At 44.6% G+C, this 60,948-nt stretch overlaps 2 protein-coding genes and 1 long non-coding RNA gene across 3 annotated transcripts in view; 1 reads left to right on the plus strand and 2 right to left on the minus strand.

Moving 5' to 3' along the window:
- Nucleotides 1–10,406, minus strand: part of dUTPase (Deoxyuridine triphosphatase) — a 14,462-nt gene extending 4,056 nt beyond the window's left edge. The window contains exons 1-4 of the mRNA XM_084606300.1: nucleotides 10,149–10,406; nucleotides 7,855–7,991; nucleotides 4,973–5,047; nucleotides 1,127–1,197 (exon numbers count right to left, since the gene is read on the minus strand). Of these exons, the coding sequence (XP_084462426.1) occupies nucleotides 1,127–1,197; nucleotides 4,973–5,047; nucleotides 7,855–7,991; nucleotides 10,149–10,390 (525 nt within the window). The 5' untranslated portion in view covers nucleotides 10,391–10,406. The remainder of the gene's footprint in view (nucleotides 1–1,126; nucleotides 1,198–4,972; nucleotides 5,048–7,854; nucleotides 7,992–10,148) is intronic.
- An 11,934-nt stretch (nucleotides 10,407–22,340) lies between these two features.
- Nucleotides 22,341–31,235, minus strand: LOC146185350 (uncharacterized). Its single transcript, XR_014707990.1, has 3 exons — nucleotides 31,020–31,235; nucleotides 30,175–30,282; nucleotides 22,341–22,555 (listed from the first exon to the last, which is right to left on the minus strand). It is a non-coding gene; the product is annotated as an uncharacterized LOC146185350 (long non-coding RNA).
- Nucleotides 31,236–34,212: 2,977 nt separating this feature from the next.
- On the plus strand, nucleotides 34,213–46,745 carry LOC146185351 (protein TAPT1 homolog). The gene is made up of 9 exons (XM_084606301.1): nucleotides 34,213–34,479; nucleotides 38,052–38,443; nucleotides 38,497–38,635; nucleotides 39,710–39,807; nucleotides 39,864–40,014; nucleotides 40,085–40,194; nucleotides 40,262–40,321; nucleotides 40,380–40,510; nucleotides 46,504–46,745. Exons 1-9 carry the CDS (start codon nucleotides 34,317–34,319, stop codon nucleotides 46,634–46,636), a joined length of 1,377 nt encoding a protein of 458 aa, XP_084462427.1. The 5' UTR covers nucleotides 34,213–34,316; the 3' UTR covers nucleotides 46,637–46,745.
- Nucleotides 46,746–60,948: the final 14,203 nt, after the last annotated feature.

The following is a 60,948-nucleotide window of genomic DNA, read 5'->3' on the forward strand; positions in this document are numbered from 1 at the left end:
GCGGCCGGGACCATACTCCTAGCTTCAATCATCCCAATTAATGAGGGTCCTATTAAGAGCATTTTACTTGTCTTTGCATGCGGCAGCTAGCCACAGTAGAGTTATGCTGAGACAAGAGAGAAAATTAACATTACAGACACCAAGGACAGGGGTTTGTAGCACCAAAGGATTAAGTATCTCAGTTGTGTATTTCAAAGTATTACTCTGCTACTTAATGCACTTCTACAGAGTGGGGATAATTACTCTGCTACTTAATGCACTTCTACAGAATGGGGGATAATTCCATCTTATCGCAAAATGTCATTAGCTAGTTAATTCGTTTCATTGTGTGCTTGGTCAAATCGGCTCTTCCAATGAATGCAATGACACCGTCACAACGCCATGTACAAGCACCATGAAAAAGTGTCATGTTCTAGCTACCCCGACGCCAAATAGACAATTTTATCACTGTCATCAATGCACAGACAAGGTGAGGCCGTAGCTAACGCTTATTTACAACAACCCAATGAACAAAATAAAACAGAGAATGGTGTTTTCCAAAAATCGCTTCAGCCCCCACTCCAACGTGCTCAACTCCTGATCCATGACTAGAGAGGTAGGCTAGGCAGCCTCTCTATACACAGGAATCATGCAATTCTTTGACATAGTGTGTCTAGATGACTCCATTTCATGTCAAGGTCGAAGTCAATGTCAGGGGCCAACACTGATGTTACTGTGGTTTGACCCTGAGCTTGGCTAAAGGTCAAATTGATGCACAGACATGAAACTCGGCTTCTGCATTGAGTAAAGCTAACACTTTAAAAGCACCCTGTGCATTTAACAACGAATCGGTAATATTTGCCAAGATATGGTCATGCAATGACATACATCAATAATGGCAAGGTTTCACCGCAAGATTGCTTTTCAATGTGTTTTAGGCAATATTCAATGCCAGGTTAAATTATTAACCCTTACATCTTCAATACTGCAGTCTTCAATATGAGGTAAGATCTTTTCATTTTCACCGTAACATTATGACACTTTGGCTGATCTTCGGTCCCTTCAAACCAGTTAAACAATTATCACAAAAGCATCACAGATGTGAGGCCTAGTTAAGCTAGCTAGAGAACAAGAGAGCACAACTCACCTGGCACTCAACAAGGTCTGGGTAGCTGATGCGCTCGCAGATAAACTGAGCAATGCGATCTCCCCGACTCACTGCATCCAGAGCGTTCGCCACAAAAACAAAATAAAAAATGGTTGAATGCGGACAACAGTGCACACACACACACACACACACACGCGCGCGCACACACACACACACAAAAGCTTATTAAAATCCCTGACCACATGTGGAAGACAGGAAAGACAAACAGAAATCAAATTTAAGGCGATAAGTAAATTCAAGCTGCATTTGCGATTACATTTGCTTTGCTGCAGTGGAAAAATAGGTGCCCCAGTCATATTTTGAACCACGTTAGCGCACCCCAATGGCGGCCATGTTTCAAAGGAAACAAAATGCAAAAGGTGCTTATCTTTTATGCAATGTCAGTGCGCACTGAAGAACACTACATTATAAAAAAAAAATCAACAGCCCTCTGCTACACCTCTTCCTATTTTATCTCACTGCCTCATTCACCCCTTCACAAATAGTTTGTAGTTGAGGTGCCTACTGAGAGAGACACATTTACTGCACCTTTCCTTGAGTGTTGCCACCTCTTTTACTATACCTTATAAAAGAACAGATTCAATTCAAATTCAGCTGGGGCAGCTAAAACCACCTACACATATTTTATTTTATATTTTATTCAATAAAACCATAAAGAACCTCAGTCAAGGGTATTACATAGAGGGGAGCATTGACACGCAAGAATGCGAAACAAAAATGTGCAAGCACCAAAATGCAACACACAAATACAGAACAAAACATAAGTAGAAAACAAAAATAATCTGTAATATACATTATAATTCACACGAAAATATAACAGAAAGTGCATTAGAGGCTTAATTTATCCGCTAGAACAAAACAAAATAACAAAACAGCTGAATGAAGGAACGAAGCCAACAGTCGTCGAGGCCAAGGAAAGCATTGAGGATTGTATTTTATGTCTATTTTTTTTATTTTTACTTCGATAATCACATAAATTAGTAATGTAGTCTGTTTAGGGGAAAGATAATAAACACAAAGCAGAAGAAAAAACAACGTGCCGATGGTGGGAACTGAAACAACGACCTCCGAATATCGCGTCCGGTGCTCTTCCAACTGAGCTATATCGGCCGCTGTCCCCCCTGCTACTTTCCTGGGTATTAATGTTGTCTGTATACGAACCTTGAGCACCAGTGCCACCCTCAGCCCACATCCACCGCTATGGCTGAGGGTGGCGCCTCCTCTCCGGAACTCCCTATCGCAACGAAAAAGATTAAAGCAAGATTCTCTCAGCAGACCACTACTGTCTTGAATAGCATCGTGTAGCCATGTTTCCGTTAAGGCAACAATCGGGGTAGATTATCATGAAAAACACTAAAGCCAGAATCTTTTAACTTGTGCCCATTACTAAGCACGTTTTCAATTTATTTAGCACTATTAAATTTAGCGATGATGGGCTGCGTCTTATCCCAAGAATGGCATCCTAGGCGATGAGCATGTTGAATTGAACCAACCGTAATTTCAAGTGGGCAACTGGAAAAATCAGTCATGAGCTGTTCAGAAGTTTCCCAAGATTCAGATTTATCATGTCCTTTATGCCATAGAACAGCAAATTAGACCGCCAGGAACTGTTTTCTAGGTCGTAAATTGTTTGCTCTAGTTTGAGCAAATTACCATTACCGTCGCTTAAAGACTGCTTAGAAGAAAGAGACTCAACCTTTGCTTCAAGTTCTCGAACGCATTTGCTCAACTGATCTGTATCAGTTTTTAAGCCAATATGAATGAAGAGGACCTTATTAACAGCCTTGAGTATACTGGCATGATGGCGATCGCTTCCTCATGCAATGTGTAGCCGCAATGCCCCATTCCCACGCTTCCTCCTGTGGAGCATGCTGCTAAGTGACTGGCAGAGCAATGTCCTTTGTGCTCTTTCTGCTACATTGACAGCATACTCCTACAGCGACCATTCTCCCCCTCCTCTGATAACACCAGCTGCACTAGGTCACAAAGTGTAATAGGGTGATTAGGACATGAAAACTGGCGGTACATGTCAGTTCGAATCCCTCTCACAAACTAGAATAGCAAATGCATGCCAATTAAGAAGTAAAATGTATGATACCATGTGGAACGCTGCAGAAAAAACAAACAAAAAAAATCGGTTGCTTCAAGTATTTGTAGTACATGTTGTCGTCCCACTCGTCACTGAGGTGGCTTGACAACGGCTGACATCACAGTTGTGGCGCGAGCAAGGCACGACGGGTGTGGAGCGGGCAGAAAGGCACGATGAGATTTATGTGGCGTTTTCTATGGTCGCTTCCTGTCCATGCCACTTGTGAGCCAAGTAAAGCTTTCGCCTTAACTGCTCCTTGCAGCATAGATGCATGGTTCGGTTTGGTTTATGGGGTTTAATATCCTAAAGCAACTCAGGTTACGAGATGCCGTAGTTGGGCAGCTCCGGAAATTTCGATCACCTGCTGTTCTTTAAAGTGCACCGACATCGCACAGCACACAAATACCTTGTTTTTCGCCTCCATCGAAAGCGACTGCCACGGGCGGAATTCAATCCCACATCCCTGGGCAGTCCCGCGCACTCACCACTGCACCATGATGGCTGGGCTCGATGCATGGGGTCATGCATGAGATCATTTGACACTTTACAGCAGCCAGGCACAGACAGGCACCAGCTATGAATTTGTCCGTGAATTCTATTTCGATGCATGCTCTATAACTTCCCACACCATCTGAACCACATCACGAATGACGAGCTGGCTGAAGCTACTTGACTTTACCTCTAGGCTCCCTCGTACATAAGCTGCAGGACATTTTATAATAAAGCACATGACAGAACTGAACATTTCATTCAGATCCACCAAAAATCCGCTGAAATGCACTGAAACCAGCCAAAACAATCAGGAAGTAAACTGAAACCCACCAAACAATGAGATCCATCAAAAGAAATATTCATAACCCATTAATCAACTAGCTTGCTAGATGAACATTTTTCCTAATCTTTAAATGTCACTGAATGTAGCAGGAAATCCACTAAAGAACAACACTGCTTTAATCACAACGAATTTACAGTAATGCTCAGCGATGCTTCAGATGTAATGACACAAGTCATATGGAGCCTCTTCTAGATCATTGGTGCACATCTCAACAGAATCCACACAAAAATTAACATTAGATCATCAAGTATGTGTCTCAAAAGAAAACCATCAACTACTGCATTTTGCACTTTCTTGCAATAGTAAAAAAAAAATATTTACAAACAGAATATACATTGTGAATTCTTAGAAACCAAGCATAACATAAATGTGTTGCGGGCCCCAGCTTGCGGGTACCAGATGTAAATTTATTACAGCGCTCTCAAGATATGCTTAAGCTACCAAATTTAGAATGTATAAAAGGCACCAAACAGCACCGCAAGCAGGTTCAACAGTAGCAGTTCCAGAGCACCCTCAACCCTCACCATGTGTACATGGAAAAATAAATTGAAGCTGAAATTGAAAAGGTATGAAGTAAATTATAAATTTAAATATGTTAATTACGAGACAAAAAATATGTTCACTTCAATCGTAGCTATGCTGACCTTCCTAGCTAGGGTGCCCACAACAGGTATGACTGCACACGTTTCTTCTGGGGCTGACAAAAAACATTTAGCCATAAAAGTGTACAGCTCACTTATGGATGTTTCTTGCACTCGGTCAAGGCCCACATAGTCAACACTAGCCCTGCGCTACCAGAAATGAGTGGTGTGTCCTCCCATAACAACATCAGTCGGCTTTCCCACAAGCAGGCACAAAGGTGCAAGTTCGGTTCATTATTATGTACACCGTACATGCCCACCTGTGAATTCAGAATTTCCAAAGTTGAAGAGCAGCACACCCAGGTTGCCACGGTAGTCCGCGTCAACCACACCAGCTGCACATATGCAATATAAAAAGACCAAATGAGCAAAGCAAGCAAGCACTCATTCACACTGCCCCTTATCACAGCCACAATGCCGGACAGATTTACATTCTCAAAAACTGGATTAGCGCAGAAACAAAATACATACGAATACAAATTTGTTTTGGTATTTCCTCGACAGCTTTCCTTCCCTCCATGCAGGCTAATAGTAGTTTGGATGAAGTAATTGAAATGACAACTTCTAAATAAGCAACATGTGCTTACAAAAATAGATAGTTCATGAAATGATTTGGTCTTATGGTTTTATGGTGTTTAACGTCACAAAGCGACTCGGGCTATGAGAGCTGCCGAAGTGGAGGGCTCCGGAAATTTTGACCACCTGAGGTTCTTTAAAGGTATACTGAACAAATATCCAAGAATATTGAGAAAGCACAACAATTGAATTCTTAAGACACGATTACACTAGTACAGACACATAATTCAGGTTAGTTTTGAGTGGATGGCTGCATTTTTTAGGTTTTCCGAGCGACCGCCGGGTGAGAGGCAGTGCGCTCCAGACTGTGAGCCGGCGAGTGTGACGTCACAACTACCCTCAGCAACGTCATGGCACCACGATCCCGCTGCCGCCGCCCCCGCACCTGAAGTTGGTTGACCGGCTACACGCAATGTCGGTTCCACCGCGTCGTGCCATGCACAAAGCTGCTAAGTGTGGAATGCTGCATGCGAGGGAGGTTGAGGGGGATGCGTACGGAGGGCGCATATTACGGACAACTGCTTGCGCGCTGGAAGGGAACGATGAATTGCGAGCAGGAGCATGCGCAGAAAAAAAAAAAAAAAAAAGCACCTCCGTCCTTGCGCTTTGCGAGTGCCACTGGGGAAAGGAAAAATGAACAGATGCGACCGGCCGCGATGGGGGTAGTTGTGACGTGATATCCGGTTTTGTCAGAGCTTTCACAGGAGCCCGCTAGGTGCGGCGATTTGAGAAATAATTAAAATACTTACTTTCCGCTCATTTCTGTTCATAAAGTGGATGGCTTTGGTCACTCCCAATGCGATAGCTACCATCTGCGCTAGAAATCTCGGTGGCAATTTTTTTGTTCAGTATACCTTTAACGTGCAACGACATCGCACAGCACCCAGGCGCCTTGTGCCTCCACCGAAAAGCGGCTACCGTGACCGGGGTGGTTTATAAAACAAGTCAGAAAACCAATAAAATGTTGTTTAGCACAGAATACAAAGAGGATAGCCACACACAATCAGAAAATGCCTGTACATTCTGGCTCAAGTAAAATACAGGTAGTTGTGCATAATGAATGGTTTCCCAAACACAGCCATATGTAAAGTGAGTCGTCCATAGCAATAAATTGTGAAGAAAAAGAAATCTATTCTGAACAAAGACTTTGCAATTAAGATCTGCACACGCAGCACATTGTACAGTGAATTTCAAATTAGACAACATTTGCAGAGCACCAAGTACAGCCTCGTCCAGTTCTAGCTATAACACAGTCACTGCTTTCAAAGCGTCATTGCGTCCGAACCGACCATGCAATAAAGCTAAGAGGCAGGCCATGTGAAGAAGCACGTCTGGGTCCTTCTGTACTTGCGCTGCTTTGCATTGATATGCGCCTGCGTCGGACGCAGTGTTGCTTTGAAAGCAGTGACCGTGTTATAGCTAGAAGTGGATGACCCTGTACATTATTCTAGCTTGCCATTATCTTTAAGATTATCTTTAAGATTATCTTTAAGATGGAGTGGAATTAGAAGCACCAGACAGTCTATGAGGTACGTTATGGTGCCTCATGGCATGGTGACCTGTCTCCTGCTATACAAGTCTACGTAATCCCGCAAATTCTTAGTACATGTGTACTCGGCTGGCTGGCAGCTGCTTGTTGCACTGCAACGTGGCAGAAGTTGCTGAGAGAGGTTTTTTTCATAGCCAATCATGCAATGCGGCAAACAGAATGGTGCATCATCCTATTTGAAGTTGAAGTTTACCACTATAATTCATGAAGCTTAAAAACAAAAAGGGAGATTACTAAGATACTTGCACTTTCACATCGCCTTTGCCTCTACACAAAACACTAGAAACAAACCACCTTGTTTGCATTGTGATTTTGTTCCGACATTCAATTTAGCGCAACAAGAATACATAAGGTCCAAAGGGCTCTAAGTTTAGACCCTGTCCACTGCATGAAGAGCAAGTTTTCATACTAATGAGGTGAAAAACATTGTAAAATTTTGGCCCCCTGAAAAATTGTCCATAACAGGGATCATATTAACAAGGTGCAACTGTGCATATCAGTCCAATAAAAAGTTTTTGCACTGGAGTTCCCTTCATAGGGAAGAAAACCCCGATACTATTGGCCAACAAATTTTTAATTTGGAGCCAATGCTCAGTTCTTCTGTTCCATACTTGCAACTGCACACACATGTGCATGCAATTTCACACATAGACAACTGAACTTCAATACAGGGTTAACAAGCAAACTAAAAACTCAGTTTTATGAGGAAGAAATATGTAAAAGGAAGCAAGGAAGAAGGAAGAGGCAGAATAAGTGGACACCAAGCCCTGAATCAGGAGCTGATGTGGGACAGAAACAGTTGGAAGCTGCTCTGTTTGATGGAGGCCAACAGTGCTGACAGAAAAGACAAGCACTGTATGGCACAAACTGCACAGGAGCACCAGCCAGCTAATGCATCAGCAGGCAATAAGCAACAGCAGCACTAACATTCAACTGATGCATCAGCAGATATTTATTCTCGGCTAAGAGAACAGCAGACATTAGCATTCAGCTGACTGGCAAAAGAAAAAGACTGACCGCCAACGTCGATCCCGTTCTTGGCAGCCAGGCCAGAGCGAGGTGCTACACGGCCATAGCAGCCATCTGGCACACACACCTGTAGGTCAGTTAGGCAGACGCAGCGGCCACCAGCAGGCACTTTATAGTCATAAGCACTGCAGACACCAGCAGCTATTAGCACACAAGAAACTGCATGGTATTCATTGCACATTCATAAAACACTTTGAAAGCCTCAGTACCTCAAGCCGACAGCTGCCAAAAAGAAGACTCAATGTATATAAATGTTTCTGCACAGCATATGCACTATGAGCCAAAGTTTGCCTTCTACAAGAAAAACAGGTACTGGAACAAAGCATGCTGGCTGACCTAGGCAAACAAGATGCAGCATTCTTCAGTACCCACTCCAGAAGCACTTTTTGATAAACACTTCTAACCGTAGCACCAAAGTACACAGGAGAAATGGTTTAGTAATCGGCGTTAAACATCCCAAAGCGACTCAAGCTATGAGGCATGTCGCAGTGAAGAGCTCTGGCAATTTCGAGCAACTAGGGCTTTTTAACGTGCGCCGATATCGCACAGCACACAGGCACCTTGCTTATCGCCTCCATTGAAAAGCGGCCGCCGCGGCCGGGATTTGTTCCCGCTCCCTTGGGTACAGCAGTCAAACATCCTAACTAGTGTGCTAGCAGCAGAGTTAACATATGAAAAATAGCACTTCCCAACAGAAGCCACGCAGAAACATACATTAGATCAAGTATGTGTCTCAAAAGAAAACCATCAGCTACTGCATTTTGCACTTTCTTACAATATTAAAAAAATATATATATTTACAAACAGAATATACATTGAGAATTCGTAGAAGCCAAGGATAACATAAATGTGTTGCGGGCCCCAGCATTTATTTTAGGCCTCTGGGGCCTAAAAAGTGAAGCACACATCGCACAATGAAAAACAACAAAGCAATGATATTAAGCCTTCTGCATGTGCTGTACTCAAATATTGAAAAACCTTCGCCATGGTAAGCAGTGAAGAAAGAGAACAACTTTCACGAACTGAAAGCAATGGTTTTAGCGACAGTGTATTGCAAGCATTTTGCTTTTGCAAAACGACCAACCGCTAGAACAGGTGAAAGCCTTGATGGTCTGGCAGCTGAAATAAATGGCACTAAACTACTTGAACATTGTGCTCTTGAGAAGTCTTTTAGTACTGCAGCAATACTACCCACATTCTAGCCAAAACCCGATGTCTGAAGCCGATTTGACCTTTGACCTTTCCAAGGATTTCAGGTGTCCTCAGCAAATGTGGCTAATACTGTGCCCCCCCCCCCCCCCCCTTTTTTTTTTTTTCCCTGTAAACCAATTATAGAACGATGTGTTCAACGAACGGAACACTGGTTGTGTTCGACAAGGGGCGCACGATGTGCCAACGCCATCGCTAATAAAAGCATTACAATAAGAAGACTGTATCTGTGAAGCACATGCAATATGTGGTCTGGCCGCCCGATTAACACAGAAAAAAAAAAAGTTTAATGATTGAGCCACCGCAATCACACTCCTGACAAAACGCCCTGCTGCTGCACGATATTCCGTGATAAACTTAATTAAATCATCTGTATTTTTTCCTTGCTTAATTGGTGATGTTTGCATGCAGGTGCATTGCATCCAATTTTTGCGTGGAAGTATACTTTCAGGTCAAATATGAAATTAACCGCAGCTTTTAGAGGTAACGAAGCTCTGCTCAACATCCAGTTTAGGTACTGTTTCTAACGAACATGCCCAAGACAACACATTCCCAGTCGCAGACGGGTTATCAAAACAATCGGGCACATCACCGCGCTAAGTTGTAGTCATTCGTGCATTCTAGCTCAAATACCTCCCTGGCATTTAAGAATACTAGGTTCCGTACGTTATTCAGCCTATAATTTCTAGCTAATATATCCGAGACAACACTTTCAATCGCAGATAGGCTAATGAATCGCGCCACGAGGCAAGAGAGTGCCTAATTAGAGCGCACTTAAGTGATAGTCACCCGTGCATTGCCTCGGAAACCTATAAGCTCTCTTCAGCATCAGTAATCAGCGATACCCTGCTTTGTGTGCTATCTCACCTATTGTTTTTAGCGAACATAGTCCAGATAACACTATCTTAATCGAAGACAGGTTGCCGAAACAATAAGCTGCATAACATTGCACGTTTAAAAAGTATCCATTGGTGAATTCTGGCGCAAAAATATTCTGTTTGGATACCTGGAGGAAATCTCCGCTACATTAAAACTGGTGACATGCTTTGGAAGATGCAGCTCGCGATTCACACCTGTACAAATCGAAGCCAGCAGCAGCAGCCGAGCCTCTTGTTGGCGCGTGGGCATGTTCCGTGAGTCGGACAAACTTCAGCTTCGGCGCTTCTTCAGGCATCGTGAGGTCTGTCTTTGTCGTCTTTGTCCTCAAGTAGTGCGACTGATGCCAAAGGCTTATCAATAAATGTGAGCGCGATGCTGGTTGGCCTGTGGAAGTAATGCCTAACAATACACGCACACTTTTTCCCGCCAAAATCATTTGGATTTGGATTGTCTAGACTTAGATTGATGTCGTGGCCGGCGTTGCTGCGACCCGGTTGGAATAAGCTAGAAGCTTGGTGCAACCGGGTGAAAATAAGCAAATCGTTATTGCAACCCATGGATTGGCTTGGCTTTGTTTGTTATTTTCGGATTGGGGTTTTTGCAGGAAAGCCAAAGGCAGATCACGTGTCGTGTGTTTGTAAACGACGTTTGGAAGATTTTTGCGCCGTGCACATTTCGTGCCTCAGTGCTCATCTTGCAGTTTCTTCATGGATTACGTTAGTAACGACAGAGGCGATAGACGTAGTAGAGAGTAGAGGCTTCGTGCATCCATGGAAGTTGAAAGAGTGCTCCTACCTGCGGACCCCGTCGGTCTCTCCGTTCATTCTGCAACAAATCATATTTGCGTGTTGCTTCACGAACAGGGCATCTTGGATTTATTTTTGAAGCATGAGTGGTGCACAGTGTGGCATACTAGAAACCAAGAGCATATGTAAAAGGCCTGTGTATGGGGATCGTGATTTGGTTTGTGCTGCCATGGAAGAATAATATTCTCAACGTGTAGGTGGTCTTGGCTTTCGTTTTGAAGGTTGCGATGTTTATGTAATCACCGTATGTGATCGCTTGGCTGATTCTGGAAGGGTGTTTATGTGCTCTTTCTTTTGCAATGCCGGGCACTCCAGATAAAACGGGTCTTTTCGAAGCTGCGAGCAGTTTTCCCAAAACTGCCTTAGCGAAAGGACACTTCTATTTCGCGTTATTCACGAGGTGTGCGCGTTCGCGTAGTGTACAAGAGTGTGTAAAAAATATTTAGCATTCACCCGTTCCTACGTTCCCTGAATCGCACAGGGTATAGGCACTAAGATGGAGCCGAAATGGTGCCTTTCGCCCTCAATATATCCCAATATTAACTTCGAAAAAAATATCCAGCAGGTTCGGTACTGGATTTTCTTTTACCGCTTTTCTCAAGTTGCGTCGCCTGTCTGCACGCATTTTTCACGTTGCCCGCATTCTGCTGAAGCTGCCTGAATTGAACAAACCTCTATCCACTAGTTTGATCCAAGGCTTTCTGACCGACCGCTCGCGGTTTTTATACTGCTAATACTCAGTCCTCTTTTTCAAAGTTTTCTTTCAGCTATGTGTTCCACAAAGCACTGTCCCTTACTCTTAACAATCTCCCTTCAGTAACTTCTACCATCCACATTTTAGTTGATGACTGTGTACTTCGCTGCTCTGTAACCAACTCATCTGACGCTTCTGCCTTATATCTATATCTAATTTGCATACAATAGTGATGTGCTATGTGGCCTCCATTCCTGAGAAGCTTTAAACTGTTGATTTCTTCTCACCACTGCCAAAACAACACATCCTACTTACAAAATTAACACTAGTATTACTTTTTCAAAGAATTTGTTTAAGTACCTTGGTGTTCACCTCACTAGTGGCTTAACATTGTGTTACCTTGTAAGCCATGTAACTAATTACTCTAATAAAACTGTTGGATACCTCTATCGTAACCTACCCATGGCTGGCACCTTCTTGTGTAAAATTACTAGATTACAAAATCCTTGTGTGATCACAACTTTAATATGCCAATGATATAGTTGATCCACACTACTGTAACTTTACTGAACCTTATGAGCCTGTTCAAAACCATGCCACCAGTTTAATTCCCTCGAATACTCCTTCAGCATCACTGCCATGAAATCTCTGTTACAGTCTCTGTTCTCATCACTGTACTTCATGCCCCTGCCTTTATCACAAGCTTTTCATACAAGACCTCATGGCAGTCGTCTCGGCTAACCTGTGTATAGAACACCTCGCACAGGTCATCCTAAAAGTGGCGTTTCACCGCATGCCCGCCCAACTACATTTCATGAGTCATTCTTCGCAAGCACTGTTCACAACTGGAATCATCCCTCATCAGTGATCCTGTAAGCTTCAATACTGCCATCGAAGAACCTGTCTAATCATAGCCATGTATACCACTAGCCTGTCGCCATTTATAACTGTGCACAAGCCCATTCCTTCTGTAAAGTCTTGCATTAGGACCTCTGAGGTATCAATAAACACATAAATAAAATAAATAAAAGCATGGTTGATAAAGATTCCTTACAATATGGGAACTGTGATTATGTTCGGCAGGAATATATATATATGTAACTGGATCATGTTGAACGGTGTTAAGCTGTCTTTCCTGTGATATTGAGCTTAGAAATTAGGATACTGAGTGATAACACTGACATGGTGGCTTGTCTTTTGAACTTAGAATGAACTTAGAATTTAGAATTTGATTGCAGTATTCCTTTATTTGCATTCATCCTCAATGCAGGGGTGGAAGTGCTGCTTCATTCTGCTCCAGCCTGCTTTCCCTGCTCCAAAATTGCTCCAACTTGACTGCATCAATGTTCTGACATTAAATTTAGTGGAGCACGGTTTTGCCGCACAGTGGGCCATTACTGGTATTGACAGCAAGAATCGCAATCCGAGACAATTAAGTTAAGCGACTATGAGAAGCGCAGCTGGGCAATGGTCTGTTATGAGTTCTGTATACAGGGTATGTGGCTGGTGTAGTCAAAACGATGGCAGCACACCGGTAGCAGAGGTGTAATGCATGTCACCCGAGCCTAATACATATAAAATTTTAATATTACTTTTAGTATGCAGCATAATGTTTGCGTATAAGCAAATTTGAGGAATTCGTTACGGAAAATGTTCTGTGCACTTGATATAGCACCTACTCCCGGCCTTTTGAATCGCCTGTGGTGAGGGAAATGAGATCAGCAAGTGAAGCAGGCGCACCAAACTACTACGAGGTAGCGAAGCACTGTAAGTGGTAGACGAATATGTTTACTTAGGACAGGTAGTAACCGCAGATCTAGATCATGAAAGGGAAATAACTAGAAGAATAAGATTGGGATGGAGTGGATTTGGTAAGTATTCTAGTATCTTACCGGTATTGCTCAAGAGGAAAGTATACAGCAGTTGCATCTTACACTTACTCACCTATGGAGCTGAATCATGGAGGCTAAGGAAAGGGTTCTATTTAAGTTGAGGACAACGCAGATGACTATGGAATGAAAAATGGTAGGTGTAACGTTAAAAAATAGGAAGCACTAGAGTGAGTTAGAGAAATAACGAGTTAATTACATTCTAGTGGAAATCAAGGAGATGAAATGGGCATGGGCAAGGCATGTAATGCGTAGAGAGGACAACTGATGTTCGCTTAGGGTAATAAACGATTCCAAGGGAAGCAAATCGTCGCAGGGGACAGCAGAAAGTTAGGTGAGCGGATGAGGTTAAAAAGTTTGCAGGAGTAAAGTGGATGCAGCTAGCACAGGTAGAGGAGTATGGGAGAGGCCTTCACCCTGCAGTTGATATAGCCTGGCCAATGATGATGACTACGAGCCATTGGAAACTTGTCCAGCTGCAATGAACTACATGGTTTGTTTCTAGCGATTCTGCTGTGAATACAAGCAGGTGCTTCACCATCTAGCCTGTCATGCCTACGACAAAAGCACACTTGGAACTCTTATGGAGGTGATGCCACTTAGGTGCCAGTCACTAAATGTGTTTTCAAAAGTGTTGGAAAGTCATATACAGGGCCTATCGCCAGTGTGTTGAAACTAAGATAGCTCAAGCAATAATTTGAGCAGCCACAGAGGGCCATAAAGTAATGAATTTGAAGGGGAAAAAGGCTATACTTAAAGTGTCACCTATCTTCCCTGAAGGCCTTACTGGCCAGTACCCAGAAATTTATCTGCACAGGTGCAGGATCAAAAAGAATATGCACAAGATAGAAAGCAGAAATGTACTGTTCATTGATGTGAACTTCAAACTAGTGGCAATACTTGAGTGCATCAAAGTGGTGAAGTCCACCTTTGAATCTTACAAAACAGTATAAATCTCTTAGTTAAACGATCTTCAATGAAGTGTAGAAGGCAGCATTCCATTTGCTGCTATTTAACCCTTTGACTGGTTTTGCTGTACAGGTGCTGCGGCCGCATGCCGTCCCGCGGCGTTTTTGCAGTACAGGTATTGCGCTAAACGCATGGTGTTTGAAATAGCTCGACACTGGAGGTGATTTTTTTTTTTTTTTTTCGGAATATTCGACAGTCAAAGAGTTAAGTGAGGAAGCTAGAATTCTATTATTAAAAGCGAGTAAAGAATCTTGCTCCAAGACATAATGTGATTGCTCCAAAACTCTCGCTTTATTGCTTCAAAGCTGCTCCGAAGTTACTTTATTATTGCTCCCTGAGCTGCTCTAAAATGCTTGAGCCTGCTTCCACCTGTGTAAATATGATTACTTTCTTCCCCTGTACGGCGCTTCAACCAAGAAAAAACTCGGTTATAATTTCTTTCCCGTGTTTTTTTGTTTGTGTGACTAAACTATTTAAACTAATATTCTGCCTTGAGGTCTTAACCAACTTAATAATCTCCTTAATAATAAGCGAAGCATATAAGCAGAAGGAGTGATCACTTTCACTTCGACGTTAGATGTTGCAGAAAGTCAAGTTCATCATGGTTGACAGCAAAGTCTTATTCATTGTAATAAATTTATGACTGTATCAATACTTGTGCATGTTACTATATTGGAATGAGGTCTTTGAGATTGAGATAGATGTGGTCAGAGATAGGGAGATGAACACAGCACTGACTGTCAACTGAGGTTTATTGGAAAACGGAGGAATTTATGCACATTTTCATAACATGTGACTCAGCCGAAGTCAAAATGTCATATACACGTGTACCAGTTTTCTCTCCTAACAAAGCATTGACAAAAAAAAAAAAAAAAAAGTAACAATAAACAAGAAATCACAAAAATCCAAAACGCAAGTGAAGTAGTATACACCATGAGCAAGCACATGCCTCACCGCTAAACATTCGATGAAGACAAATGAAAAAGCCAGGTTGAGCTGTACATGGGCTTCTGTTGTCAAAATGTAAAGTATGAATGAGCAGGATTAAGTCGTGTCATTAGCCTTAAAAACCACCAGATATAGAACCGAAAACTGCCATACAAGAAAAGATATAACATACTAAGCATTTTGAGTAAACCTACGCTACTTACAGGATCTCAAGTTCTTTTTCACTGAGCATTATCGAAGGTGCACTGACGCACAAGCCCTTTTTCTGTTTGATGACTCTTGCCTCCAGAATCTCTGTTGTAATCTGCTTGTTGCTTCTACCAATAATCCTTGTTTTGTGAAGCCCAGTGCTTAAAGTCTGGCTCAATCGGAGGGGGTCTGTAGTGTTCGAGCATTGGTGGAAAGGGAAATAAAGAAAGTGGCTGGTTGCTTGTTTTGCAAATCATTTTATACAAAGGGGAGAAATCATTATTTTTCTCCATCTCTGGTTTTTATTAATACTCAATGTGAAACTGTTAAACTGCTAAAACGATAGAGAAGAAATCTTCCAATTACACCACTGACAAGAACAAAACAATGGTTACCTGGTTTGTATTCTTACAGTCCTCATGCTTGAATTCAAGCTTGTGGGGATCTCGGACCCCTCTTAAATATTACGGGGGGGGGGGGGGGGGGGTCTCTGACACACCCCCTGGCTTTAAGCCCTGTAGAAGCCAGGGCATACAACCTGTGCACCTGCTGCAGTGCAAAGCAACGTTTCCTTCGCAGATGTTTCTTTTTTGCAAGTTTTTCATAGGTATAATTGTGTTCTCAGAACCGTTCATTGAGGCATCTACCCGTTTGTCCAATGTAACGTTTCCCACAGCTTAATGGGGTTTCATACACCACACCTGTGCTGCAGGGTACAAATAAAGTCTGGTGTTCTATGCTGCGTTGCTGCACACCACAAGTTTGAGTGATGCTACAAAGCTTCGATAACTTTTCCGGAGCTGTAAAAACTACTTTGATGTTTACTTCTTTGCCTATTTGTTTCAAATCATGCGATATGCTGTGCAGATAGGTTATTGCAACCAGATTTTGTTGTTGTATTCTGTACGCTGTGTTAGGCATAGCTTCCTTGCTGTTTGTTTTCATTTTTTTGTAGGTTCCTTCAGCAACTGAGATGACACCATGTTCCGGATAGCCAGCTTCTTTCAACCTGTCAGTTTGATGAATGAAGCTGCTTTCCAGGAATTTTCGAGATTATCTCATTCTTCTTTTGATACCTCTTCCTTTCCTCTGTCACATGAATCTCATGTCAAACGTAAAATGGGTACAAATTTTCTCTCCATCCCGGCACATTTCATTTTCCGCACTTTTCTTCCCCGACTTAGTGGGTTTGGCTAGTCTTGCACCAGCTGACGGACTGGTTGGCTTTGGTGACCCGTACTCAGGACATTCTCGGTGCCTAATACTCCGTGTCATTTAAGTTTCTTCCTCCCTCTCCCAGTGCATTTTTTTCTGTACCGTTTCCACCTAAAGCATCTTGTACCAACTATATCTCCCATTTGCATTAACCTAGAACACTGCTTTTCCTTTGCACCACTGCCATTCAGTCCCCCATTTATCTTGACTCTCCTCCTTTTAATTGGTGTACCTGGCTGGAGTCCTCCATGTCGAAGTGACAGATGGCCCTGGTTCTACAAGTTGCAAGCCTCTTTGGCACTCATTTTTGTAGCCAAATAAAGTTTATTACTACTACTTCTACTAGGTCTTGAAGTACAGTTTAAAGAGTTGAGGAAAGGTCTACAGGGACCAGCATAGCTGAGAGCGAAACTTAAAAAACACAATAAGACCTTAAACGTGGGTCGTTTTATTTTGCAGTTTATAACTTATATTTTGGATAGTTCCAATGAAGCTCTGAATGGTCTCTTTTGATCGTGCTTCTATACCTTAACATTTCTAACTGAAGGTATGAATGCATTCTAGAAAAGAAAGCAAAAGCCGTCAGGGCTGGGCTTTTTTTGTGCTTCTAAGTGTTGCAATTTTTTAGAAAAATTTGGCATTGGCAGAACAGCCAAGTTGAGTATTAAATTTTGGTAAAATGAATTCTGCTTTGCCCAGTACTCTTGCTGAATTTTGGGGGTGCTATTAAAATCACTTGTTTTGACATTTCAAAAGCCTTTTTCTGTTTCTTCTTTGGCTGCATATACTGCAGCTAATTCTCTTGATTTTAAGTGAGTATCTCAATTTTAAGGCACTTTTGATGACTCAGTACTTGTGCCTTTTCCTTTCTTAGAAATTTTTGCCTCAAATTCAAGTTAGTTTTTTATTTCATGCAAAGAGGAAGCAGCCACAGTTAAGCAATTACTGTAAGTGTCTTGATGAGCTGGCCCATCAGGTGATTAGGAATGCTTTGTATATACTGATTCACTAAATGAGAAGCATGGGCATGTTCAACTCAAATAAAATTAGCTACCTTTTCTTAATCTTCAAAAAGCATTTGATACAGTGAACCATAAGATTTTAACTACCAAACTGAACTACTTAATTGTCTTCTGCTGTCCATTTATTGATATTCTTATGAATTTTTGCATCAGATTAAACAACCAAATCAAACCTTCTGATAATGTATCAGTAAAGGGGGTTGTAAAGGGTGGGGTTTATTCTATCTCCCATACTTTTTTCCTTAATTTAATAACACAAGCCCCAAAATTTAAACTTCCACGAGTTTGTCCTTCTAGAATGAACAAATTATGTCACTAAGTGTTCTGACAATGCAGTTTCAGTGAATAAGAATCTGTTGGCACCATGCAGGAGGTCATGCCGACGCCCATGTCAGTATTTCTACCTATATCAGTGTAAACTTTCCCAAAACATAATTCTGTTGGCGTATTTAGCGCAAAAAATTTTTATGCGCGGGCTAAATTGAAACCACTGTGATGATCGAGCGCGTACCTGGCCATAACCTCCTCTATTTTTTCGAAAAAATAGAGGAGGCTATGACCTGGCTCCCTTATGAGCCCGTTTCATATGTGCGGGTATACCTTGCTCTCGAAGCTTGCCGTCCCTCCTGTGCGCTACGAAGGAGCAAGTGACAACTTTGTAGCAGTACGCTGCCATCTACGCTACCTGCTCGGGTAGTTTCGGCCGTACACAGGCGAAACCGAAACTATACAGCGGGTGAGCGCAAATCGCCACGCTAGTCATGCATGCTGAATACGCGCCACGCACCGCCGCGGGTGTCACTCCTTTCATAATGTTCGGGAGCGCCCGGGAGGAATGGCTAGCGAAGTGATCGTACAACGTACACCCGTACATATATATGCCGCGCGCACGAAATTATCCTCGACCGAGAGGTTTCGTTTTCTGCCATGCGCGGCCTAAATTCATGTGCTAAAAGCGGGGACGATAATGGTGTTTCCAAAATTTAAAAAACTGATATAGATATTATAATTGCGACCTCAGCAAACCTATAGCTGTTAGTAAATGAGGCGCTAGTGCGCATGGCTAGTTAAAAAGTATTATCAGTTATATACCAGCGCCTGCTTAATTAATTGTTATCGCACCACATACACGGGCACAATTAAAAGCCTCCAGCCGAACCACCCCGTGAAACTGCATGTTAATTCTGCAATGCCCGCAGTCCCGGCATAGTTTCTTTTTTCACGACCCGCACCCGCAGCAGCGGAGGCTGCAACGAATTGCATGCCGCCCGTAAGCGTGTACGTGGCGTCGATCGGCATTGCAGTGCACCGTTGTGATCATTTAAGAGCCAACAGATCCCGTACGTCTTTGTTGGCCAGCGTGTATAAACGAACTGTCTGGCGACTCGAGCAGGGTAAGCCACGCTAATTCGACCAGGAGGCGACTTCGTGCCAGGAATTGCATGGTTGCGATTTTATAGGAAGTCGAGATTGAATTGCGATGGCCCAGTGGAAGCTAGGTGGAACGGAACTGCATGGCCATGTCACAAAAACGTTGCAGCCGCGGGCAAAACCAAGCACCCAACAACGCAACAGTGTCTTCTGCAGCCCCCCCCCCCCCTCCCCCTCCCCCGCTGTGCTGGTGCAGTTGGCGTACTCGACTTCTGTGTCCAAGGGTGTGGGATTCAATCCTGACTGGGGTGACTGCTTTTCGATGGGAGCGAATACTAACAAGGCGCCCGCGTGTACTGCGCGGTACGGTAAAAACCCAGCTAGATGGTCGAAATTCTCGGAGCCTTCCACTATATACGGCGTATCTCATAGCCTGATCGAGTTGCTTCGGGACCTCATAAACCAAACCAAGCCATCTTTTGCAGTGCAGTTTAATTCGTCCCCCACGTACCCACCTCGCATACACAGCATATGTAACGCGACTCATTCGAACATTTGACCTCGAGAGCTATTATTCGAACTGAAGTGGAAGCGCGAATTTTCATGTGGCACTTGATCTCAGTGCGTGGTTATGCATATGTTTGTTGTGAACATAAAATATAGAAAAAGAAGTAAATTTTTTTTACTATATATTTTGGGCGGCCGGATTTACAAGCAATGGTATATCCAGCAGCCAAATGGCCGTTTATATCGAACAATTTGTTCAAATTATTCCATGTTGGTCTCTAACAAATCCAGTGCGTAAGACATGCATCAGAGTGAATCGCCGAACTTTCATCCTCTGATGTGCTCTTTATTCGATTCGCCGGTTACGCGACTGCCATAGGGCTGCGCTGTAAACTAAATTCGATAAAATATTTTATTTATGTGCTCAATTAGTAGAGATGGCTTACCTGCTTATAGTGCAATAATCAGCAAAAATTGATGGCCATTAGCAACCAAACTGGAAAGAGGGTTGAATCCGTGCCGCGGAGGGCGTGGCGTCACTAGGAGAATCGACGGCGACGATGCGCCGGCCGACAGCTGCCAGTCGATGACCAGACGCATAGCATGCTTGGTTTGTAAAGGTGACCATTGCACAAGTGCTGCCGATACTTTACGTCGCAGTCGACAAGAAAGAAGTGAAAGCGATTAAGTTGACTTACGTTGCACTCTCTCCAGGCGTTTTAATTGAGCAGTAGCCCGTCCATGTTTGGTGTCGGTGCTGCGTTTTCATTTTTAGTATCAACTAAGCAGCTCGATTAGACCACTATTAATTGTGCTTGAGGGAGTATATATGACAAACACTAAGTGACGACTAGATATATCAAATTTTCTTTATTAAATATAGTAGTTGGCAGGGCCCTTACCTGCAGGTATACTTAAAGCCTGATAGCATCTGGTTTAAGCACCCTTCCATATATATTTCATGGAAATCAGGTTAAGCCTAGCTGAGTCCACTTAGAAAGGTACCCTCTCGCGAAACATGGCTTGCCAGTGCGAAAGCACGAAGGTGCTGTATAGAAACTAGCAGATGTCGTCCTTGCATGATGGAAACTGGCAGCTTGAAATATGAAATCTATGTGTGCCAGGAGGAATTCTATGTAATATTAAGCATTGCAATACTTTGCTTGAAAGCATGTTTCTTTTTTTTTTTTTTTTGCTGATTAGTTTCATTCACAGTGCACATGGGGTGTCCACTCAGAAACATCTACTCTATTTTCCTTTTTCAAAACCTTGCTTTGCCCCTCACAGAGTACTGCCAAATTTTTGAAAATTTCTCACTGCAAAATGGGAAAGTGTGCCAAGCAATTAAGTAAGGCAACAATGCTATGCTTCAGAATACTCAGGCTACTGGAGGCATTAAGCTGAAGGTTTCATCATTAAAATCTTGTCAAACATGAGGATAGTCTGAAACTGAATTGATAAGCTACTGATGTTAATACTGCATTTATGGTTCCAAAAATGGCTGGGATCACACGTGTATGCTGATGGTACAGTGTAGCAACTTTTGCTGCTATACGTACCTTAATTATTATTTCTCCATTTTTTGGAACGCTGTCATCTTGACAATGCTATTTTTTTAACTGCCAATTTTACTTACAATTACTGTGCCTAAAGGTGTGGGAAAGGTTATACCAGAAACTGAAATACACATAAATTGAGCAAATGCAACAAATATTTCGGGGGCACTTCAGCACCGCTGTTAAGGAAAACATGCCACAGCATTTACGACTCCTGTATCCTCATCCCTGTACATTTAGTTGGCTACTGGTTGACTCGCCAATCTTTGTTTGCACTTTTATCACACATACCAATTTGTAAAATTACCAATTACCACATTATGTAAATGAACTCCCAACTCACACATCTGACGGGATTCTGAAAGGCAATGAGTTCTTCTCATGTCAAAGGAGCTGCTTGGGTAGGCAGCTGGACCATACCATGGCCCTCACATCACACAGACCAGTCTATCCGGTCATACTATCTGCCACTCATCCTTGTCACTCAAATTGCCTTTTTTGGTAAATATGGCCTTTTAATGCAGTCAAATTAAATTAGGCGAGGGCTTGAACTATTGTTACATGTAAAGAATTACTGCACACACTTTTTTTTTATGCCCTTTCAGTATGCTGCTTCACCATCCCAGTAGCATAAGAGGCACAGCAATAGTGTATTAAGCGGGTATCCAAGGTTAGATCTGATCTCATTGCTACAAGCATGTCACCTCGCTACTGAACACAATTCACTTTGAAGGGCCAAGAGTTCAATATTTTAGTAAAGTGATTAGCACTGCCAAATGTTTGAGCATTACATGAGGTGACAGTATGGGTGTAAGCAAGCATTGCAATTAAGAAAGTTGCTGCTCATCTGCAAAATACTGAATTAAACCAATCTTATGCAATTCAACAAACACCGCCCACTTTGCCATTTTATCATCAGTCCCTGTCTGCAGTTCGAAACATCTTCATTGGGCTTACCTCTAAAAATTGTCTACGAAACATATCTGTGAACTTTTCTTACTTACTGGTTTTGCGGATTATTTCCAGTCTCAAAAGGAATAACAAATACATGTGGTTCTATGACACATACAGTAAATACTTACCTTTCTAGGTAGGTAACAAAAGGGAAGTAATGCAGAAGGTTGGCAGTCTAAACATAAATGAGCGTGTCAACATGGTGTTTTGGCACTGGAGTGTTTATTACTCCAATCATGTGCGTTAATAATGAATGAAAAGGCACATAAGTAGGAATACTTTATTTTGACACAGAAGCTATGGGAAGCTATGGCCAACATGTGTGTGTTGCCATTACGCTCTTAAGTGAAGTGCAGACTTGTGAGTACACTGTTGAGCCAGTAGCACAGAGAGCAGTCAACTTGGGCCAAGGAATGCCATGCTTTGAAAGGTGGGCAGCTGTTGTGATCTCTCGACTAGTATCAGTCACGTGCAGGGTCGGCTGTCATGGGGAGAAAAAAACAAAAGAATGCAAGCTCAGAACAATAACAAAACACCCGGAGAAACTCAGAGACGTACCAAATTTAAATAAAAAGATAACAGGACTGCAGACTATGCAGCAGCTCATATATTCTAATAGTGGATTTGCATATGGTCACTACACCCTCACAAAGGAAAGAAGCAAAAATGCTGAATTCATGACTCGTCAAAGGAACTAGACAAAAAGAAAAGTGTGCACCCTGTAGCATAGCTCAAGAACGAGAAAAGCCAAAACAGCGAAAAGGTTACCCTAAGTAAGGCCAGTACTAGTGCTCTCTGCATGCATGTGACAATGTATCACTGCAGTGCACATGCACAGCAGAAATGGACACCATGGGTAGTAAAGAACTGATATGAAATTATCAATACTGGCCGCAGACATCAGAACAGACAGCTGATTTTGCTTTGGTATAACGCAAGCGTGCGGGCTTTGGTAGGTTGTGAAGCATATAAATAAACGTTGAGACATCTTGAAAACCATGTGTGCACATTTTCATTTGCTGCTGCATCCAAGAAGTTTCGCTTGCACTGTTCATTAGACGACATGCGTTGCTCTCAGACTGTAGCGTTTGTCGACTACACAGCATGATTCCAGAATCGCGACTAATTCAGCTGTGGACTTTTCATTTTCTAAACTTGCGAAATCCTTCCTATGGGCTGTGAAAAAGAATGAGGAACTGTTCCACCCAAATGTCTATAACGCACATGATGGCAGCCACAAGTCATTTTGTGCCAAACAGTAGTTTCCATACAAGTAACAAGAAGTTCTCAAACTGTGTGACAGGACCACAGCTATTTACTTTGAGGGTGGCCACAGCAAACAGGCAACAACCACAAGATGGCCAAATCCCTCATCGAACTGCAGCACCACAACAGTTGCTACAATGCCAGCATCATAAAACCTCTGGCTGTCTTTGATATACAGTCCTCATCACAAATACACCAGTTCATGTTGTTAAGGAGGCTGTCCATGAGCATCTTACTTCTCATAGCAGCTAAAAAATATTGCAAACAGAGACCAACACTTGACTTTAAGTGCAGTAGCAGCACTACCAACATTCAGTGTGTTAATGGAGTATAGACACCCTGAAACAGATAAGACAAAAAATCAATAATAGATTATTTGGCTGTTGAAGATAAAAATCAGGTGATGATCTGTACAGAGCAATGTCTTGCATGTCGTTAACAAGCAAAATGCGACCAAGATTAGGTGCATATGCTCCTGTAAGATGAAGTGCTGCACTGGCCTAGCCCAAGCAGTGCGGGTACCTCCAGTCAAAACGCTTTCAAGTGCCATCATCCATGAGATGGTTGCCCAATAGCAATCGGAATTTTCATAATGCTGCGTTCCTTATCTTCAGCCAGCATTTTCACTCTTCCCAATGGATGCAACCCTCCCCAAAACTCCAAACTGAAGACATCAATTCAGTCATGCAGAACTGTCAATAATGACCTGAACCACAAACCAACTTGGAGAGGTGGAAGCAGGCTCGAGCACTTTGAAGCTATAAAACGGAAGTTTTGAAGCATTCAAATTGTTTTAGAGCACGTTTCTAAAGTCAAATGATATTGTTACGGACGACATCAAAGAAGAAAAAGCGGGCAGTGGCGCGGACAAGAGCGCTCGCGCTAGGCCCGGCAACACTTTTCATTAAACGTCATCTCACTGTCATCGACCATCTCTCTGTCCTGTGTTCTCCTGTTTTCATCGGCTTGCCGTATCGTAACATTTGGTTGGAGGTGCTGGTACTTCATCATCACCCCCCCATCCTGGTCCGGAGCATCAGCACCCTACGACTTCTTGCGCCGTCGTAGAAAGGTTAGGAGGAAACGCAAAGTAGCCAATAACGTGCGTATGTAGCCTTCACGCCATGCCAAAACTGCCATTCGTCAAGCGTAGGTACTACCTCCATCAAAGAAAGAGAAAGCCAATATTCTTCTCGAATTAATGTATCTTGAACTGGAGGTGACGGCGGTAGAAGAAAGACAAGAAGCTCAGGTGGCGTGCCCGCCCTGTGGTGTGCGAGAGGTGCCGTTATATCATAGGTCACAACAGCACCGCCGCCAGGGCCGGCGCGTGTTCTGGCTGCAATGCTCTTCGCTGATTCTGCATGTAGAAGATGGCGCCGCTGCGGCAGCAAGACTGTATCTGTGGCTGAGGCGTCACGAGTGTTGAACACCAACCTTGAAAAAGATTGCACCTCATCAAGCGTTCGAATGTTGGCCCTTACCAGTGGTTTGTATAAGGTTTCCAGTTCCTAGCCTCCAGTGGTATACAGTCGTTCCCCCTTTAATATGGACGACCCGAATTATGGACAGTTTTTCTGGGGACGAAACTTTTTCAGTGTAGTTATTCCTCGTTAATATGGAAACTCGCTGTCTGGACAATGGACAGGGGAAGAATGTAAACGGCCCACTTGGGCCCATGTATTTTTGTCTCGGTAATATGGAAAATGCTTGAAAAAAAAAGCAGAGGAGTCCGAACGCAAGTTAAATAAGGGCACGCCGCCCGCGAACCTACGCAACAGCCGATACAACCGGCTGCCTGAACGAGTCCTGTGGGGTTGGAAAGAATAAAAGCGAGCGTGGGGCGCAAGAGCGGAGAGGAACTTACACAGCAAACCGAGGGTTGGCGTAAGAAAGACCCTGAAAGGGGAGAACCAGGAGATTTCTGGGTGCAGCGGCAGTGCCGCCGCAGTCGGGAAAACAGCAACATGTGGTTGCAATAAATTCTGCTGGACGTGAACAGAGAGGCCAGTAAAAGCGTAAGAAAGAAATGACAGGAAGAAAGAAAAGTGCATACAGTGGTGGTGGGAACTGAAGTTTTCTTTCCCAAAGCACAGTATGTGTTCCATGAAGCCGTAAACTCTTTTCGGTGAGAGTTAAGACACACTCACAAAGTAGGGCGACAAAAGAAAGGCGATGTACGAGCATGCAACCGAGACCGGGCGTCCCGTCCTGGGCGCGGTTCCCTCTCAGGCTCCTGGTTTTCGTCCCTGTTGCTGCCGAACTGCCACATTTTGCACCTGAGGCGGGTCCGCATGTCGGCTTCGCTTTAAGTCAACGATGTGGCCTTGACAAGGTCTGAGCTCTTCGTAGTCGGCTAATCGTCGTTCTAAACTGTACTTCAGCTTGCAGTGTTTGTCTTACACGAACACATAGAAACGGCGCCAAGAAGATGGGATGTTCTATAGCCTCCGCATAGCAGCTTGCCAATTTGACTCTTGCTTCCTTACGGAAACAGTACAAGGCAAAAAAGAAAGAATCAGAAGAACGGAAAGGCAGAAAGGTTAACTAAGCAAGAAAGTGCAAAGTATCAGGAGCCTGTAACCCTCAACTGGAGTCTGGATTTTGGCATGGTGGGAATTAAACGCAAAAGAACAGAGCTGAACGTCGGCGCGAAGCAAGCAATCTGTGAACACAAGCAGCAAAAGCCATCTCAGTCAATCTAAGCCTTGAGGGACTAGTATCGACAGCTCGACTGTTTCCTCGCCTCAGAAGAATCTCAAGCAGCTACTTAGCGGCTACTTTGCTCAGTGCCGAGCCCATTTTGAAAGTGATGGTGAGTAGAAAATCGGACGCCGATTCATGCTCGAAAGTTAAACCAACACCAACACAAAGCCCACCATCACGTGTGTCATTGTACGCGAGTTGCTTCAGACTCCACTACCAGTTTTCGAAGACAACAATGATAAGGATAATGCATTCAAAATTGCCGGTGTTCTGTCAAAATTTGTGTCAAGTGCACACCGTTATCTACAAAAGAAGTCATTAATTACAATTCTTTTTTTTCTCAATAAAATTCTTTTCGTTTTATTCATGACTCGTTATTATGGATGACTCGCTTTATGGACAGTTTTGTTCGGAAACCAAAGTGTCCATATTAACGAGGCACGACTGTATAAAACTGACCATATGTAGAAGTGCCTTATTGCAGACCAGACTGTCTGTGCTCGCTGATAGCTGAAACAGCCTCACCTGGCGCTACTCTAATTTATTAGGCGAACTTCACGCTGCACCACACCAGCGTAACCCGCACATGGCATTTTACGCTTTAAAACATGCAAGAGCGGTGTTTGACTGCTGCTCTTTAGTAACCGAGGGGAGTAATTTCATATATTCGTTTGTATCGTTCAATGTGGCCGGCGCACGCCTAATTGTTTACGACTCTGATCGACTCGATTTAAAAATTGCTCATTCAAGATTTATCTTATTCCATCATCAAGGACATTTCTAAACTCTATCAAGCCTTTGCGGCTATTTCAGTTATGAGACGTTCCAATCAACAGATTGAAATGAAAACCATACCCACATTTGGTTTTGAATTTTTTCACGTGGAGAAAAAAAAAAAAAGTGTACATGACGCCAAAAAAAAACAACAAAAGGGCTATGTCTCTGGAGCAATGGTCCCAAATCGGCTCAAAGTGTGAGGACGCCGTAGCAGAGGCTTCCAGATCACTTCGGCCACCTGGGATTCTTCAATGAAACTGCCATCGTTAAGTATATGCCTGCAATGCTTTCAGCTTCGACCAAAATGCTGTTTCCCAATTAGGATCAGACTAGGGTATCCCAGCTCAGTACTCGAGAGCTTTAATGACCAAGCCACCGCGGTGCCGTAATAAGTAAATAAATAAGCCAAGAAGACTAAACTTCTTTCTCGGAGCGTACCATGGTTATTTTATCCATTTCGCTGCAGCTACGCCGCGAATGTGTATTTTACTCTGACAAAGTGACTATAAAGGACATCGGCCCCATGTGTACAAGCCCGAATCCGGCTCAGACCCGTACGTTTAAGCCCACTCAGAGTCCAGCAAAAATGTTCATGTGTCGGCCCAGACGGGCCGTGGGTTGAGCCACACTCAGCTTTTGGGCCTGTCCATGCCCACGCAGTGTCGTGTGAAGCGCGTGCTACCTTCACTTGACGCTTCTACAGAAGGTTTGACGATCTTCTATTTTTTCGGTTCCTGGGGCTGCCTTTCAGTGGGTCGCTTTCTACTTTTCGATGTCTGAAAGGTAGGCAAGGCAGGCAGAGAATATCGTGGGGACCGCTTCCTTTGCTAGCAACGCGCAACGCTTTGCAGCACATGCCCATTTAACTCTGTCGTCCATGTTTTGGACACAAACCTGGGCTCCAAGTGCCCCTCACAAACAGTGGCTGTATAGCTCGGTCCTTTCTTAGTATGCCGGCCACCATAGCTGAAGTCGTTTGACATCTTTTCGCACCGAAGAAAGCTGACATTTTTCATTGCAGAATACGTAGCCTGTATTGCAGTGGTGAACAATGCACTTTTTTTTCCACATTACATTACATTACAACTTAGAATATACCGTGATCGAAGAAAGGCATGGAGTGGGGGCGTCAGCGAGAAAAACAAAATGTGCACCGATGCAAGTTGAGAACTGACTGGCAATCCTTGCGGCACCCAGCGAACCCGCGGCCACCAACAGTCAACGCAGTCTCTCGGCAGCCTAAGGAAATCAGAGCATCGGTATTGCCACTTACTGTTCGGTGCGGAGCGACCCGTTCACACACTTCTAACACCATGATGCGGAGGTTGTGGGTCTGGGCCGACCAGTGGCATATGGTCGCTTTTTGCTAAACAATTACTTTTCAGACAAACTAATTATGAATTATCCATTGATCCCCACGCCATTATGGGCATAGAGCAGGGGGTCTCAAACTCATATTGCTACGTGGGCTGCATTGAGAAAGCTTTTTCTCTCATGACCCAGGAGCCAGAAAGTAATAAAACAACAGGAAACAAAGTACAGTAAATAACAATAAAATGAACAAAAATAAGCAAAATTTCGTTTTGTCAGACCAAGCGCTCCTATTATTGCAAAAGAAAAGCAATGTGTGCTGTTTCCACTTCAATGCCGGACAAAAGCAGCTTCAGGATCGCTCAGAGAGAGGTACTGAAATGGTACACCTGTTAATAAATATCACACTTATAATCTTCAACAAGAAAATCAAAAAAAAAAAAAAAAAAAAAGAACACTTAGAAACAAAAGAGAAGGCAGGATGTCTGGCTCCTTGCTTTTGAAGGCATAGTGATGTCAAATGAAAGTTCACGCAGATTAAGTGGTCAACGCCTTTTCAAAAATGAATGCGTACTAACTGGTACAAAATCTGAGTTTATTTTAGTTGGAAATTAGGGCTGGTGGCAATGCTTTCAAAACGTCAGCTGAAAATTTTGAGCTGGCGGACTGCAGCACGCAGCTCCACGGGCTGTGCGCCAAGGCCCCTGGCATAAAAGGATAATCTCTGATGAGCGGAAAGAAAGTGTTCGACATTGGGCTGCATTCCCCATTCTCAGCAAGGGAAACTAGAATGCTTCTTTGCTCGTCAAGTGAAGAGGATATACATTAGGCAGGCATTGCCTCTGCTACGAAATGGACACCACCGTAGGCAGTGTACACCTGGACAATGTTTTAACAGTACCACGCGACCGTCGACTGCCCGGCGCTGCTGCGCCGGAAGATGCAGGAGATGACAAAGCAATAGAGTGCGAGGGCGTGCTCACAATTCTTGCTGCTGCAGTGAACCTCGTTTGCTACGCTGCTTTGATCAATGTGAAGCAACCCTGCTACAATTGGCTGGCAGGCATGCCGGTGCCCGGAGAAGCTGTCATTGTTTGTTTTTAGCCGCAATAGTATCTGCATATCATGCGAATATCTCCAAAGTACACACATTTCCGATAAAAAATCCAACATGCCCCATAACTCTTGCCATCGATACTTTTGAAAAATTGTTGTATCGGTACTCTCATTGCATAAAAAAAAAAAAAAAAAAAAAAAATCCTTGAGACACCCAGGGACAAGTGTAATATTTGGAACGTTACAAGTTTGCACAGATTGAAGCCACAAGCACATAGCAGAGCGCTCCCAGAACTCCGATATGAAACTTGATTCAAGGGGTTGCTGCCAATGGAGCAGAACAGCCAAGCAGACAACACTCGCTGAAGCCTGAAGCAGCATGATTACATCTCCCTGCTTGTTCCCTCTCCTGATTTCCACTTTGCTTCTGCTCGGACAGTCGACGCTCAAGCGATACTGTTAAAGAATTGGCAGGGTGTATATTCTGTGCTGCTTGTCTTGCAAGCCATTGATGCCAATCTTGCAGACCTCATTTTATCTTTCACAGTGGTTTCCAAAGCTATAAAGTTATTGCAGCAACTTTGTTACACGCACAAAAAAGCGACACAACCAATCTGTGCAGGAATATCATTCGTTAAAGAAGGCAGCTTTGCCAGTTTTTCACAGCAAATTGAGAAGACAATAAAGCGTGGTTTGATCTTCCATCTCGTGCAAACATTTGTTTGTTTTTGGAGCTAGTCTGGTTTTCTTAGTCTGAATCAACTGTTACATTGCACACTGTTTGCAATGCATTGATTGCATCTGAGAAAAAAAGGCTGCAAACTACAAGCTGGACACTGCAGCTGCAGGAATGCTTGCTTGCTTGATTCATTCATGCACTCTATGCAAACTGGTGACCTGTGCCATGTTCCCCATGTAAAAGTTAAAACAAATGACCAGTCCCGGTGGCACAACAATTGTTTTGAAATTAAGTACAGGGCTCACCTTGAGGCGTTGGAGCATAGGCTGCCTCCGCCTTTCATAGTCCCATTTGTTCAGCCTCAGCAACCAGCAAGCCCATGTTAGACTCCAAAACACATATCAGGATGGTCCCTGCGTACCAAATATTAGACGTCAGCTTATAAGCGATGTTTACACACACAAAAGAAATTAAGACAAGTACATGTTGATGCATTTTAAACACAAGGCGAAATCGCTTACCTCACCGCAATTAGAAAGTGGCCCTGCATACACTTGACAGTGCGCAGTCATAAAATGAGGTATTAAATCATTATTCTACACCGCGTCACAGCAATGAGGGTCACACAAAGGGTCACGTCGCACAAATGGTTAGTACGTCGTGGTGCACCGAAACAAAAGCTTCCCACACAGGCCTGAGTGATCCTCGCCTTTCTTGCTTCTACGCGTTGTTTTGTCATGTCCTAGTATCTCCTTAAGTCCCTCCATCAGCTCAAAGACGTTACAATCATTAATTATTCGTCCAGACCGCTGAGGAAAGCTTACCCAAGTTTCCCGCCGTTTTCAGGCGCACGCAAGACTGGTAGTCAGGCGTGTTTTACATGACTGAGACTTTCGTGCGGTTGGCCTAATAAGCGGTATTTAACCGCATGTTCCTTGGTGTCGAACTACGTTGAGCTTTCGATTGAAACTTTCTATAATACACCTTCGGGCCGTTCGGGCCCACTGCCGGCCAAGCAGGCTCAATGGTCGTCAACAGAACATTCGGGCGCACGGAAGTTGAAAACTAAATGTAGAACTCCAGACAGCGGGCAATGACTCAATACATGCATACTGAAGTATCTAAAGAATAGAAAAAATTGCTTACGTACCGTACAACACGAGAGCACCCAGCTCTCACGGCTCCCACCATGAAGGACGACGACCAGCCATTTTGCTACTAAAAGCAACACAAAACCGACAAAACAATAGCCGGATGTGACGTTATTCTTAAACCGGATAAGACGTCATGGGTTGCAGCAAGCATTTTGCTCCTGCAACCCGGTTGCAGGAAGCATTTCGCTGCTGCAACCGGGTCGCAGCAGACGGCGCCTGATGTCGTTCAAGTATTCTTACTAAAATTCCTCCCATTCCTCCGCAATCCTCTACAGATTTCTCTTCACACTTTCAATTAATGGTTACTTTTTCTACTGCAGCAACGATGCCAGCTGTGCTTCCGATGTCAGTCGTATCAACGGCAGTTGAATCGCCATTTTGTGGCCGTGGAGGCGGGAACTCAAACTGCTCAAACCACCATACCCATGCAAACACCCAACATATCGGTGCGGACAAAAGTAAACGGAGCACGATATTTGCTTCTAAAAGTAGACACCAGTGTGCTTAAGATAAATTGTGGGATAAATAATGTTTTCTTTAATCGTAATTTTAAGTTTTGAACGGAAAAGCGTGCTGTAGCACTTGATAAGCCAGAACAACTTGTTGTTCTAGCTACGGTCTCTTCTGCTTGTTGACACACAGCACACGGCACGTCTGTCCCATCTACATTTCTTTCGCACAAGCTTTGTCCGTAGCACCTCGCGCTAACCTCGAAAAGTAGCGAGTTTTCTGCGTTATAGTTCTAAAAATGTTCACGCTTGATCTACATCTTGCTGGCGGAGTGCATGCGGAGTGTTTTGTTCTCGGCGGTCGCCGGCCTCCGCCTCCGGCACCAGCTGTCTCGGTTTATCGCAGCTGAAGTTTGTATTCCCTTCAGGTCCCACGAATTAAGACGGCAGGGTGACCTTAAATTTGGCCTTTAATCCATGTACGCTTCCATGTTGGGGATTTTCCGTAGCTATAAGCCCGAATCCGTCATCACAAATTTTCGCCAGGCTATATAGGACCGGATATCAGAGCCCAGCTTCGATCGCCACCACCTACCTCGAAGGAGCAGCACGTACGATATCCCCCGGTCTGTACGTCGCCTCATTTTGAGTCGATCGATGAGCACCAGTAACCTGAGCTATAATTCCAATTCCAAGTAGCCGCCACTAAACCCTGGGTGACAGAAAGCACCGGGAGAATTAAAGCAGCGAAAGAGAGCCAGAGATCGTCGCCTTCGGCAGGCTCCGAAACAATATGGGTCTCAAAGGAGACTCATATTGTTTCGGATGATGCAGCCGATTGTTAAAAAACCTGCGAGGGCAACTTTTAAGGTCCAAAGTTTTTACACTGAGGGATGCCACCGTGCTCGACAAAAACCTCCCATCACCAAACGTGAAAGTGGAGCGCGTCCATTAAACCGTCTGTATCTTCTGGCGCCGCGATGCGACAAAATCTCCTCACAGTGTGACATATTCGTTAATTTTGTCGGCAGGGCCACATGCCTTCTGTTATATATCGCTACCATCGCTACCATGCAAGCTAGGGCGTCTTTAAAGAGAGGGGGAGGGGGGGGGGGGGAGCTGCAACCAGCAAAAATTCACTTTGCAAAAAATTCAGGTTTCTCCTTCGTCGCGTTGAAATGGCTCCCACAATAAGTTGCTGCATCAGAATGTGCGGAGACAGCCGATATTTAAAGCGCGCACGCTCGTACGGGACCCTCTACTGAGGGTCCCTCCTCATCCCCTCTCCCTGTGGACTGAAAAAATATATTTTGTCCTCCTTTGTCCACCTCTACGGCAACCTCGCTGGCATGAAGCTAGACAAACGTTTCTCTTGTTCCCGGTGTGGCTGTCACGATGATTGACTATGGTGGGACAGGCCGCCGGACACGATTAACCGAGTTAATAATAATTAATATTAATTGGATCACAGGAAATTTGGAAAGGTGTAGTATCTGTAAAGATTGACTTAAAGGAAGGGAAAGGCGCGGTAACTGTCTCACTTGTTTTCTATGTAGTACTAGATTTATTTATAGGAAGGGAAAGGCGCGGTAACTGTCTCACTTGTTTTCTGTGGACATCTCAACCGCGCCGTAAGGGAAGGGAGGAAGGTGGGAATGAAAGTGGAAAGAGAGAAAGAGGAGCCGTAGTGGAGGGCTACGGGGTAATTTCGACCACCTGGGGATCTTTAACGTGCGCTGACATCGCACAGCACACGGACGCCTCTTCGTTTCGCCTCCATCGAAACGCAGCCGCCGAGGTCGGGTTCGAACCCGGGTACTCCGGCACAGTAGTCGGGCGTCTTACCACTGCACCACCCCGGCGGGGCTTGTTTTCTATGGACACCTCAACCACGCCGTAATGGAAGGGAGGAAGGTGGGAGTGAAAGTAAAAAGAGAGAAATAGAAGCCGTAGGCTACGAAGTAATTTCGACCGCCTAAGGATCTTTAACGTGCGCTGACATCGCACAGCACACTGCATGGCGCCTCTTCGTTTCGCCTCCATTGGTTACAGCGTCCTTAAAGACGCTGTAATCAATGTGAAGTTTGCGTGCGCATGCACATAAACGTGAGAAAAATTTAAGCGCGAGGATAATAAACTGTATTATACTTGCAGTGAATTGTCATTCGTAATCATTTTGATTTGTGTATCAAGGTATTCATATCATTTTTCTTGCGTGCGCCTAAGTTTTTATGTTTTGATTGCATATAGTGTATGCATCACACAGTTTGCCACCATTGCATAATAGTGTAAGTGGACGTAAGCATGCCATGCGTTCGTATTTGAATATGCAAAAATTAAATTCGCGCACTTCACCTTCTTTCTGCTACATCCATACAGAAGCGCAATGAAAGCAAATTCAGGGCACCGGTGACAACGACGGCGAGCATGTTGCCCGCCCTGATCCCCTATCGCAAAACAAAGATAGATATGAATGCATCCAATGAATGCCACCGAATCTTTACTCTTACTTTTCATCTAAATTAGAAAATGAATGATTATGAAAGTTAAAGTCCAATTCGAGCTCCCATTGCTAGCCGGACCACCTGATCTAGGCGCGTCACGCAGCAAATGTGTGCCTTGCGACTAGCGTATGCAAGAAAATGACGGTACGCATGCGGTACGCGCCAGCAGACGACGCGGTTGTTCTCACCCTAAGCGCAGAGCACATGCGCAGTATAGCGCGCATTTGCTCGCAGCGTCATCTGGCGACTTTTCTCCTTTTCGACTAGCATTTATCACCTTGCGTTTCTCTCACTTAATCAATTTTTATCTACAGCTCGATGCAAGAGAAAAAATGTCGCCATGGTGGATGTGGCGCACGCATTTAGCGAAGACCTCAATGCAACACAACAGCCGCTCCAAAGTGGTGGGGACTCCGATGTCGCCGCTGACGTTCAGCTAGATGATGTGAAGCAGTGTTCCGCAACAAGGCCAAGCGCTAATGGCTCGCGCAAGGCGAAAAAGCGTGAGTGTATTTCCCCCGGTGTATGCCGCTAGCTGTGCAAGTGGGCGGCGGGCACTATGGTTTAGAAGCGAAAACAGAAGTGGAAATCATCATTGATAAAGTGCTGTAATGAAATATGAACCAGCATCGCTGCACAACGGTGAAACGATCTGTGTCTAGTTGGTTTCGTAAGTTTACATGCATCCTTGATTAAAGTTTAGGAAACACTACAGTCCACCTTCATGGTGAGATTTTCCTTCTATTCGACCTCAGCATGCTTCCTGCTTTTCCCGTCTGATATATTCCGTTAAAAGATAGGGGATTCACTTACCCTGCTGCTCATACCAACTTGCACGCCCTGTCAGGCACTGAAATGCATATCTCCGCAGCCAACACGGGCATATGAGGCTTCGGCGCTCGGGAGCACGTGTGCTTACAAGTGGTTGGAGTACCGGCACCTATGGGCTCCGCAATTAGAACGCAGAAAATGTATACACCAATTTACACAATACACATATAAAACGCTTGCCGCAGACCTTGCGTTATTTGCATATAGAAAAGGAAGTGTCAGCTGGTTTGGATGTCTCCTCATACATTCCATCAAACGACATTTTGTCGAAGACATGTATCCTGTTTTTGCCATGATATATCACATATTATCTCGATAGTTTTAGTGCAAGTCATTGCGTTTCTGGTTAAGGTCGAAGGTCACCCACTGAATGAATAGTGAATTGAGCATCACAAAGAGTAGAAATTTCGCACTGCAGAAGTGACTGTAATTTAAACAAATATGCATATCTTTGCATGTGCTAGCTTTAGCTGTTCTGGATTTTTCTGTAGTGTGGAAGTAGAAAGCTAACACAGTCATGCAAGGACGATGCTCCCTGAATGTCATATGTAAAACAGAGCTTTTTCTGTATAGAGTGTTCAATAATTATTTTAAAGAAAGAAGACCATAGGTTGCCCCGGGTGTGTGTGAAAGACAGCATACACCTTTTCTTATGTTTCTTTAGTACAAAGCTTCCACTGTTTGATGCAAGACAGTTTTTTTGGGCGCTTGCCTACCATTGTGGCTAAATTGTGGCTTGAAAAAATGCCTTTGAAAAGCGGTTTAGTCCAGTGTTTCATGAGATAATTATTTGCTTAGCAACTTGCAGTGGTTACTAGTGACAGTGTCTAAAAGGGGCGAGTATTCATAGTACAGTCTTTCCAGCGTGTGCTGCTAGCCTGCTTCATGCTTGCAGTACTAAATGTAGCAACCTATTCCATCCTTTTTTAAATATAAAGCCAGTACTTTTTCAGAGGAAGCAACTAATTATAAAGATTTTATGAATTTTAATCGAACAGCACTCAACTTTCAATACAGTATCTACTTTTTTAATTAACCAACAATTGACACCACAGCTTTAATGACAGAAAAGTGTTTTTTGATGCAGTTGCCTCGGGTAAATTGCCTGTGAACTAGTGCTGGCACTGGAACATATACAATGCTGTTGCTTTCTGATTCAAAAATAACTCCACCATAGTTAAACAGTGTACAGGTTTGGACATTAATTTTACTGATGGATTAAAAGGGACTGCACCACAGCATTTGCTTTTGTAAATACTGTTTCGAAGAAGTGTGGAGCTGTGAATATCACTGCACATTCAAACGTGCATGCCTGTACTATCATGAGCAATATGAGCAAGAACACACGAGCGCGAGGCAGATAGCCTCGAAACCCACTTGGGGCGATACGGTGCGGCCGCTGTGGGAAACAAAAGGGAAAGGGCGCAGTTAACGGACCCACGGCTCCCTTTCCACTTTGTTTCCCACAGCGGCCACACCGTATCGCCCCAAGTGGGTTTCGAGGCTATCTGCCACGCGCTCGTGTGTTCTTGCTCATATTGCTCATGATAGTACATGCACTACTTTCTTCTTATCTAGTATTTTTGAATGAAGTTTCTCGGGAAGGGCCTGCTTGTCTCATATCATCATTTCTAGTTGCTTTCCATGAGTGATAAGCTATCCATTTTTGCCAGTATGTGGTTAACACCCGATTGTCTATAATGCGGGGCCGTAGCGGACTAGTGGCTTATCCGTTTTCATCATATTTCGAACCACCTAACAATGCTAGCATTAACTGATGGGCTGGTTGGTTTTATGACATTACATTAATCTCATTTAGTGCCAAAAAAGCAGAAAAGAGGAGCACAGGCAAACAAACATGGGCACTCTGGTTTTTGCACTCAATAGGATGAATATAATGTTGCCTACAGTACTTTATAGACGAGCAGACTGCTATGCTCCCAGTTTTGCCGTTTTTAATGTTTCTTTCAGATAACACAAATAAAGCTGAGAGATTTTAACCCTTTCAGACACATTATATTCTACCGACGAGAAAAACCTGAAAATTTCTGTGTGTGTGTGTTTAAGTTCACATTTGACAAATATAACATGAATGGCTTAGGAATGTTAAATATTCACACATAATAATTAATAATAATTGTTTCACAGGAAAGGAAAGATGCAGTATCTATCTGTCACACTTGTTTCTGAGGACACCTGAATAGCGCCGTAAGGGAAGGGAGGAAGGTGGGAGTGGAAGTAGAAAGAGAAAGAGAAGCCATAGTGGAGGGCTGTGGAGTAATTTCGACCACATGGGGATCTTTAACGTGCGTTGACATTGCACAGCATATGGATGCCTCTTCGTTTCGCCTCCATCGAAACGCAGAGGTCAAGATCGAACCCGGGTACTCCGGCACAGTAGAAGTGTGTCTTACCACTGCACCACTGCGGCGGGGCAAAAAGTTCACGCATACTATATGCTTTTACGCTTATGGAGTAGCAGTCTGATTCCTCAAGTATATTCATTTATGTCCACCAAATAGTTTTCTTCATCATCCGAGGTGGTTTTCATAACTAAAACTTAGCTAGGATGTTCTTTAGCATGACTTTGCATTACGCAAGTAAAGAAAAGTTAAAGCATTAGACAGCACTTCGTAGATTGGCTGTAAAATTACTAAGTGTCCATTTTTTTTTTTTTTTTTTTTAGAAAGCAATCTTTTTGTTTTCTGGCCATAAAATGGCCTTGTCATCCTGTCCAGCAGGGATTTCAAATGTAGTCAGAATCACTGACTTCATGCAAAGGCTCGTAGACACAAAGTAAATTGGTCAGCCACGTGCACAGTTGTAGAGTCCATGTCACAGAGAGTTAATACCTGCATGTTGCACCATATTATATTAGAACCATATCAAAAAAGGCAACCAAGGAATTGATATATGAGGCAGCATGGAAGAGGACATGAGCCCACAGGAGAGGGAACCATCCATAATCATATCCATGGTGTTATGTCAGACTTGGGCTACCCAAGTGATCTTAACTCTCCAGAGATGACAGAAGGCTGAACTCTGTCTGGTAGTGCTAGATCAGTCTGGTACCATAGACACGGTAATGTCTATGAGAAGGGTTGAGCACCATTGCAGATCTGTAGGGTACTGAGGAACCTGCCATCTATCCTCAAGGAACAGATGACACACTAAATTCCTCGTAGGAATTTGTGTAAAAGGCTGAATTGCAAGGTTGGTTTATTATTGCCCATTGCCACTGCAGGATCTTTGTGGTCGTACCTACACAAGGAGGTGCGCCGTGGCTACCAGCTGGAGGAGCAGCGTTACGAGAAGCGCCGCGCTAAGTTTTATGCCTTCTTTCGCATCCCCCGAGAACTGGAGCGCTTCGTGCTATATGGCTTCCTGCAGTGTGCCGACGCATTCTTGTCAGTGCTGACCCTGCTGCCCGTGCGCTTTGCACTGGCTGCCGGCCTGCTTGGGGCACGGCTGGTCGGCCGGCGGCGCCTACAGCCAGCCGAGTCATGTGACTTGCTCAAGGGCCTTGTGCTGCTGGGCACCTGGCTACTGGCTGCACAGGTGGACACATCTATGCTCTACCACATCGTCAAGAGCCAGTCTGTCATCAAGCTGTACATCTTCTTCAATATGCTCGAGGCATGTGCTGCCCTGACATCACCCCTGTCATCTCTGACGACCACTTAATGCAGGTGGCGGACAAACTATTCTCTTCCTTTGGCCAGGACATCCTGGATGCCTTGTTGTGGACAGCCACAGAACCAGAGCCGCGACGAGCACGTCGCCGCCTGGGTCTGCTGGCTCACCTGATGCTGGCCTTGGCCTATGTCTGTATCCTTTCTTGTGGTCAGCTTGAAATGCCATGAAGAGTCTCTTTACAAGGGCCAGCATTACCTAGTCGAAATGCAAAAAAGACCAAGGATAAAACCAGTAAGTCAAGGAAGAGTCGCAAATGCAGGCTCATCTGCAGTCGCAGTTTTGACCCTTCTACAACACGCTGGCAGCTTAGTCATCACTTAACACATTGCATTTAATAGAAGCACATATGGGTGAAATACTGAAACTGTAGAAGGAGCATCGAAAGGTGTTTTAGCTGGAACACAAGCATGTGCACTCAACCCTGAAATGTTTAAAATGAAGCTAAAGATTTAAAGTATTGTGCAAAAAAGAGACTTAATTTAGTGTATGCTTCTGCTCGACATTAAGAACCCTGCACGTTCTGCTAATGAGGCAGGCCCTTCGTGAATACTAAATTGATTTCAATTTTTGCCAGGAATGCGTAAGAAAAATTGTTTCAGGGGTACTTCAGATATTCTAAGAACTGTTATCAAATTTTTTAAATTGTATTAAGCAACTGAGTTCTCAGAATCTTGTAGTTTAGTAGCTTTCACTCAAAGGAAATATGAGCCAGATGGGAACAAGTGGTGGAATATTTCTTAGAGTATTTAGTTTTACGAAGCAGAAAACTGCGGAAAAATGGCCTAGGCTCTTCTAAAGAATATAATGTGTAAAAAAAGGCAAACTTTTTCGTAATTTGCGTATAGTAATTTGTTATACCATATTTTCATGCAATTTGCAGGTGTCATTACTCTTTGAAAAATTGATCCACCTTTGTCATTTTTGTCATATAAGTCAGTGTTGTTGATATAAGCTACTGCTCAAATTTTGTTGAAAGTAAACAAGTGGTCCGAAAATCAGTTTTTACAACCCCTTATCAAAGATATTTCTGCTATTTAAAGCAGTGTGTGAGAGTCGTGTCTTTCAGAAATTCGTCACTTGGTATCCAGAAAATTAAACCTTTGTAATCATAGTAGGGGGCTAGGCTGTGTGAGGTGTTTATTTTTTTAGCTAACACTAAATTTTCCAAGTGGGATATGGTTGTCCAACCTTGACATTTTATACCAGTTCTCCATTGCCTGCTGGTGATGCTCCAGGCAACTACCCTAAGTGTAGCAATTAACTCACAGAACAAGGCTCTGCTGACCATCATGATGTCCAACAATGTGGGTAATCGTACACAAGGTACTTCTACTTGATCTGAGAGCCGCATTCTTTGCAGTTTGTAGAGCTCAAGGGTATGGTCTTCAAGAAGTTTGCCAAGAACAACCTCTTCCAGATGGCTTGCAGTGATATCCGCGAACGTTTCCACTATGTGGTCCTCCTGCTGGTGGTCATTGTGCAGACCATGCGCGAGTACAGCTGGCACCAGGGTGAGTGCCACCGAAAGTGGTAGCATACACTTTATAGAATGATGAAGGCTGAGACTGCGCAACTTTGCAGAACGGTTCTGGAGCCTGCTGTGGGACTGCCTCCTGGTTTTATTGGCTGAAATGCTGGTCGACTGGGTTAAGCATGCCTTTGTGACGCGCTTCAACGCAATCTCTTGGCAGGCAAGCATGCTTTCAGTGCGGAAGGAGCAGTGATTAATCTTACAGGTTTGGCTCAATTTGCATGCAGGTCTACCGAGAGTACCTCACAAGCTTGGCATACGACCTGGCCAGTACCAAACTTCACACAGTAAGCTCTTCAGGTAGTGCAAAGCTCTGAAGGGTGTTGCTTATCAAGGGCTTTGCAGGCACCCTCGGATCATGGAGATCTAGTGTCTCGTCGGCTGGGCTTTACACCGTTGCCATTGGCAGCCATGGTGCTGCGAGTGATGGCATGGCCTCCTTGGTCTGTGCGACTAGCCCTGCTCACCTATGTCTGGTATGTGACAGTCATGACAGCCTCATGACACTCTGCTGACAAGGAATTAAAAGGCAGTCTCACTTCATCCTTATCATTTCACAACACATAATGTGCTTGCTAATTTTCAGTGTTTAGGTTATAATTATTAGGCCATCTACTTTCCTGCGTTTATTTTTCGATAATCAGCGAATGTTTTTTGGTGCTTACACACTTCGTTGAAATCGGTCTTCTTTGGCTGGTTGCACGGTGCAAAGTATAAAACACGGTTATTATCAGTGAAAAAAAAATTCTCGAAGCACAAAAGATTATAGAAGCAAAAAGGCACGAATTTTATTGACCTTGAAACAGGCGCTATGTAGAGTTGATTGTAATAGGGACAGGTTGTCATCATTCATGTAAGCACACTTCTTGATGCAGATTAAGAATGCTTGCTCAGCATTAGGACTTGACACAGGAAGACCTAAAATGTCTAAAGATGCTTGGGTTAATACTGGCAAGTCACTTGCTTGCAGTTTCCAAAGCAAAGGAGGCTCGAGAACAGCGCTCACCATGTTAACTGTTACCGGTAACTGTTGAACTCTGACTCGAGCTCCTTTATATTACCCTTGTGCCACACTATGAATTCATTCGGCAGCTCTTTTAGTAGGTCTCCTGCTACTTCTTTAACGAAGAATGCAGTAGTGTCGTCTGGGAACTTGTTCTTTCGGTTGGAAAACACGCCCTGGAGAGAAGCTGACACACACACACGCGCGCGCACACACACACACACACACGCATGCACGCACGCACGCACACAGTGTTTTCACAAATGGTCCTTTGCTACAGCAACGGAGATGCAGGCCCCTTTCTGTACTTCGAAGGGAAGCCACTTAGAAGTTTTTCATCAAGAATAGGCCTTAAGCTAGCATGAACATACCTAGAAACCGTTGTTTTTTCAGGCTTAAGTGGTTCCATATAATTTTTTTACTGGTGGATGTTTATCGGTGCTTTTCAAATCTGAAAGTACATGGCCTGGTTAAAACGCATGTGAAAATGTCTCAAGGCCATTGCAAGGATAGTAAATGGCCCACTATGTACTAGCAGGAACTGAGTATGTGGTTTAAAGGTCTAAATAAACAAGAGTTATAGTCGTTATTGCTCAATAGATGTTCCATATCGTCTATGCAAGTTGCAATCTTAGCCAGGTAAACAGAGGCACATACTTTTATGGCAGCTTTTATGCAGTAGCACTGACCCTGATTTGCTGGTGGAATTAACTATTACAGGCTTGTCATGGCTGTTGTTCATTTTTGTCAAATTCGTCATAGGTCTGTTTACTCGAGAAATGGTTTATGGCTCTCTCTGTTTAATAGAGAGGGCTAAAGTGAATAGCGTGTTTCAATTCAAAGGTTTGGCAATGCATTTTTAATTCAAGTGAGTATGTGCTTTTTGAATTTGTTTTAAAAGTGCTGCATTTTTCTTGCTGCTTATATGCAGTATAAGCTGAGCAGCTACATTGCAGTTGTGGCAGTGATTCTGCATGTGTCTCTCCCATCATGGTACTGCTTTATGCCGTGCCATTCATTTAGCAGCCCGTGCGCGTGGAACGGCGATGGCCCGCCACGCAAGGCAGGATCCTGTACTGAACTGGCGTTTAACTGCTGCCGCAATGTTCAGCAGCTTGCAGTGCACTGTCCTGAGTCGACGTCCCGCACGCTTGCAGGAGGCAATGCAAAAGCAAAACTATGCCGTGCGAGACTGCATGCAGGCTGAGCTATGTGTGAGGGGGTAGCGTTGTATGGCTCTGGAGCTTTCGTTTATGTTGCACACTTAATTCTTGACAAACACATACAGAAGAACAGGTCGAAAATGTCATTTGCTCTAAATTTTGCATGATTAAAGCTGCCACTGTGAAAATAGCCAGGATTACACACATGCCGCAACTTGGTCAGTTTCACATGCACTTCCCATCTGCCACAGTCTTCCTTCCACTAAGAGGTGCTCAGGCAGACATTAAGATATAGAATGGTTGTTGTTCATGTGGTGAAGGCAAAATGTGAAAATGAACCAATAGCTTTTCCACTGCACATACAGTTGAACCTCATTATAACAAACGCGGATATAGCGAGTTGTTCGATAAAATGAACCAAAATGAAAGTTTGTGTGGTGCACTCTTTATTTTTGTGAGAGCTCTGTTTATAACTAAACAAAACATTTTGAAATTTGATGCTTGATTAGTAATAATAAAGCAACAAGCCCCAAGAAAATATTTCAGTCGTTTGAATCGCTCACTGCAGTAGTGTGTTTAAATTACGCATGTTTGCGTTCTGCACCATATAGGGGCAACAAAACAAAGAAATCTAGCACCAACATCTGACTGACACGAATGTGATCGGTATGTCATCAAACCAGTGCCTCATCGTGCTGCGCGCCCATGCCATTACTTTTAACGACCAATGCTCACGTGCTGCACGGCGTGAGTCCGTTGACAGTGTCGCAAAAAATGGCAAAGCAGAATCACAAAACAGTTTACCTTGAGATGAAAAATTAGCAGAGGTTTAGCATAGTTAAGCATGGTATTCAGCGAAAGCTTCACAGCATGGCTATGCTTGGTTGAACTCTTTGTTCAGACATGTTTTCAACTTATGGTTCTTAATCTTGGCTTGAACTTTCATTCTGGCTAAGCGCAACATACACAGCTTTATGGTCAGAGAAGTAGTGAGCCCTGGCTTCAGCTTGGGTAACAGTGAATTTAGACTTAGTGGTGTTTCTTTGGTAAAGACTAGATCTATGCAGGATCCCCACCAAGCAAGCGCTAAATGACATCGTTGCAGAGCACTAAGCAACTGCTGTGTCTGTTGTCTCCACTGGCTGACTATGAGCCAAGGCGCGATTGCTCCGCACTCACATACCCCAGTCGCAGCTGATGTCATGGCTGTTTCCATCGCGCAGTAGCGCGGTGTGACATCAGTCAAGTGGCCAATCACAGAGCTCCACTCCATACATTGCTCTCACAAAGCATATTTGAAAGGTCACCCAAAAGTTCATGTCATTCAGAGGTCAGGGGTCACCTAAATGTCAAAGAGTCAAGGTCATGATCTTGCTGTGCGACACAAAGGTGGTCCGCAAGGTTAGGCTGAAGGACTTAGCTGTGGTGACATGATGAACCGTCACGCTAGCATCATGACATTTTGTATTGGTTTAGAAAAGGAAAAGAACAGTATCTGTCACATTTTTCTGTTGACACCTGAACCACATAGCAGCAGTTTGTCCTTCTGTTCCTTGAAGGCTAAGTTATCAGATGCACAGTGCGGCTGCACCTAGCGTAATGAAGCTTTCGCTTCAAAATCAAGACTGGACGATCGAGAGTGGGAGCAGAAAAAGGACGTTGCTGGAGGCTTTGGCGTTGTATTGAGAACACAGACATTGAAGATGAGCACAAAAACAAAGGCTTTGTTCTTTACAAACATTCCTGACGTTTGTTATCTGTGTATTTGTAGCCACAGTGAAGCTTTATCAGCTGCTGCTTACTCGCGACTGTACCTAGCATGTCAATAATTAAATGCGAGGCAGATTTAACTGCATGATTGAAGACATCCACTCCAAATGTGCCATGAAGAATGATTGGAAGCATGCTAGCATTGTCACCATATTAAAGGAGTATAGACACCATTTTTTGAAGCGTCGGAAGGAATACGATTGCTTTCCTGGTTATACAGAGATGCTCCCCAAGCAATCCCAACCTTGCACGTTTCCGCGAAGATATTTTAATTTGTTTTTAAAAACAAGCCAGGCTAGTACTCCGTTTTTCAAAACCCATTGGCATCGACATCTCTGTGACGAAAACGTGTACATAGGTAAACAACACGACGTCATCAAACAACTGTGACGTGGAGTCAGCAAAGCAAAGAGCAGTGACGACACATGGCCGGACTCGAACAGCGCCGCCGCCGCTTCCGGCCGTGCCCTGAGAAAGAACTCCGCTTCTGCTCGCTTTACTCGATGGCTTCTTCGTTGGTGCATGTTACAATTACCTCACCGGTGTATGTATGGAGACTGCCTGCTAAACTCAGGCCCCAACAGCATGCCTGCACAAGTGCAGGGCTTACGGCATCGGTGCCTGTCGATGGCGCGCCGGGAACATACTGCTTCGCTCCCCGCCTACCCTAGACGTTGCTAGCCCTAGCTGGTTTCACATCGAAGCGCCACCGAAAGGCGCTTCGGAACGAGCTAACGCTGTAAAAAACGTCGGAGTTTAGCGCCGCTTTACTGGCAAGCCCATCTCGTAGAATAATTTCTTGCTTTGCGCGACGCCTTCAGCAGCGGAGCTAGCTGACATCAGGTGCGTCGCCGGACAGCAGCTGTCGGAAAAAAAAGTTCGCTTGTATCACTGTAAATATTTCTACCAGGACCTCCGTATTGGCCGAATAATCCTCGCAATTTAATCGTGACTGATAGTCCTTTGTACAAATAGCTATGTAAGCGAATGAACAGCGATCTGCGATAGCTGGATTACCGATAGCGGATGCTGAGGCAGCTATGACTTGGGTATGACTTGGGAGCCGATCGCGGCGGCCACGGCTTTACGCACCCAGATTGTCTTGACTGCGCCAGATGGCGCCACATGCTTGGACGGCGGCACGCAGGCCTGCCGCGTCGGGACCAATCAGCGCGTGAACAGGCGTGAACACGGGAGCCATCGGGAGAGCTTACGGGTTACGGTGGCTGATCGCATCATTACTAAAACATTTTTTTAGAACAGCTTGGCTCACAGCGTTGGCCAACCGGACTGATAAAGCAGCATCTTCACGGTTCCTTTGTTCAACATTCCTACCAGTTATTTCCTGCGCGTCAACCCACCAAGCTTTCGTGGCTGCTGCTGATTCCTGCTTCGTTGCATGAGTCGCAGGCGAGCGGGTCGGGATTAAAGTGCCCGGCAATGTTAGTAACATCCATGCTACTGGGCAAAACAACATCGCAGTACTAATTATGCTACGCTGAAGCGCTGCCCGACGACAATATTTTCGTGCACGGTCGACAGCAAGCAGACGAAAAACGCGACCCGAATGCGTCATCAGATTTTGTGTTTACGCGATCATCAACCTTGCCAGTAGGGAGCGCTCGTGTGGCGTTCTCGTATCTTTGACGTCATCGCGCGCTCGTGGCCTGAGAGATCGAAACCGAAACTGGCCCTGATAAATGCACTGATAACAAATTAATTGATCTGTGCTGGGGCTTTTTGGGTCGCAGTCCCTCTGTTTTGGACCACTGTGGATCGACTAAAGCAAAAATACCGGAACAGAAAATGTACGTGTCTATACTCCTTTAACTGGTGCTTTTAAATGTTGCGTTTGAAGATTTTGTCACTGGTGGTGGCAACTTGGTTGTGGCACCCTTACACCCGAACTGACCAACCAAGGAATCAGCGATCAGCTAATTTTTGGAGATGTTGCAAGTAGTTGTGGTTATGGCAAACCGGAAAGAGAAGGGCAAACTCTGAACGCTGAGGTCGCAGATATGGCCAAGATTGCACTGTTTTTAAATAAATCTGTCTGTGTGTTGGGGGCAGCATCTCTACTTCAGTGTTCATTTTGGCTCTCCAACATGGAGCGAAACACTAAATTTTTATCAAATCTTTCAATTCAAAAATTGTGCTTTCTCACACCATTGTGTTGTCTGCATTAGAGTGAATTTTACTTAGGCTTATTAGCAGACCTAAGCAAAAACACTTAAGCACACATAACCTAAGCTTGCAGGAATTGTGCATACTTCAAAATAGATATGAGATATAAAGGATGAATTTTCGAGCCCAATATGACCTCATTATGACAAGATTGGACTGTATATTGTAAGGAGAGAAGCTTTCACCTGTTCTATTTGTAAAACTATGTAAGAAGAGTGCGGTGCATGTGTATTAAATAAACGCCAGGACATTATTGTGGTTTATGCATTTGATGGGCACAACACTTGCCGCTTCATTGACTATTCCACTCGGCACCTGTGGACCAGTCACATTACATGCATCATCACAGTCTGTGCAGTTTCAAGGTGCTGTTGAACCTGGTGCTTCTAAGCCGTGCCTGCAGCCTTGTCGAACAGCACCGGCAAACGCTGCTGGAGGACTCTCCGGAGAAACAGTCACACCGGCCCAAATTCCCGGAATAAATCTCCATCATATGTTGGCGAGAAGGTCGTCATGTTGCATATTGATATGGAAGTTTCCCGCTTCCAGATACATGAATTAAAAATGTGCTACTGGTTATCACTTTTATAAGTACCTGTAAAATATATAAGCATATATATTAGGGAATTGTGGGACGGGCGGCTCATATTGGGATGTGGATTTAAAATGGAAATGGTGCAATAAAAACTTGGAAGAGAGTGAGGATGGAACATGCACGGTTGCATTCATGTCTTGCTGTCAGTGTTTCATGATTTTCATAACTTGTGCAGTATGTTTCACAATCTGTGAGCATAAAGCAAAAGGCATAGAAAGACAAAAATACTACTTGTTGGCATGTGTTACAATGAGTTAACTCAAAAACCTGAATAACATATCTCTGGCTTGTTGGCTTATCACAAGGCAGAACAGTGCAAGATAGACAAGACAAGAAAGCAGCGTTGTATGTGTCTCGTCTTCTTTTTCTCATCCTTGTCTAGCTTGCACTGTTCTGCTTTGCAACTCAAACTGTTGGACGTGCGGCACAATTTTGAAAATTCCGCAATGCTAGAGCAGCCAAATTTCCTCCCCCTGCCCTCCACAAATGCCACAGGTGACTTCGCTTGGGTTTAATCTTGACTTATTGTGCACTGGCACAGTTAGCCCTAGTTTCACACAGTTTGTCTAGACATTCCATGGTTCCATGGTATTATTTAACTTGAACTGGAAGTGATTTGCGACCTTAGTTGTGCACTTTGGAGCCATATAATGTACCTCAAGAAAGCATTGCACTGGCAGTGTGTTCTGGTCCTGGATGCATTTCGCAGGGACAAAGGTTGATAAAGTTGACTACATGTGGAAGGCCACTTGACATAGATTGAAAGTCCGGCTTTAATCTAATGGTGATTTCCACTGGTCGCTCGGGAGCACGACCGCATATTCTGCTGGTTGTCTGGAGCATTGTGGAGCAACTTGGGGCACCCAAGCTCGATCCACCGACCAAAGCCGGATCTCGCCGGGAGCTCTAGCTGGTGCTGTCGTCACTTCCGGAATTTTTTGTCTGTTTTTTAGCGGTTTCAAAAGCATCGGCAGAGGACACTGGGCATCACCGTTTTTTTTTGCGCTAATATGTCGAAGTGCATCTATTGAAAAACATGTACAGCGTCGAAAAATGCGAAAGCAAGTTGCAGAAGGCCGCACTCCTGCCTGTTTATCAACCGCAACAATTTCGCCACTGGGATGCAACTTCAACTTGCGGAACTGGCTCAGCATTACTTTGGCCACGCACTCTACATGTTCCGCTGGTCGACCAAGGATTATTCGCTCTGTAGCGGTTTAGGTCGCTTTATTCGGGTTCTGGCGCCCAGTTTCAATTGACCAGCGGAAATCGCCATAATTGTGCAAACATGCCGGCCTAGGCGTAGTATGCCCGAATCGGCGTTCTGAGGGTCCTGATGCTTTCTATCCTGCTAATGTGGTCTTGTGATGTCACAGAAGCCACCCAAGTACCCGAACACGTCACCTGCCAATTACCAGACAAACATTGGCAAACACATGTTCTGACTGCCTGCCAGTGGCCAAGGACTTTGGGGTGGAGTGGAAGCCTTAGTCCTGGCACACTAAAGCGATCAAACTATGCAATGTTGGAAAAGCTGGCATTCAGACTGGGTTTTGTCATGCCCAGCTCTATATCAGTGTACTCAAATGCTGCTCTTGGACCACATGTAGGCTGTATAGGGACTTGTCAGCCTGCCAGACTGGAAGGTTTAGCCCTTTCACCTAAAAGCTTCATGTACACACTCGCAGCGCATTCTGACTGATCACACACTAACATCATGTTACTTATGTGTAACTTGGTAAGTCAGTGTCTACATTGTGTGGAGTATTCACATGATATCATTTGCACGGCGCACTTATGCAGGAAATTGACTTTTGCGCTTGACAACATAAAGCTGTCACTGCCCCATGAACGTGATAATTTGGCTGTGTAGTAGTATGTAACCTGTACCCCAAAACGCGAATAATGAAATTGATAACTCGACTTTGTCATTGTCAACTTCGTCAGCGCCCACCAGTTCATGTCTTCTGGGAAACTGTGTTAAGTGTGAACCGCTGTGCTCGCCTATTTAGAAGGCAATGCGCACTGTAGTGCCCCACTGCGGTAATTCAGTGGTTAAAACTGGTGTTCCGGGTTTGGGCCTTTCAGCGACGCCTCCCAGGCTTCTATAGCCTAGGGAATGCAAACACACATATTATGGGGTTCAGGGTACCCCGCAGCTCTCATCGTCAAAATATGGGAATATGTATTTGCTCAAGACCGGATTTGGATAAGTATCTGCTTGCAGACGCCTCCATGCCGTCATCTGTTTTCCGTATAGAGTCTTGTCTGGAGGGGGTAGTTTCAGTCGCTGCCTTCTATAAATGTTGCGTCACATCATAATACGACAACAGATGCCCTTCTCTGTTGTAGCATTCCTCGCCTTGCTCATTCCAACCTGCTCGGCAGTAGATATCTTGAGCCAGGTTGTGAGCAGCCTCGTTGCCACTAACAGATTCGTGCATCAGGGTCCAAATCAGACTAATTCTATACGATTCTTTTTATCTTAAAATTATTAGTGCACTGGGAGATATCCTCCCGCTACCAAAATGCTGAATTGCAGCTTTACTATTGCTCAACACATACATGGCGTCTGTGCTGACGCAAGCAAGAGCTATTGCAATCTCCTTTGCCACATAAATATCGCTCTTAACCAATAGTGCTGAGGTCGGCCCCTCCCCCGTCCTCCGCTACCACTTCAAATACGACGACCTTCAAATAACATTTAACGAAATGGTTCATAGGAAAGAAATGCGCAGTATCTGACACACTTTCTTCATGAACACTTTAACCACGCTATATAGGTCATTCCCAAGCCTGATCTGACCTTCAGTGCTGCATGCAAGAAGTGAAAAGGGATGTCTAGCTCGCAACATTTCACGAAAATATTTCTCATTACGAGCATGGTCGTAAGCCTTGCCCAGCAGTGAATAAACAGCTCATCAGAAAAGAGGAACCCATGTGGAGGAAATTGCAAAGCATGGTGTTTCCGAACCCTCGGCTGTACAGTAAATGGCACCCAGAAGTATTTAATCCTAGACGTACACACTGTAATAGCATTGCATGTCTAGCCCATGTGGTATGGGCCTACCCTTCATATGACGACTCGTCCTGGGAGACTTGAATTGTTAGTCAACCCTGGAGCAGAAGAGCAACGCGAAGCCACCGCTCTTGCCCTGGTCGCTGCCGAATCCCGATATTCCGGCCAATGATTAGGGGGTTTAGGCTAAAGCCAATTCTCTGCAATTCTTGGTGGGTAAAAATAAACATTATTTCTATCTAACGCAATGGTTTATAGGAAGGAAAGATGCGGTATGTCACACTTTCTCTGTGAACACCTAAAATGCGACATAAAAGTATTTTCAAGCCTCGTTACCTTAAAATAACATCTGAGTGGGTTGTAGGATGGAAGTGTGCCGTATCTCACTTTCTTTGTGGACACCTAAACTGCGACGCAGAGGCTATTTCCACGCCTGAATTGACCAAATTACCTCTAACGGAATGGTTTATAGGAAAGAAATATGCAGTATCTCACACTTTCTTCGTGGACACCTGAACTGAGCCTTGGAGGTCATTTGCAAGCATTATTTGACCTTCAGCTCTGCATGCGAAAAGTGGAGCTTCGCCTAAAAAAACCGCACTGACCCAGCAGACGCCCTGACCTACCTTGGCCCAAACTAGGACAAGGGGGCAGTGGTTTGGATTGGTTACTGGCCTTACACACCGGCCGGGCTTTGGCTGTCAACAAGGTCAGAGGCCACCATTGCAGGCACTGTCCACCCAAGGAAAGCAAGATGTTGCCTGAATAGTCAGCATTTTAAAATATTAGGTAACGCTTCGCGAGGACAGTGGCCATTCTACGTCGCCATTCATGTTTGGTCACGTTGCACATCATTCGATCCACAGACAAATTTATATTCCTGTCACTTTCTTTCGCTACAGAAATTTGTACAAGTACTGGCCTCACAGAGGACTGAAATATTCTCAAAACAACGACAATCATGAGCCGCGAAAGACCCCACGCATGTACATCGTTTCCATTACTATCACTGCGCTGTTTGGAATCCGTACATAAGCAACGTTAAAAAATTCACAGGCGACGATCAATTGAAGCCGGAAATTTCAGCGGCAGCTGTTATCCGGGCTGATGATTGCAGCCACGACGGGTTTTCGTGATGTAACGTCTGTCGCAAACTGAGCATGGATCACCACTAAGCATTCACCTACAACGGCTAAATTTATAATTGATTACCCCGCCCCTCTTCCACTTTCGGTTTCAACACCCACGCGATGGTTTAGTTACGAGACAGTAGGTCATGGTTATGAGTGACATATCAGTCTAGGCCTCGGAGGGAGATGAAAAAATTGCGATATCACTCATTGTGATCCCGGCCTTGAAGCGTTCCGGATTTAATGTGCTGAATGAAAATGACGATCGGAGCTCTTATATCGCAGCTTTTTGTTTTTTTTTCATCCTTCACTTTACTTAGATTTAACTTCGACGTCATAGCCATGGCTCGGCTGTTGAATCTGAAATTCATGAGTAAAAAAAAAATCGATTTTAAATTATTTAACGCTCATGGACAAATAACATATATATATATATATATATATATATATATATATATATATATATATATATATATATATATATATATATATATATATATATGGCGATCCGTATAGCGATGCCTTACGCTTCATTACGTAGAATAGAACACGTAACCAAAAATTAAGTGGTTAATTAATTGTCCTTTAAGCCAAATTGCGCGTTTTAACCGACAGTACTAAAACGCACGCGTATGCTCTTGTTACATTCGCATGAAATTCGCTTCTTGATGAAGAGACTCAGGACCGTATACACGCTGTTCGCGCTTCGTCTCGGTTTCTCTGGCAGGGCTAAGTGTTAAAGTTTGTTTTGTTGCGGAAGCAACACTACGCTAGGTCTGAGCGATTTCGCGGAGCCCCGGAGAGTCCCAACTGCGCATGCGCGAGGAGCGAGTGATGTCACATAGCGCACATCGCGTGACTGCGCACATCTGGAGAGCAGCACGGAGCCGCCGCCGACTCCTCCGCTGCGTGGGTGACTTGGAGGTGCCGTTGCCGCTGCGCCAGCTGTGCATTTGAGAGTTTCAAAGCTGCTGAGCCAAATGTGGAGCGAAAGCTTTGGCTGCAGCCGACCAAACGTTGCACCAAACTAAACCAGCGTCGCGGGCAAATATGTACCCAGGTGGAAATTTTCTGCTGGTTTCTTGCTGGAAGCTGCTGGTTTGTGCTGGAACCAGCAGGTAGCCTGCTGGATTTTTGCTGGTTGTACTGGTTCCAGCAGGGTGCTTGCTGGTTTTCCACTGGTCCCAGCAGGCGACCTGCTGGTTTTCCACTGGTCCCAGCAGGCGACCTGCTGGCTGTGCTGGTTCCAGCAGTGAGCGTCTGCTGGTGTCAGCAGGCAACCTGCTGGCTTTGCTGGTTCCAGCAGGGTGCTTGCTGGTTTTCTTTGCTGGTTTTAGAATTTTGCTGGTTCCCTCCTGGAATGCTACTGGAACCAGCAAGTAACCCACCCAAGTTTACAAACGCATGTAATGGAGTTCATTTACGCACGTGAGAACTTGTTGCATTGCCCTATCGCGAGCTCATTCATTCTACAAAAACGTAGCACGGAAAGTATATACCCGTTTTTACACCATGTTTCCGCTCCGTGATCAAAATATCACCGTAGCTGCGAAAGACACCTTTTTAAAGAAGCTATGCTTTTTTTTTTTTTCGGCCGGTAGCCGCAGTGTTATACCGCTATGAGCTATTGCAAACATCAAAGATGCAAAAAATGTTATCTGATCTTTACGAATTTGTTTATCACGGCGTAATGCACGAGGCTGTTACTGCTGTCACCATTATCTGCTAGCGTAGCAGACGATGCGCCTTCGAACGATCTGGTGCAACGATCAGAGCAGAGCGAATACAATTACGTGTAAGATGGTATACAAATAGTAATATTAGCACAATTTGAAATATTTAAGGAGTATTTTTTCGTAACGTTTGACAAACGCGCATTTTCAGCGCTTACGACACTATCGTAACCAGTCTCCGGTTGACGCTCAACAAGCCAAAAGAAGCCGTTCCGAAGTTTAGACATTTACGTAGTGAGCTGTTCTGTGCTGGCTCGTGTTTGCGAATGCAGGAGTGTTTTGTGCTTTTTACAATATTTAAACGTCGTCGTCAGTATGAATTATTTAAGGCATTTTACCTGAAACATCTACGTAAGTTTGAACCGGTCAAGGTGGTGTAGCAACTTCTGTCAAGACTGAGAAATGTGATGTGACATCTGCAAGGCCTAGGACCTGCGTGTGTTTGGTAAGTAAAAAAGTGCATCTCATTTCTTTTTTTTTTTTTTTTTTGTAGTCCTCGCGTTGTGTAACGTCTAGTGGATTTGCGAGAGCTTATTATAGGCACGGAGGAAAAGAACAGTGAAGCAAGCGGGAACTGTGACTCAAGCGCGCACCACTGCCAGCGCAGTTCGGCAGTGATGAGATCCGCTTACTAGTCGAGTGACTAGTAATTGACTAGTAAGTGAGCTGGTAATTTTGTCGTCCCTAGTTTAAAATAGGCCATATCATTTTGCCGAAGTATCATTGGTGCTATTTTCGGCAAGTAAAATATCTTTGTCGCCCGATTGTTTTTCGCATTGTACGAACAATGGTGAACAGCCAAGGATTCAAAGAACGTCTAATCGCAAGTTAACACACTGTGCAAGTTAACACACATTCGATACGGTTCGTTGCAAATAGACTAACTAGACTGTCTTTCCATGCCAATCCATTTGCAGGGTATGGGTGTATGACGAGTGGCATACCAAACAAGGTTAAAAGAATATGCCGCTAAACAGTCATGTCTGGCTAGCAATGGGTATACCTCTGACATCTCTGATTTAATTTAAAGGAGCGAACAGTCTACGACTCCAATGTAAACGTTGGGCATAATTTTTTTTTAGGGTTGTTGTTATTAACAAGAATGAGTCTTATAATGATTTTGGGAGAAATAATATTGCATGAAAAGCGGCATTGTTTTTCCTTCCACATTTCATTTAATATTCTTTCTCCCTAAATCATCTTAACACTCATTCTTATCAACATCGACAACAAACCTAAAAAGAAAAATTATCCCCAATGTTTACCTTGGACTTCTAGACTGTTTGCTCCTTTAAATTGTATCATAACGAGCCCCTCATTTCATCTAACCTTTCTGGCAATACCACACCAGTTGTTACGTTGCATCTGCCTAAAGCAATGCAGACACTTTCCTAGGAGTGGCGTTCTCATGGTTGAATGAATGAAACGCCATGGGTGCGTGTGGGCATTGGTGCAGCCTGCACAGGCACATGCAAAAGCTAGCCATCCACACATTAGTAGAAGTGCTGCTCATTGAAAATTTTCTCTAAACGTGGTTTGCATCACACTTGACCAGTTCTCATGTGGATTTGCACCAAATATGTAGTTCTTGGGTAGATGCTTTCAATTTCCATTATTCATATTTTATGTGCAGTAGCATGGTTTTGGTAGCATATTTTTCTGGTCTGTTTATTTTCATGCAGCTACCTTCATGGCACCATCCGAGTTGGAGCTGGAGCACACCTGCTGCAGTACCACAGTCTCGAAGGGAAAATGTGTCCATGCAGATTGCAGAATTTATATGGGCATGGAAAATAAAATTAAACTATGAGTCATGACTGAAACCTCTGCTGTTGCCATTATTTTCTTTGTGCAGTCCAAGGCAGTCGCTGCACCAAATTCTCGTAGGCTGACAAGCCCCCAGAGAACCAATCCACCAAATTCTGACTATATGCAGCCCTCGGTTGAAACCTAGCAGCCAATGGTTCCAATAGCTGCTGGTCCCAGTGGCTGCTGGTCCCAGTGGCTGCTGGTCCCAGCAGCTACTGGTCCCAGCAGCTACTGGTTCCAGCAGTGCTGGGTTATTAGCACATTCCCAGCAGCTGCTGGGAATGTGCTAATAACCCAGCACTGCTGGAACCAGCAGGATCCCATATTTTCTTCCCCGGGGACTGTGAGACTTCGCCCCCAGAACGCAAGGCCACAAAATGTTTTTGAAAAGAGTAACTAATAACTCAGTTACAGCCACCTTAATCACCCGATTCTGTCGTGCTTTTCTCCTTCCGTTCCCTCGCAAAGGTTTTTCACTCTCCTGCCCGAGGTCGTCTAGCCTCCGCAATACAAATTCCCCTACCTCCTCCGCGTTTGGCGGGAGGTGGGGCGTGGCACTCCGCGTGTGCGGAAAAAAAAAAAAATGGGCGAGGGAGTGCGCGCCGCTGGATTCAGTCTGGCCGTGGCGAGGGAAAAGTGCGCAGCGAGCGGTAGACACCCATCCTACACTCTCAGACAGCGAGACGGACCAATGAACGTCGTTGTCGACAAATACGTCATAGCTGCGGCACGACGGGCCAGGGGGAAATCATCGACCATTATAAATTGGGATGTAGACTGGTACCCCCGCGAGATGTTACACTAAATAATAGAAAAGCTGTCGCGTGGAGGCGGCTACAAACTAATACGTTCATGAACCCGGTCTGGGCGTTTCACGCGCTACCAGACCTTAGAGACAATGATCTCTGCAAACACTGTGGGGCGAGAGGGACCCTCGACCACATAATTTGGGAGTGCCCACAATCTCCAGGGACAGGGCAAAATATTACAAGTAGAGAAGCCTGGGATACCCTGCTGCGAAGCGCGGACCCTGCAATCCAGCGCCGCACCATCCATCTGGCGGAAGAGGCCGCAAGTCAAGGGCTACCTGCCAGCCTCTAATCCGCGGGCGCACGACTCCCCGTTTCCGATGGAATTAAAAGTTGTACAACCAACCAATCGACGGGCCAGCGCAGCTAGGGAACGGGAAAGCTGGCTGCCTGAAGGAGAGCATGAGAGCTTTGATTTGTATTTTCGTTGCTTGGCGGCGCGCGTGTCACTGTAGCATTTTGCACAATCTCCGGTACCTGATCGAGACACTGGGCTCCTTCGCTTAAAAGGTCCTTCCCTGGACAGTGGCCCTTTAAGCCAATATTGCGTTTTAACCGACTGTACTGAAACGCACGCGTAGGCTCTCGCTTGTCACATTCGCATGGAAGCTTTCCGGGCACCTGCGTCAACTGCCACAGAGCCTTCAACCCCTTTCACATACGCGGAACTAATACACTTCAAATTAGAAAGAAAACGATACGCAGAACCGCACAAAGATCTCAGCAGACAGGAGGCAGTAACCTGGAGGAACATACAGGCTAGGACATTCCCAAACCTAGCAAAGTACCACAAAATCTGGCCCGAAAATTTTAAAAATAACACATGCACTGCATGCGGTGAAGTCTCGGACATCCTTCACATGATATGAAACTGCAAAGAGCAATTAGAGAAATATAAAGCTCGAGCGCTCAGCCAAGCGGAGTGGGAGGCAGAGCTGGCCCACACGGCCGGGTCTCCCTGAGCAGCGCAGCCATGCTCACCAGTGCCCGGGAGACAGCCCAGGCCAATGGTATAAGCTGGACTGAGGAAACCACCCACGCTATTCTGTTAAACAATTAAAGTTTTTTTTTTCTCTCTCTCTCGTATACATGTCGCTGTTTGCGCTTCGTCTCGGCTTCCCTGGCAGGGGTGTTGCGGAAGCAATAAAAACGCACACTCCTCCGCCTTTACACCAAAACGCTGCTGTATCCGGGAGTTTTAAAACACTGATCCTGCCAGTACAGGAAAATGCTCGCACTGTGCGGAGAAGTCTTCGGACATCTTCCACATATGGTGTGGGCATGCCAGTCAACCCTGAACCTCGCCCCCAAATCCAACTACACCCGGGAGGACTGGGAGGCAGCTCTGCTCGGCTGCTCCGACCTGGCAAGTCAGAAGCCCAGAAGGCCCTGGTCCATCGAGCCCGAGCCGCGGCGGTCACCAATGGCCCGGGCTCCTAGTGAGGAGCCCACAGTGTTTGTGTGAGGTTGCCACGGCTACCTCAAGCTTCCTTTAAATAGTTTTTCACACACACACACGCACGCACGCACGCACACATACGCACACACACACACACCTTCCGCTACGCGGGTGACTTCACCGCCGCTGTGATTGCCGCGCCGGTACCGGAGCAGTCAGCCATGGAGAAGTTGAGCCGATCAGACTGAGCGCCAAATCTTTGCCTCGCCGGGGTGGTGCAGTGGTAAGACGCCCAACTACTGTGCCGGAGCACCCAGGTTCGAACCCGACCTCGGCGGCTGCGTTTCGATGGAGGCGAAACGAAGAGGCGCCCGTGTGTTGTGCGATGTCAGCGCGCGTGCAAGATCCCCAAAGATCCCCAGGTGGTCGAAATTACTCCTCCACTACGGCTCCTCTTTCTCTTTCCACTTCCTCCCTTCCCTTACGGCGCGGTTGAGGTGTCCACAGAAATAAAAATGAGACAGTTACCGCGCCTTTCCCTTCCTATAAATCAATCGTAATTCGTCGGATCCAGAAGTTGCAGCCTGGCAAAGGGCAGTGGATCGAGAAAGCTAGACACAAGAAAAGCCGATCGTGCAGCGGAGACACCGGAACAACGAGAAAGATGGCCATTGGTCAAAACACAGCCAATTTTTATCAACTCTTTGTTAACCGCGCCTATTACGTCATCCAATTAGAACGCGATGTCGAAATGTGGCCGATTCTGGACAAGTACTTACGCTCAAAATGACTGCACTTCATTTTTGGAACTGTCTCCTTCTTTTTCCTTTCTCGTAAACCATAAGACGAATTAAATATTTTTAAACTTCGCACAAGATGTGTGAACATGGAGCAGTCGAGGCATGCATGGAGTCCAAGGTGAAGTCCAGGTCTTCTAGCATTGACGCGTGCCCGCCTCATTGCTCAACAACGACGTCGACGGTGTTTTCGCGAACTAGCAGCGTCAGCACTTCGCTTCGTAAACCAAGATTCGTCTTATTTTAGGTCGGCCAGAGTCAGCTCTGCCTGATGGGTCCGAGGAGCCTCACTGAATTGCTGACACTACGTGCGCATGCTAGGCATGTTGGAAAGGTTCTGTACCGCGAGCCATGCAGCTGGCACGGTTGTCTTGCAAAACGGCCGGGGTCGATCTTAGCGCTGAATTTCTGAGTGGCCCAGAGCCCCGCGAGTGAGAAACTGTAGTTTTCCTTCTTTCTTTTCTCACGCTGACTGCAAAGTTCAGCGTCAGACCTCTAGCCGTTACTATAATTAAATTTGAAGACTTGTCTAAAGAAAGAAATTGTGTCCTATAGGATTTTTATTCACCTATTTTCTGAAGGGGTATATTATTTTTATGCGAGTCTCAAATTTTATCAGTGAAAATATTTTTTAATGCTTCGTAAGCTGTCGATTCTGTTGACAGATACTGTGTCTTTACTTTCCTGTGACCCAATTATTATTATTATTATTATTATTATTATTATTATTATTATTATTATTATTATTATTATTATTATTATTATTATTATTATTATTATCATATCAGTGTTTCTCACATGGGAGTCCACGAAGCTATTTTCGAGGTCCTCAAAGCCTACGATCACAATAAAAATAATTAAAGGTCGCGCGATAGCTCTGGCCTGGGTCGACTCAGTTTTGCAGGTTTAAAAGCACGGAAGTTCAAAGCGAATTTAGTTTCTGAAAGCGAAAGAAACGCGAGAGGAGAGCGGAAACGGCTGAGCGTGCACGTGAGAGAGGTAGAGAGCATGCCGGCATCAACTGATTGATTGAAACACGTTTATTGACAGCCCTGAGTCTTGCACTTTTGCTTCTGGCATCTGTGCGGCATCTGGCCCCACCTCAGTCATGGCGGCTGAGGCTGCTGGTTTGATTGTCTTTGACATCTGCCATATAGCTTGCTCTGGGGCCTAAGTCAATAAACTCTCCAGCATCAATGAAATTCGAGCTCTGGCTACACTACTGGACCGGGGCTGCATTACAAAGCGTATCGGGAGCCCAACGACCGAGCAGCGCGGTGCTGGTAGAAGTCGAAGCCCTCATGCCGGCGCCGACGCGTTGGCTCAATTCCCACGGAGCAAGAAACCTTTGCTCTTCCCCACGTCATCTGCAGGCCTTGGCGCGCTGGCTTATCAAGTATGTGTTAGAGGCCAGTTTATCCTTACTTGACTCATTCCTAATTCTGCCACCTGCTCCCGGAGCTGCGGCAGTGGCAGCAGTCCACAGTGGACTCACTCCGCAAATGATCGCCGCATAAGCCCCCCCCCCCCCCCCCCCCCCACCCCCTCTTCGGTCGAGTGACCCCCATCGCTTGCACTTTCTTCCACCGTGCACTGGACCACAAGGGGACCCCAACATGCATCCATGGCTGAGAACCATTGTCTCATGCCATTTAAAAAGAGATTTTATTCGCTCTATTAAAATGCGCTACAGTAAATTGGAAAATACATTTATGGTTTGACTTGCAGCTAGGGATTTTAACATTTTGAGGCGATTATGAACTGTAGGACACTTAACATGCATTGAAATCGCACAATACACGGAGGCCTTGCTTTTTGTCTCCATCGAAAAGCGCGACTGCTGCGGCCGTTCATCCGCTCCCTTGGGTGTAGCAGGCCAACCCATGCGCTGAGGCCATCGCGGGCGGGGGTAGGGGAATGGAATTAGACAATTTATTAACGTGAAAAATATTTCGTGCTCTCTATCGTGAAGTATTGTTTCCCTCGCTAAGCTTCGTGCGTGCACACTTTGTCCTGGACCCTCACCGTGGCCTATAGATAATAAGCCAGCGCTAAATATTTCGAACACGCTCAGACGGGGCTGTCGGGCTTAATATTCTTGGTCTACAAGAGCACTATAGCATTTGCGCTACGCGCGCTGTCTCGTTTCCAGCGATGCGAAATTGTGCCGCGTTTGCAAAGCCAGACAATAATTTTCTTTCACGTTTATTACCGGCGATGCGCTGCGTGCCGATAAGACGCGCAACTAAATCACCATCACATTATTATTTATTATTATTCATTAACTTACATTACTTGCTTAAAACGCCCTTAACATATGCGCTAAAGTCAGTAAAGTGATGGCCATCTGTTTTTCAAAAAGATAGACCACTGCCTTCTTTGCAAAAAAAAAAAAAAGAAGAGAAAAAAAAAAAACTTCTTTTTCGCTTTTCTCTCCCTAAAGCAAGTACTCATACGCGCGAATCACGGACAGTGGGAGTCAAATTCCGAAGGCTATCAAAGGCACATATCAGACACATCGTTGAGGTTGTGCTTCAGCGCAGACACTCGGATATCTCTTCTCCTTCGAAACGCCTATAGCAGCGCAAACACTCAACCATAACATATTCCCTTTAGCTGCCAGAAAGATATCGCTAAACAAAGAGCAAGAGAGTAATTGGAGATTCCTACAGAGAAGAACATATCGAAACCCCCTGCTCATGAGCAGCTGGTACCCGGCCAGCACAATACAAATTATGCAAAGCTGTAACAACACAACAGACATGGTTCATTCCAAACATAAGCAAACACAACAGGGGAAAACAACAGGCTTCCTGGGAGGCTCGATGTTCAGCTTGGACCCAGCAGCGTAACAATTAACTAGATGCTATACCATCCAACTGGTTGAAAATGCCGCCCGAACCCAGTTATTTCTATCAATCCGCCAATCTTACGTTTAAATGGAGCTAATAATATATTATGCGGTGACAGAAATTAGCAGACACTTGTATAATCTGTTTCGTCACCTTTGCACCCAACTTATTACGTGCTTGCAACATTGAAGCGTTCCGCACGTGCAGCTGTAAGTAGTTGCAAAACGGCTGGGGCGTAGGGGCTGATAAGGCTTCTTCCTGTTTTCGCAAGAGGCGCACGTCCAAAGCAAACGCACTCCTTGAGTTTGTTTTCATATATAGTATATTATATTACACGCGCGCGCCACGTGTCTGCTCAATCGCTTCGGCGACTTTGAGCTTGCACTTCCTGCGAGCGCGACGAGCGCAGGAGGCCGAATTTTAAAGGTTAAAACGGTTGTGTGCGTCGCCGAGTAAAGCGCCAGGACATAGAAGGAGAAATATATATATATATATATATTAAACTGTATGCGGATGTATAGCCCGGAAATTACGGAAATTATATATATATATATATATATATATATATATATATGAAGGAAAGAAGCCAACAGTCGACGAGGCCAAGGAAAGCGTTGGGGATGGTACTTTGTCTTTTTTTTTTTTTTTTGA

The sequence above is a fragment of the Amblyomma maculatum genome, chromosome 6 (genome assembly GCF_055883805.1).
Source record: "Amblyomma maculatum isolate TAMU_Amacu chromosome 6, ASM5588380v1, whole genome shotgun sequence".
Taxonomy (NCBI): domain Eukaryota; kingdom Metazoa; phylum Arthropoda; class Arachnida; order Ixodida; family Ixodidae; genus Amblyomma; species Amblyomma maculatum.

What these genes read in the sequence shown, in the direction of transcription:
- LOC146185351 (XM_084606301.1), top strand. Translation starts at nt 34,317, where the DNA reads ATGGTGGATGTGGCGCACGCATTTAGCGAAGACCTCAATGCAACACAA. An exon ending in GCTGGCCTTGGCCTATGTCT is followed by an intron (nt 38,636 to 39,709) that starts GTATCCTTTCTT and finishes ATTTTATACCAG; the next exon opens with TTCTCCATTGCCTGCTGGTG. An exon ending in TCAACGCAATCTCTTGGCAG is followed by an intron (nt 40,195 to 40,261) that starts GCAAGCATGCTT and finishes ATTTGCATGCAG; the next exon opens with GTCTACCGAGAGTACCTCAC.